Below are 72,089 nucleotides of genomic sequence, written 5' to 3' on the forward strand. Positions count from 1 at the left end.
AGTTTTTATTTAATTTTGTCTTTCTTTCCCGTTTGTTCAATTTGTTTTACATTTTGAATTTAATTTCATTAATTTTGATTAGGTTTTTTAATTTTTTGTTTCAAAAACCAAATTCTTCTAATCCACAACAAGAACAACCAAATGCACCTCCTGAAAACCCACAAGAACAACCAAATGTACCTCCTAAAAACACACAAGAACAACCCCCAATTCCTCCTTTTGACCGCACACCTGAAACACAGGAACAATTAATTAATCAGTTAGGACAAAATACGTCTAAAATCAATAGACAAATTGTTAAATTGAAAACTTCTGAACTTGAGCATCATCAATCCCTCGCCACTAGCCTAGAAACATTAGCTAGTGGTGCCATAGTTGTTTCCACACAAATTACCAAATGGGGAAGCTTTAGGGATAGGTGTTGTCAATTCTATGTCGATGGGCTATCATACGATGGAGTAAAAAACAAAAATATTACTAAACAACAAATATGTTCCCTTTTCATTGATCCCAAAACTGGTCAGTCATTACCTCAATGCAAAGAGGTTTCTCATACATTGGTGTACCAATGTGCAGATGAAGAATCTTTTTTGGCTGAGGTGGTGGATGGTCTTTGATGATCCACCTTGTAATAATTACTAGGTGCCATTATATTTTTTGAGAAAAGTATATTGTGAGTTTGTGCTCAATGTGCGCCCAAACTATTTTGACATGAGAGAGTTCCATGGTAGAGGTGGTGGCTCTACCCAAGATAGACCTGGAGCCCGTAGGCGATTACCCGTGGAAAGTCAGTGCCCCTAGCACCAAAACCCAAGGTGCATCAGGTTGTCCACAGCGTTGACTGGTGCCATCATCCAGCATGGGACGTCATTAGCACACCCTATTGTATTGGATGATGAGCCATTAGGTGGCGACAGAGAGCCCATCCAGCATATGTGTGTCAGTTGCTTGGGGATATGCTTGGGGATAGATGATGTAGCCAGTGCAGATTGATCCTCATCTCATCTATGCATGATTTGTGGGAGTAGATGTCAGGCCCACACGGCTGAGGATTTCACGCTGACAAATGAGTTGATGGACATGGTGTTTGCCCATGAGCGAGAGACACAGGTGTGTTGATTTGAATTCATAGCATTTTATTTATCAGTCACTTTAAATTTGTAATTACATAAATGAATTTTCATTTATACATCGATTTAAATTGAGACAAATAATATGCATTTCAGGATGCAGCAGCGGTATCCCATACTCCTCCCCGAGTTACTATAGTTGCAACTTCGATGCCTGAGGTATAAATTTTGTAACATGTTAAAATAGAATAATACACTTTGAATTCAAAAAAACATAAGATATACTAACTATCTTTAATGCTTGGTCCAATTTTTTTGTAGGTGTTGATAGGGGATGAAATGTCCTAGATTGATGACATCACGCTCTTAGCAATCGATTTTGGCCTACAAGTATATACGGTATCATATTTTGTACAACCCTTTTTATGTATTGTTTTGATGGAATATGCAAGTCATTTCATTTTAGATTTTTAAAATTATGTTTAATTTATTATCTATACTAATATCTCATCTTAATTTATTTTTTTTAGGGTACCCCCTCTGCGTCTAGGGCTCGTCCTAAGAAAAAGAATTCCTCGAAGACGGCAAAATGTGGGAAGAAGGTAATTGAGCACATTTTTAGATGTACACTTGTTGAAAGCACCTGATTTGCCCGTGGATCAAGAGAGGGCGGAGGTATGTATCTCTACTTTATTTTCTTGATTTCATGATTATATGCATGCATACATGTGAACTTGTGATATATTATAATCTTATAATTTTTTCATACAGGAAATATCCATACCTATTTCATCAATGGAGAACCCTCCTCCATGCACTGGAGAAGCATCTCAGGATCCGATACACTTTTGTTTGATATGTAAAATTAATTATTTTTAACCTTCAATACTTATCATTATATTAATTGTATTTAATCTTTGAACATTTTTTGTATAGGTAATAGCGACAATTTCTACATCGATGGTGAGCCATCCTCAGTCCATTGGAGAAGCATCTTAGGCACAGGTACGTCATTGTTCTCTATATTATAGCTTTTAAGTGTTTTTGATATATTTATGTTAGTATATTGTATTAATTATACATTTAATCTACAATAGACCCCTTCGCAGTATGGCCATAACGTGGATCCATTTAAGTATGTCTTCAAGAAAACTCCTAAGAGTGAGAAGGAGAGGAGAGCGAAGACATTAGCTCCTATATCAGCCAATGAGGTAATCTACATTTCAATTGCAAAGGAATTAAAGTTAAATGCATAGTTATGTTGTTAATTGTGAACTATTTTCTACAAAAGAATTCTAACTTGGCTTTTGAATTGTGGTTTTACAGCCATCTATAGAGCCGCATACTGCATCAAAGAGGCTTGATTTTGATGATCCACCACAAGTTTAGGATCATATAGTGTTAGTTTTGGTCATAGAATGACCAATACATGTAGATATATTCTACATTTTTATTGTATATCGATTTGGACATGGCATTTGCCACATTTTTGTAATACTTGTATTGACTTGGCAGACATGCCTCTTTTATATATATAAATATCGATATTCGATCCAATAAATATGTACTGAGCTCATTATTTTGTATTTGTTGTATTTTGTGGTTGTCCTTTTATAAATTCAAATGAATATTTGCATATATAATCAACAATATGAATATCAACAACAAAAATATACGATATAAAACATTGCAATCGTGGAATATGATTTGATAAAATTTCTAAAATGTTGAATTAACCCTACAAAACTCCTTATATTCAGTTCATTATTGTGTATTCGTTGTATTTGGTGGCTGCCATTTTATAAATTTAAATGAATATTTGCATATGTAATCAACAATATGAATACAAACAACAAAAATAGACAATATGAATATAAACAACAATATGTGTTTGGTGCGAGAGCACCCTCACGCTCGCAATGGTTAAATTTTGTTCATTGTGTGTACAAACTAACATTGTGAGTGCATCCAGATGGGTAGGTTTATGCTAGGCATGCCCCTATCGTGCATCCCAAAGTGCCAGAACATCAAGAGTCATACCATACCGATGCGATCTCTTAAGTGCCTTGAGTCCAAAAAAATGTCAAAATTTGATAAACTGTTTCTTCAAATCCAGGATACATATGGTCAATCCGTTTGAACCCGTGGGGTCATGTGAGGCTCCTCTACAATGGCCTATCTCATTTTTTGATGAGTTGGAGCCATTTTCAATTGGTACCATTTTTTTGCCTGCTGCAAAAATCGCCAGTTGCATGCAATGCAAAGTTGCCAGATTGGCTAGAATTGATTTGGTTCATCGTGTGCACAAACCTACATCACGAGTGCATCTAGGTGGGTAGGTTTATGCTAGGCATGCCCCTTTTGTGCATCCCAAAGAGCTGGAACATTGAGAGTCATACTGTACCGGTGTAATCTCTCAAGTGCCCTAAGTCTAAAAAATTGTCAAAATTTGACAGACTATTTCTTCAAATCCAGGACACATATGGTCAATCCGTTTGAACCCATGGGGTCGTGTGAGGCTCCTCTACAATGGGCTATCTCATTTTTTGATGAGTCAAAGCCATTTTCAATTGGTAGTATTTTTTCGCCTATTGCAAAAACCATCAGTTGCATGCAATGCAAAGTTGCCAGATTGGCTAGAATTGATTTGGTTCATTGTGTGCACAAACTGACATCACAAGCGCATCTAGGTGGGCATGTTTATGCAAGGTATGCCCCTTTCATGCATCCCAAAGTGCCAGAACATCAAGAGTCATACCGTACCGGTGCGATCTCTCAAGTGCCCTGAGTCCAAAAAATTGTCAAAATTTGATGGACTGTTTCTTCAAATTCAGGACACATATGGTCAATCATTTTGAATCTGTGGGGTTGTGTAAGGCTCCTCTATAATGGCCTATCTCATTTTTTGATGAGTCAGAGCCATTTTCAATTGGTAGCATTTTTATGCCTGCTACAAAAACCGTCAGTTGCACGCAATGCAAAGTTGCCAGATTGGCTAGAATTGATTCGGTTCGTTATATGCACAAACTGACGTCACAAGAGCATATGGGTGGGCAGGTTTACTCTAGACATGCCCCTATCATGCATCCCAAAGCGCTGGAACGTCGAGAGTCATACCGTACCGGTGCGATCCCTCAAGTGCCATGAGTCCAAAAAATTGTCAAAATTTGACGGACTGTTTCTTCAAATTCAAGATACATATGGTTGATTTGTTTGAACCCATGGGGCCACGTGAGGCTCCTCTACAATGGCCTATCTCATTTTTTGACAACTCCAAGCCATTTTCAATTGGTAGCATTTTTTTGCCTGCTACAAAAACCATTAGTTGCATGCAATGAAAAGTTGCAAGATTGGCTAGAATTGATTTGATTCATCATGTGCACAAACCGACATTGTGAGCACGTCTGGGTGGGCAGTTTTATGCTAGGCATGCCCCTTTCATGCATCCCAAAGCATCGAAATGTCAAGAGTCATACCATACCGGTGCGATCTCTCAAGTGCCATGAGTCCAAAAAATTATCAAAATTTGACGGACTATTTCTTAAAATTCAGGACACATATGGTCGATCCGTTTGAACCTGTGGGGTTGCGTGAGGATCCTCTACAATTTCCTATCTCGGTTTTTGATGAATCCAAGCCATTTTCAATTGGTAGCATTTTTTCGCTTGCTACAAAAGTCGTCAGTTGCATGCAATTCAAAGTTGCAAGATTGGCTAGAATTGATTCAGTTCATCGTGTGCACAAACCGACATCACGAGCGCGTCCAGGTGGGAAGGTTTATGCTAGGCATGCCCTTGTCATGCATCCCAAAGCGTCGAAATGTCGAGAGTCATACCATACATCAAAATCCTTGTTAGGGTATCTCCAAAGCCATGTTCCTATCACGACAACAAACCCTATTGGGTACTCAATACCCTCTCCGTCAATGATTGTGGTTGTCAATTTTCTTTTTGGCTCAACACAATGCCACAAATAGTAATTTGTTCCTTCTTCATTGTTCTCTTCTACAACAACTGCATACACATGACCTGCATTTTATAAAGTGTTAATTAATACCAAAAATAAAGTATGATGTACAACAAAATGAACCAAAAAGAATACTTGCAAAAAAATTAACTCAAAAAATCACCTGAATCCACTAGGTCGGATACATGGTCAAAATCCACTGATGTGCTTGTATATTACATTCCTGCAAAACATCGTTAGTGTGCAAAATAGAACAAATATGACAAAAAATATAATAATGCATGGAAAATTCAATATGCATCCTACAACAACACATGGTGCACACATGATTAATTTTAATATAAAAAGGTTTTGCCATTTCAAAAAATCTTTGAGAAATTCTTATTTGAGGAAACTTTTGAAGGAATCTTTCATAAAATTTAGTTTGAGTCATATCCAAATAGTGTTTGGCATGTGGCTCATGATTTGTAGACCCAATTCACCTTCTAACAACATCTCTTTGGTTGGGTGAAACTCTTGTGTTGTCGTGCCAAAAAAATTTAATTAATGTTTTTAGTGTATCAACAACAGCCTTGTCTTTGCGTGGTAGTCTACCCGAGAATGCCTAAAGAGAATTATTGTTAGGTTCCTCTATTTTTTCCCACCTCTTTTATGCTTTACTTAATGTTGTTCTACTAATGTTTAATGACTTACTTGTTTTGCTTATCAAACGATCTTTTTTTATTTTCTTGCTCATTATGGTTGATGTAATGACACGTCGAGTAGCATTAGAATCTTTAGTATGTGATTTTGAACCAATAGCTTGATATGCATCAAATAGATTTCTCACAATAGTTCTTTCACTGTTATTTTCAAATGATCTTAGGCCTAGAATTTTCATTGTCTCTCTAAAATTCAAATTTTTAATCATTTGAACAAATAATTGACATCTTGTGGTTTGATTTAAGTTTTCAAAATAGTTTTGCCATATTCTCTTAACCATTCTCCTACAAGTTCGTTCATTCATTTTATTGTGCATTGGCTTCAATATATTCTCATCAATGTCAATTAGATACTTTGGTTTTCTACGAATGATTCTAGGAGGTGTTAACATATGTGCATTATGTACATTCAATTCATCAAGTAGAGAAGGTGTAATATGTTCATCATTTAATTGATTATTCAATGCGGTATCTTCTTCAATTGCATTAGGCTCATACGGTAAATCAAATGTCTCTTCTTCAATTGCATTAGGTGCATTATATTTGTTTGGTAAATCGAATTGAGATGTTGAGGATGACATACCTTCTTCTCCCATTGTTCTTATGTCACGCAATTTCTTCATACGTTGCCTTTGTCTTTCCTTTTGAGCCTCTCATTGTTCCATTGTTCCTCACTTGTTCTTTCCCATGGTTGATATCGGTTGTCTTAAATAGAATCATATTACATATATATGTAAACAAAAGTTCATAAACAAACAAATAACCATAAATATGCATCTTATCACTATTTTTTGGAATCAAACTATTAAACAATCACAATACTATTGACAAAAACTAATAAGAACAACAATTCAATCATTTGAAATCATGCAAAACCAAAAAATTCACTTGTATGTATAAAATAGTGATAGAAGTGCAGACACAGTTCCAGTGGGGCCTTCAACAACCTCAAAAACTTCTTTTGAGGCCATTGAGGCTCTTGGGCAACTAAAACTATGTCTATGTACCATGTACGCACTACATTAATAACTGTGTATGTGTTGTTAGTCCATAAAATGTTGGCAAGCCCAACGATGTTCTTTTTTCCCATTCTGTACGCGCTCCTAATCCTAAAAAATGTTATCGTAGGGTAGCGAATAATGGGCTCAGTACCCCGTACGCACTCCTTTGCCTTAAAAAAGTTATGGCATGGCAGTGAACTAATAGTTTCAGTACCTCATACACACTATTGGTAGTAGAAAATATGTGAATGAAAAGGGAGAGAGAGAGAGAGAGAGAGAGAGGGGAGAGAGGGGGAAGAGTAGGGGGGAGGGAGAGAGGAGGGGGGGCGGAAGGGAAGGAGGGAGGGAGAGAGGAAGAGAAGAGGGGGAGAGTGGGAGAGAAGAAGGGGTATGGAGGAAGGGAGAGGGAGAGTAGGGGGAGGAAGGAAGAGGAGAGGGGGGAGGGAGGGGGAGGGGGAGGAAGAGAGAGAGAGAGAGAGAGAGAGAGAGAGAGAGAGAGAGAGAGGGAAGGAGGGAGAGGGAGAGGGAGAGAGAGAGAGGGGGGGAGAGGAAGAGAGAGAGAGGGAAGGAGGGAGAGGGAGAGGGAGAGGGAGAGGGATAGAGGGAGATAGAGAGAGGCGGGGAGGGAAGGTAGAGAGAGGGAGAGAGGTAGAGGGAGGGAGAGAGGGACAGAAGAGGGGGAGGGTGGAAGAGAAGAAGGGGTATGGAGGAAGGGAGAGGGAGAGTAGGGTGGAGGGAGAGAGGAAGGAAGGAGGGAGAGGGGGAGAGAGAGGTAAGGAGAGAGAGAGAGAGAGAGAGAGAGAGAGAGAGAAGGTAGAGAGAGGGAGAGAAGAAGGGGTATGGAGGAAGGGGTATGGAGGAAGGGAGAGGGAGAGTAGGGTAGAGGGAGAGGGAGAGAGGGAGAGAGAGAGGGGGGAGGGAGAGAGAGAGAGAGAGAGAGAGAGAGAGAGAGAGAGAGAGAGGACACCATATGATCGGTCTCAATTGTGACTATAGGAATTACATAAGAAGAGAAAGAGGGATGGGGTATGGAGGAAGAGGGATGGGGAGAGAACAAGAGAGAGGGATGGGGTATAGAGAGAGAGAGAGAGGACACAGTACACCATATGACTGATCTCGATTGTGACTATAGGAATTACAAAAGAAGAGAAAGAGGGAGGGAGAGAAGAAGAGAAAGAGGGATGGGGTATGGAGGAAGGGAGAGAGAGAGAGAGAGAGAGAGAGAGAGGGGAAGAGATATCAAATCCAGGACACAATATGACCCTTAGAACACAATATGACCCCTAACAACATCTAAGGGGTCATATGACACTATATTATCCCTTAGCATACCATATGACCTATAACAACACCAAATAGTATCCTAAGGGGTCATAGAACACCATATGACCCTTTAGAACACCATATGGTGTTGTTATGGGTCATTGGTGTCACGAGGGGTCATATGACATCCTATTACCCCTTAGGACACCATATGGTGTTGTTATGGGTCGTATGGTGTCTTAAGGGGTTATATGGTGTCCTGTGTCTTAAGGGGTTATATGGTGTCTTAAGGGGTCACAAGACACCATATGACCTCTTAGGAAACAATACGACCTCTAATACTACCACTACCATGCATACAAAAAACTTTAATTTCTTTAGGTCATAGGCATTGTGTAACAACATGGGAACTCTCGCATACCCACCACTATCCTTCTCCAGGACATCATCTGTGTTACTCTCCCTCTTTCTCTTCCTCTTTGTTGTTTCCTTCTGAAAAACATATTGTAGGTACTCATCATGTTGCTTTGTTGACACTATTCTCCACATCTACTCTACTCATTAAAAACGCATTCAAGAAGAATATTGCTGTAGGTTTCCTTGTTTGTCATGGTAATACACCCATGGTTCAATTTCAAACCCTATTCCTCCTATTCAATATACACACACAAATCCATCAGTCAACGAGACTCCAAGTGAACAAACAATGAGGCTCCGCTAAAAAGCAAGTGTAAGAGCTTGACCTAACCCTAAGAGTACTGCCTAAGTTCTAAAACATATGATGCTATTAAATTTGCATTGTTATAAGACTGATCTCGATTGTGACTATAGGAATTACACACTTGATTTCTTTCATGGGTATGTACCGTTCCAAGCTGTTTGACAAGTGATGACCATCATATACTACCACTGCCATGCATACAACAAACTTTAATTTCTTTAGGTCACAGGCATTGTGTAACAACATGGGAACTCTCGCTTACCCACCACTATCATTCTCCAGGACATCATCTATGTTACTCTCCCTCTTTCTCTTCCTATCTGTTGTTTCCTCTGAAAAACATACTGCAGGTACTCTGACTCATCATGTTGCTTTGTTGACACTATTTTCCACATCTGCTCTCCTCATTAAAAACACATTCGAGAAGAATATTGTTGCAGATTTCCTTGTTTGTCACGGTAATACACCTGTGGTTCAATTTCAAACCCTATTCCTCTTATTCAATATACACACACAAATCCATCAATCAATTTTCTTAAGAGAGCATACATGATAAAAATCAAAGAGGAAGTTGCAGACAAGAAATAAATTCACTTACTTCTATAGAAGTGCAGACACAGTTGCAGTGGGGTATGGAGAGAGGGAGGGAGAGAAGAAGAGAAAGAGGGATGGGGTATGGAGGAAGGGAGAAGGGGAGAGAGAGAGCAATAGAGGGATGGGGTGTGGAGGAATGGATAAGGGGAGAGAGGGAGGGATGGGGTATGGAGGAAGGGAGAAGGGGAGAGAGGGAGGGAGAGAGAGAGGGATGGGGTATGGAGGAAGGGAGAGAGAGAGAGAGAGAGAGAGAGAGAGAGAGAGAGAGAGAGAGAGAGAGAGAGAGAGAGACAATACACTTACATGTGTATAAATACTTAATATATTATACATATATATAAATATTATATATTATATGTATATACACATATTATATATACAATATCATATTATACACATATTATATATTACATATATTATATGTATATACACATATTATATTTAGAATATCATTTTATATAATAGTGTGTATGCCCTGTTTATAGTAAAAAGAGCGTGTATGCGCTTCTTACACCATAAGTACCCCATACGCGCTTTTTAAACCATAAGTACCCTGTACGGGCTTTTGACTGTTTAGGCTTGGAAATAGGCCTGGATGACAAAGCTACGGTTTGGAAGTTTGATTTCCCTCCATTTCTCTCTTTTTTTATGTGTTTTATTTTATGAACTTGGTTTATCGACTTTGTCATCATCAGGTTTACACTTCATCAAGTGGGTATTTATAAAAATTTCCACCATATTTTTACCCCTCTTCCGAGCTTTCTAACCATATAATTTTTTTTCAATTTGAACAACAATAGCATATTATTATTGAATTTCTTACCAATGTCTCCATAGTTCTCACAGACATAGGTTCACCATTTTTTGAATAAATTTTGATATACTTATCCAAATTTAAAAAACTTTATATGTTATTATAGTGCACTTGATTCTTTACAATTTTTAAAAAAAAAAATTGTATTTTCGATTTGTTTAGTGCAACTTATGCTTCGCGCATGAATAGGTACCTAATTTTCAGGATGTGCTCGATTGGAAAAATCATAAAAAAAAATACTCAACAAAAAATTATAAAAAATACACATCTTCTAGTGCTCACTCTTAACTATCTTTCTGCCAAAGGATTTGTCAAAATACTAAATCTAACTATGACTTTTTTGATGCACACGTCAGTCACTATGTTATGTTTTTCAAAAAAAATCAGGGTCAATTTTTTGTGCGCGAATTATTTGACCCCCTTAATCTTATCCAATTTTGAAAAAGTTTAGTAGTTTAGAAACTAAATTCAGAGTACTACAATATTTGTTCTTTGAATATCTTCATATCTTGAGTGGATGACTTTCAAATTTTGCCTCAATTTTAGGTTCACCTGATTTCAGAAAAAAGTGTCCACTTATACCCCCCTTTTTGACCACCATCTTTGTGCACTTACCCCTTTCCAGCTCTTGTCTGCATACCAGTGGGAGTGCTTGATGTTGCAGCTTGTTGAGCAACATGTTTAGCTCTTGCTTCAGCTATGGCCTCCTTAGTAAATCCTGCTTTCTCAGCAAAATCTTCAACCTCCTTTCTAGCTTTCTTTGCTATAACCGGATTTTGGAGTTCAGAGTGCACTTGGAGGTATTTTTCCTTGTAAGTGCCAAACCTCTTTGTTGTGGTATCAACTGGTTGTCCAAGCAAATGATTTGCATATGCAATCAGAAGTTCCTTATCAACTTCATATCCCATGGGTAAAACCCATGTAGTCCAAGGCTCAATTGCCTCCATCATGCAAGTGTCTGTATTAACCATAAAACATATAGTGTCCTCATACCGGTTGACAACATCTGTTGGTATTCTCTCCCTTGCATGCATTTTCTTCTAAAATTCCTTAAAATATCCCCATGCAATCTTATCAAAATCATTACCAAGCATCCTAATGTTGTTCTTCATTTGTACTAATGCTGGAGTGCCTTCAATCCATTGAATATCTTCAATACCGAGGAAATAATTTTGAAAATAAAAGAATAGACCAAGAATTAATTGACCAAATTTGAACCTTAACCATTTATCTTTTCTAACAGATTCCAAGTTCACCACAAGTTGACTCCTCAATGCCTCTAACAAGTCATAGTCAACAGCTTCCTTTATCATCTAGTAGGCAGTGTGAATAGCAGCAACAGGGATGTTGTTCATCCTGCTAGAATAGTAGATCCGGTAAATGATAACCATAGAAGCATACTTTACTGCCGGATCATTGATATTGTTCACCGTCATAGCTCTGTCATCCCACTTAGATTCTATCAAGTTCTCTACATCATTCTTCAAAATAGATCTCAAAACTGAGACCTCACCGGTGGCACAAAATCCAGTGACTACTTGAATAGCTTCCTTGGTAATCTTATGTGGTCAGTTGAGCCACCTTAGCTAATCATGAATCTTGCTAAGAATGTATCTAACATGTTCATCTACAAAATCATCAATGAAATTAAGTGCATGATGAAACCCTTTATCGGTAACCTTTTTGTATTGATCCTTCAAAATACCATTCTCATCACACAGTGCTCTATATTGATCAAAAATAGTAGTCATACCCAAATCTTCCAATTTACAGTGATAAAACGATCTAACATCTTCAACATGCAATACACCATAAGGAATTTCGGATAGGGCTTCGACAAGATCAGTTTCTTCAGATTTAAACGGGTGCCTTTTAAATCCAGGTCGTGGCCTATCAGTAACATCAACTAGATGTGGTGTATCCATTTTCAACAAATAAAACTTTAGAAATAGATAACAAAATTCATGGATAAATACCTTTTATCGTTTCCACAACTAGGGTTCCAGACATTGACAAAGTTCTCTTAATCGATTGTCGATCACAAATCTCACCAGATCACTTCAAATCTTGATCAAACAAGTTAGATGCTACAAACACAAGTTATGCTCTTCTCTATTCGCTCTTCACATGCTCTTACGAATGCAATGTGACAAATAACATTCAAAAAGTTCCTTTTATTTGCCCATTATCTACCGCATCAAATGCTACTACCGGTAAAACCCTAAAACTTCACGTAATATACTGATATATATTACCGGTTTCCAAAGATACATTATTTCTACTAGTTATGATCTGAAAACACTTAATAACATCAAAATGTATCAAAATATACAAATTTGACTTACCGCACTTCATCCATGGGTTCTTCTAAAGATCTGACAATAAGCTCTCCCCAAGTTGTATAGATAACTTAGTTTACCGGTGAAGGGTTATCCACACTAGGTGAAGAATGAGACTGATCCAAAGACTCCTCATCAAATTTCTTCCTCTAGATTTTATTCATTTCAGCTCTGGTTTCCTCAATATCAACTTTCTTCTCTTTCCGGCCAACAGGTTGATTTACCGGTTGATTCTTCTTTCCTCTGCAAAACTGAGCAATGTGTCCTGGTTGGTGACAGTGATAATAAGACATACCAGATGCTCTCCAAGGTCTTGCATTCCCTCTACCAGTCCTTATTCTACAATCCATAGCCACATGACCAAAGTTATTACAGATTGTGCAAACCACATTCATTCTCTTCTCCATCTCATAGGGACTAGACTGGTTAGCATAGGGTCTATGCCAATTTGTACTTCTCCAGTCATTGGAATTTCTTCTCCAATTACAACCATATCCTCGATTCATGTGAGGTGTAGGATTATTTTCTCCATACCTGCATTCAATAGATCTATGCCCATACATCTTGAATGTGTAACAATAACCTTCAAATATTCTAGGAACATATCACTGATAAGTATTAGGTCTATAATCAGTATCAACATTAGATATGCTCCTACAAACATTAGTAGTATGTCCTAGTTTATGACAATTGAAACATACAGGCTTATAAGGTTTCTTACTAGTGGTTTTCTGAATCTTAGGTGCAGGTTTATCTTCATGCATGTTGTCCTTAGTACCGGAAGGTTCACCTTTCTCAATGTAGAGTATCCTAATCCAGTTGTATCACCATTCATCCTCTGAGATTAGATCTGTTCATCAAGCATAGTAGAGCTTTTATTGAACTTAGCAAGTTTTTCATTAACAACATCAAGTTCCTGTAGTAAGATCTTCATTCTACTTCATAAGAGTCTCTCTATTAGACATTGCCATATCAAGATCAACCTTTATTTATTCTTTTTCTTCTTTTTCCTCTTGAAGGTAAGCAGTCAGAGTTCCAACTCTTGATTCAGTTTAAATATCTCATGTTCTTTTTCTTTGATCTTGTCTTCTATTGTCCTCCTTGCTTTAATTTCTTGACTCATTCAGATGGTTTGGGCTTCAAGCTCTCTCCTCAGGTTATCTTTCTCATCATTCAGTTTCTCCACTTCATCAACCAATGCATCTATGTTTGCTTCATTAGAAGAGATTCTTTTAAAGACTTCCAATAGTTGTTCAGTAAGCTCTTTCCTCTTAGAAAGTGAAGCTTTATACTTGCCTCTCAAAGTTTCTAGGGCTTCCTCTATTTCCGCAATTCTTTTGGATATCTCTCTATAGCTCATTCCTTCCCCCATGTCTTCCTTAGGGATCTTTCCCAAGCAGTTAAGCCTCAAGGAAGTGTATCTTTGATACCAATTGATGAACTTATAAGGCACTGAGAGGGGGGGGTGAATCAGTGCAAGCAAAAACAATAAGAATCTGATCACCAACTTCAACAACTTATAACTTATCAAATATATAAGAAATATCACCACATATGCAATCACTCAGAGATTTATATGTGAAAAACCCAAAAGGGAAAAACCACAGTGGGAGTTGGTACCCACAAGATTCACTATCTGCATAATAGAAATCTTGATTGGTTAAGGTCTTACAACTATGCCCTGTTAGGAGCAGACTCAATTAAGAGTCACCCGGTTAAGGGATTTGAATGATAAGCCTTGTTAGGAGAAATGATCTATTAGGATCAACTTCACAAGAGGATTTGAGACTCTAATATAGAGCTACCCTGTTAGGGTATTTATAGATTAAGGCTCGTTAGGACCTACCTAGTTAGGGGATTTTGCTATTGCAAACTGTTAGGAAAACAACTGTGAAAAGATCTTCATGTAAAACCTTCTTTGTCTGATAAGATCCCCTTCAGATCCTCAAAACTTCAACAACATTTCATTAAAGAACTTCCTTGTTCACCGCACAATCACATTCACATCGTTTGCTAATTATCTCATACATTACACACACCGACCTCATACCTCATCACACTTTTTATAAACATTCACTTTTAGTCAGCTACAACCTTGGAACAATTTACTAAGTACAATGAATCTAGACAAACTTACATTCCACGCTTTACTTATGTCAACCACAGACAAAACAAAACAAATCCTATGACAATTTACCGTTTTAAGTGAGTTTATCACTACCGGTTAAGTGTACTACTAGTTTGTCTTCTTTGTACATTAAATCTCTCTTATACAGTTGAATCTACTAATGTGGTTGTGAACATAACTTCAAATACCTATCTCCAACACTGCTTTAAAACTGCATCATCCAACTCTTCATGAATTGCCTGTACCGGTTGCTTGAATGCAACTCTATTCACTATTTCCTAGTTGAAGTCCTAATTGTCGGTTCTCTGTAAAATTGTCTTCTATACTGGTTAATCCTTACCAGTTAGCTTCCAAGACGTAAATGACTAAAAAAACATTGTTTCCATCCATGACAACACAAGAATTAGTCATCAAACAAGAATCTCATTCTTTCCATCACATTCACTAATCAATCATTTACCGGTTGCATAACAACAACAGTCTTTACCGGTTCAGTCAAATGCCAATAGTTGATTCATATCTATTGGATGTTGAGCCTTGATTTCAGACTTTCTTAGCAAATAGGTTAGATTGACTAGTGGAATGGAGTCATCAAGTACACCTCCCACTTCCTTCATATCTATGACTACTAGCTATTTTGATTTTCCTATCATGCATGTGAGTCCACCACCTCAAACCTTTTGTAAAACCATAATGACACTTGACGCTAACTCCTTCACTTTTGATATAGATTTACAGGTGGCTAAACTACACAAATAAAGTAAACAAATTGATAATTGTACTTGTAAAAATGTTCAAATTAAAGCTTAGTTGCATTTTCTAAATAAATTGATAATCATACTCGTAAAAATGTTCAAATTAAAGCTTAGTTGCATTTTCTAAAGGTGGGAGATTGAGCTTCCAAAGAGTTATTTAAAGCTCTCCATGTTCATCACACCTCTCAAGTCATTAAATAAATAAAATATGGCTATTATTTTCTCAAAGAGATTCTTGATATCATTCAAGTATTTGGTAAGAATTATGAATATATTTTAAAAGCATAAAAAAATTCTCAAAAATGTGTCCATGTCTTGCAAGAATGCACCAAGGTTGTTCCTTGTCATATTTCATCTTCACAATTATATTTTTGTGCTTAATTTCTATCCATTATTTATCTGTAAGAAGCAATATTTGTCATGGAAAATGATAAAGCCCTTGGCTATGGAAACTTTTTGTGTGAACTCTACAAGAATCTTTAGAGTTATGTTGGATAAAATCTTCATAGAGTTTATATTGAGAGTTTTATTCTAATTCCTTGGGAATAATTATTGTAATGGTGGAAAATGGGAGAGTTTCACAAGTAAAGTTATTTAAATTAGGCAATCCACTTATTTTCACATTTAACATTACATTGAGGGATGAAATGAATTTGATTGATCCAATCTCCTCTTGAAGTATGAAATGGATTGAATGGAGATCATAATTCACCACCTCTTTTCAAAAATTGAGGTTGAATGTGTAGTATTGAAATTAAATGCCAGATCAAGTGTAAATAATGAAAATTTGGCATAAAATAACATAAATAGTGAACAACAGATGTAGTATGTAGACACAAAGCTAGATATAAGGAGAAGGAATGGAGAGACACCTATGTCAAAAAGTTTAGCTCAAGAAAGTACAAGACCAGGATGCTTAGATGACTTGGTCTTCTAGCTATCAAATGCAAACAAATAGATAAAAATTAGAATCAGAATGCCACTTAGAATCTTCTCCTAGAATTTTATCAAAAATTCGCAGGACCAAGATACTTGGGGTGACCCAATCATCCACTTTTTGTTGTAAAATTAAGATCTAATCATTGTCATATTATTTCTTGGATTCTTCATTCATAGCTTATGGATTTGTTGCCTATACATAAAAAGAAGGGAAGTGATGTTGTTGATGTCGTTTTTCCTATTTCAAACCTCAGGTTTGTGATTAACCCTTGAATTGAAATTAAAATTAAACTTGTAATGGAACTGACTAAATTAAAAGGCTTACCTTTTGAGGGTAATGGGTTAGTGTAGGATCAAGGGGGGCCAAAAAGTGGCAATGTGAAAAAAATAGCCTTCCTCACTTGCCTAAAAACGCGAAAATCCGTGTTGACTTTTTGCTTGGCCTAGGTGTCAGTACACCTTGGCCTAGTAATTACCTATACAAATCAGATATCCGATTTTTATTTGTAATTTTAATTTAAAAAATATATTATATGTTACATATTATATAATATATACTATATTATTATATTCTATAATATATATAATGTAATAATATATTATATAATATATTATTAAATTATATATATTATATAATATAATAATATATTATATAATATGTATTATATAATATATTATTATATTATAATATAATAATATATTATATAATACAATATTATATTATATTATATTATATATTATAATATATATAATATAATACAATACATATTATATAATATAATAATATATTATATAATATATTATTATATTATATAATATATTATTACATTATATATGTTATTTACAAATAATTTAAGTATAAAAATTGGATATCCAATTTTCTGAGACTTTTATATTTCGACAGTGACAACCCGTGAGTCGTTTTTAACTCATGGGTCATGCGATTTCATCAAAATCCAATATCTAGTGCACCCGATATCCGGTGTTTTGGAAAAAAATTGCTAAATAATAGATTAAGAGGTAAGAATTTTATCGTTTTCAATCATTTTCATTCATTTTTTGTATTTTTTGTTAATGTATTTGATTTTTCATTGAAAATATGGTTTTTTCATATGAAAACTAGGTTTTTTTAAATCAAATACCTAATTGTTTATATTTATTAACTAAATTTAATTGTTTACATTCAATTAGGTTAAAAATGGGGGATAACAACGAAAACCCTGACCAACCACAACTACAACAACCAAACCCTCATTTGCCAAACCCCCCCTCAATTCAGGATTTGATTGCACAAAATTTGAATGAATTGAGGGGGATTGCAGAAGTATATCCTAGGATCCCTCGTCTAAACCCAATGTTTGATCCTCTCATGTCGATCATAAAAAGTATGGAAACCATGACTGAGGAGCACAATGCCACCCTTTTGTGGTGAGATTCTATGAGGGAAAAATATGCAGATGGCTTGTCTTATAAGGATATCAAGGATCTCGAGATATCCAAAGCTAAAATTGCCTCATTGTTTGTCAATCCTCGTACTTGTCAGCCCGTAGATCCCAAAAAAACAAAACTTTCTATTAAATGGTGCAGAAATGATGGGATTGTGAAAAACTTTTGGGATCGTTGGTGGATGGTTTTCGACAAACAACCCAACAACAATCTTGATATCCCCTTCTATTTCATAAAAAAATTGTATGCTGAGTTTGTTTTAAACAAACATGTGAACTACTTTGACATCCAACCTTTCCAGGGTGTACGTTTAGGTATGCCCCAAAATAGACCTGGGGTAGTTAGAGTAGTCCAAGGCCCATATGTCCCCCCTCCTCCTGTCGATCCCCCACCTGTACTGCAACATCCTGATATCATTTGCGAGGCAGCTTCACGGACCATATCGACTATTCACTCTTTGAGTAGCCTTTTGGTTTCTCAAGCCACGTCAGTAGCTCAACCTACTCTTGATGGTAGCAGTGCATCCAGTGTCATTGACACGTCATCCTCGGCTCCACACATATGTGTGCCCCATAGTTGTGTCATGTGTGGGCACGTATGCTCGGGTCCAGTTGGACAGACCATTGATTCTCCTGTGGACAATGCAGATTATGAGGTGCATGAGATGCATGATGCACCAGATGTTATTACACAGACTAGAGGATACCCTGGGGAGTCCTCACATGCTAGAGGCGAGGAGGCACCATCATCATACATTGATGATGTAGTGGTAAGATTTGTATTTTCACAGTTCATGTTATATTTTAATTAAATATTTATAAATTAGATAATATTAAGTACTAATTTTTATTTACATGGTCTATTTAACAGTTGATGACCAAGGATGAGTTGAGACAGATTTAGGAGGGCACCTTGTCGGCCATTTCATTTGGCCTTGATAGCTTGATGGCACATATATTATTGCACCTAGTCGTTTGTATTTTATTGTACATACATGCTCATCATTTATATTGGTATTAATTAGATTATGTAGTAACTTGCATGTATATCTTATTTTACTCTTGTAGGGCACAAGCAGCATGCATGCGGGGTAGTGTGATTTAGGATCTGGTAGTGCAGTTGGAGATAAGGGAAAGGTAATTGAATGCAAATATGATTGAATGAATAGTTTAAATAACTTATAGTGATTATACATGTCTAGACATAGATTGATAGTTTCATATACTTGTTGTGTATATATACAGAGAATTCTTGGCTTCACATCCTTGATGACTACACCCAGTATACCTGAAGAAGAAGAAGAAGAGATGCCTCGAGTAGATGTGTGTTTATTTTATTTTTTGATTAGTAGATATAATTTGTTATTATTAGTGACAATTATATGCCAACTTGTATCAATGTCATGTTTCTGAACATATGTAGGTTGTGTATCAAAATATTCAAAACATACCTCCTCTACCGAAGACATACATCAAGAGTCCTGCAAAGCTGAAGAGAAAACGTGGAGATAAGGTAAACATGAATAGTTCAATTATAGTTCATTTTTATGTTAACTTTTTGAATGTGAATTATATAATTTAACTAATATTAATCATGGTTTGTTTTTCTTGTGCAGGATCCTTCAGAGCTGAGCAGTGCGGTGAAGAGGATCGATTTTGATGATCCATCAGCAGCTTAGGATGTTATAGATAGTTTTGGGATGCTTACATGTCTAGTTGGCATGTATATTTTGTAAATGGACATACATTCACGTATTTAGACATACATTTTGTTTCAGTTGGCGTTTATGCCATATTTGTGTATGGACATACATTTGTAATCATTTGACATTTTTATATATATAGAAGTTGATATTCGATCATATAAATTGTTTCTCATCTGTGCGTGGTGTTATCATGGAAATCTTTAATCTTCATTCCAATAATTAACAATGGTTAATAATGGCTATTTAATGAACAATACAATTCATTTCATTTCATCGTAAGTGTTGTTTTTATAATGAACAATACAATACAATTCATTTAATCAACAATACAATACAATTCATTCAATGAACAATACAATTCATGAACAATAAAATTCATTTAATGAACAATACAATACAATTCATTTAATGAACAATACTTGATACAATTCATTATTACCCTATGCATGGTCCTATTTTTCCCCCCACCTCGGTCGAACACTCGAGGTTTTATTAGAGTAGCAATTTTTCGGTTGGCGAAAAAATTGTCAGTCTCACTCAATCGAATGTTGTCGCGTGGCCGATTTCTCTTCTTCTCATCGCGATGATGAACCATCAGCTCTGACATGTCCATTTAGGCATTATTACCCTACGCATGATCCTATTTTGCCCCCCCACTCGATCCAACACTCGGGGTCATACCCTACCGGCATCGTCCCTTGAGTGCCCTAAGTACTCAAAATTGTCAAACGTTGACATGCCCTAACTAGGAATTTGTGGCACGTGCAAACAATCCGTTTGAACCTATGGGGCCATGAGAGGGGTCCCTACAAAAGCCTATCTTGGTTTTTCAAGTTGCCCTACAGTTTTATTAGGGTAACAATTTTTCTGTTGGCAAAAAAATTGTCAGTCTCACTCAATTGAATGTTGTCGCGTGGCCAATTTCTCGTTATGCTTGTTGCGATGATGAACCATCAGCTTAGACATGTCCAATTAGGCATTATTACCCTATGGATGCTCCTATTTTTCCCCCCCACTCAATCCAACGCTCGGGGTCATACCCTACCGACGTCGTCCCTTGAGTGCCCTAAGTGCTCAAAATTGTCAAACTTTGATGGGCTCTAACTCAGAATCTGTGGCACCTGCGAATGATCCGTTTGAACCTACGGGTCCACGAGAGTGGTCCCTACAAAAGCCTATCTCAGTTTTTCAAGTTTCCCTACGGTTTTATTAGGGCAGCAATTTTTCTATTGGCGAAAAAATCGTCAATCTCACTCAATCGAATGTTGTCGCGTGACCAATTTATCGTTCTGCTCATCGCGATTATGAACCATCAGCTCTGACATGTCCAGTTAGGCATTATTACCCTATGCATGCTCCTATTTTCCCCCCCCACTCAATCCAACGCTCGGGGTCATACCCTACCGACGTCGTCCCTTGAGTGCCCTAAGTGCTCAAAATTGTCAAACTTTGATGGGCTCTAACTCGGAATCTGTGGCACCTGCGAATGATCCGTTTGAACCTACGGGTCCATGAGAGGGGTCCCTACAAAAGCCTATCTCGGTTTTTCAAGTTTCCCTATGGTTTTATTAGGGCAGCAATTTTTCTATTGGCGAAAAAATCATCAATCTCACTCAATCGAATGTTGTCGCGTGACTGATTTCTCGTTCTGCTCATCACGATTATGAACCGTCAGCTCTGACATGTCCAGCTAGGCATTATTACCCTATGCATGCTCCTATTTTTTCCCCCCACTCGATCCAATGCTCGGGATCATACCCTACCGGCATGATAATAAGTCGTGTTGCAAAAATATGTCTCTTTCGATTATATCGTGTACCTGCTATGTGCATGCAAAAACCGTGTTGCCAAAAAAAAATGTTCAGCAATAGACATGCATTTTCAAGACATCCTTAATATACATGTAACAAACTTGATCATTAAGGTTTAATGATCATTGTGCGAAATGAAATGCATGATAAAAAAAATAAGGCACCATTAAAGACCTACTACTCAAGTGTGCCTGAAGGGTCATCTCTTTGTTTAAGAGTATCCAGTATTGCTTCATGATCAGCAGTAGTCCTGTCCATAACTCTTTGGTCTTCAGTTTTGCTTGATGCTTCAACAACTTGACATTTGTAGCTATAATAAGGTGTGAATACATTATAATGGTTTTGTGTCTCTCATAGTCTTCAAATGCAGGTATGCCATTCTTTCTAATCATGTATGTTCGCAACTAAGTTTCCACAACAACAATTGAACCTGTAGGATATGTGAACCCGTCATCATCTATCACTGGTTGTGTTAGCTTATGTTTTCCCTGTACACATCGTGCCAACCAATATTCTGATCTCTCTTCATTCCCTTGCGATGCAACAATTGCAAAAACATGTCCTGGTTGTACAAGATCTGATAGATGATCATACTCAAGTGAACTTTCCATGTCATCATTTGACAAGGATATTGTTTGAGATAAAGGAGTTAGATAGTGGGGAACCCACGTATCAACCCACTCACTTGACTTGCACTGATCCCAATCACACCGAACATAACTCTGACAAAAACAAGCCAACGCTCGTGTCCAAATGGTCCATGTACTTGCATCTGAGCTGAGAAATGAATGCATCTTTGAAGAATCTTTAATTGTTTGACAATCCAATCTATCTCCCACTGTTCCCTCCTCAACCAACCAAAAGAATCTGCTCACTACTGAATCAAGAGTACCTCCATGTGACAATGTTGAACTACACCAATCAACAATAGAACGTGCATAAGAAAAATTTGCACCTGAAATCCTCAATTGCTCCTTAACTAGAGCTCTCTTCAAACATGCACCTGCTCCATCATGCTCTCCCTTCCCATGCCCTGCCTCAAAAAAACACCAAATATGAGGTATACGGCTCTCCACATGCATTCTACTCAACCAATAAAACATACGGGAATTCTTGAATTGACCCATATAGTTATCTAACCATATTATATGTCGGTCAATTGCAATATCTTTCTCATGCAAGAACTCAAAAAAATTCTCGAAAGAATGTTGCACATACTCGGAGGAGTGTGATCTATCATCACTCATATAAAAATGATACTCCCTAGTTATCTTCTTGTCCTCTTCTGTACTATTAGGAGCATGTCTATATGTAATGTGAACAAAAATAGCAATCTGGACTGAATTGTAGTACTGAGACTATACCTCAGTCTATGGTTGCAATGTATATTTCTCTGCAAAATCAACCACCGATACAATAGTACCAATCGGGAAAGAGTTCTTACACATCCTGAACTATTGATCCGACCACTGAGACCTATGGGTGTGCCTTGCATACTTGTAGAAAAGATTTTCCTTAAAATCCAAAATAAAATCAGCAATACTCACTTCTCTTGAGACTAATTCGCATCTAGAACCTTCACCTCCACTCTTCAAAGTATATTTCACTATCTCATATCTTTTTTTCTCAACATAATTATTTCCAAACTCATGTTCACTGCCCTCATGAAAACATGAAACAAACTTTGACAACCCACCACATTCTGAGCACTTCTCATTCAAACAATCATTTCTACAGAAATAGCAGCCATCATCTCTAGGGCATAAAAATAGATCTTGCAAGTCTCTTAATGATCTCGGAAATAGCATTGCACCACACTCTTGCAACATCTCATTAGTATGCATCATAGAACGAATATGATATGAAAGTTCATGGTACATTGAAAACTCCACATGGTACTTGCAACAACAGGTATTGCGAATCTTAAGAGGAACACAATAAAATGGTTTCAAAGATTCAAAGGCCCTTTGTGATATTTGCAAAGTTGGATGTAATTCACAAAAAAATTTGTACAACATTGTTTGGCTTGATTCCAAGACATGTTTGAGATGCGGTGTGCGGTCTCGATTGCCGATTCTTAATTTCAAAATGTCCTTTACATTGGGTGACACTCTAGAATTAGAGTGCCAAAATTGTTGAATCTCTTCGTTCACATTGTCAGTCAACTTTCTATCAACACGTGGAAGCCTCCCACCAAATGTCCATGTATCTTGTTGAAGTGGATCGTCAAGTCTTTGTCTTCGTGCAAGTGCTCTATCCAAAGTTTTATGGTTTATGTTAAAATCAACACAAGTTTGTCTCATTTGACGAGCCTTCCTCAATTGATGGCTTACTAAGGAGATTGTAATCACTCTTCGAGCGGCTATCTTATCTCTTTCTTTGGTATTCTTTCCAATAGAATTGAGAGCATCAAATAGAAATTTTGCAATAATAGAATTTCTCTCCATCTTCTTGTTCATACGAATCTTCAATTTGTTTAGCAATGGTCTCATCTTTATCATCTTTAGTAATTGAACAAAAAGTTGGCATTGCTCGGTCAATGTCTTATTGCTAAAATTTTGGTTGAAAAGTTGTGTAGCCCACAACCAAAGAGTTCTTGTTGACATCTTGCCTTCAAGATTCGTAATAATGTTCTCATCGATTTCAAATAACCATTTTGGGGTTCTTGAAGGTCTTGGATTTGGAATTTGTCTTTCATCCATGAGAGGGTCTTCATTTCTAAAGTAATTAGGTGTTACATATGGTTCACTTGGTTGAGCAATTCCACCTTCAATGTTAAAGTTTTCCACATTTTCACCTCCTATGTCAAAATTTTCCACATGTTGAGCATTTTCATTATCACTTTCAACATTTTCAAAATTTTCAAAATTTTCACTTTCAAAATCTACATTTTCATTTTCAATAACTTGTGGCACATTTTCAAATTCAATTTCCTCTTCAGTTGAAGTAACATTAGCAATATTTAACATACCTTGTCTTCTCCTCCTATGACATTCTCTATCTCTTTCTCTATACACTTCAATTTGGTCATTTGAAAGTTTTCTTTTGTGTTTAGACTTCCAATGACTACTACTCCCCATTTCCCTCCACACATGCTCCTTTGTGATTGATAATGTAAGTTTCCACTTTAAGAATCTCCCAAAAGCACAAATTTGTCTCTAGCTGTCTAAAAACCCATGATCCTCAACATAAAACAAAATATGCAGACTGTGGGCCGTTGGAATCTACAAAATGGCCAACAAACCCTTTTTTCCTAGTTTTTTGTACTAAAATCGGATATCCGATTTTAGTACAAAAATTTGTGGTCCCCAAAAATTTTCTCGTTGCCACCATTTATTTAGTAAATTACCACATGGCAAAAATCCGATATCCGATTTAATCGGATATCAGATTTTATTAGTCATATTTTAGAGAGAGAGAGAGAGACAGAGAGAGAGAGGAGGAGATTGAGAGAGTGAGAGGAGGAGATTGGGAGAGAGAGAGAGAGAGAGAGAGACCATATGATCCCTAACGACATGATTTGGTGTCTTAAGGGGTCCTATGGTGTCCCATGAACCCTTAATGACACCATAGGACCCCTTAAGACACCAAATCATGTCGTTAGGGGTCATATGTGTCCCATGAACCCTTATGACCTCTTAGGACACCATATGACCCCTAATGACACCATATTGGGTCGCTTTGGATCATATTGGGTCGCTTTGGGTCATATTGTGTCCTAAGGGGTCATATTGTGGCCTACGACCCCTTAGGACACCATATGATCCCTAACGACATGATTTGGTGTCTTAAGGGGTCCTATGGTGTCATTAGGGGTCATATGGTGTCCATAATGATGTCATAACGGGTTGTATGGTGTCCTAAGACACCATATGACCCCTATGGACAACATAGGACCCCTTAAGACATCAAATCATGTTGTTAGGGGTCATATGGTGTCCTAAGGGGTCATATGGTGTCCCATGAACCCTTATGACCTCTTAGGACACCATATGACCCCTAATGACACCATATTGGGTCGCTTTGGGCCATATTGTGTCCTAAGGGGTCCTATGGTATCCGGAGACACCATATGACCCCTATGGACACCACATGACCCCTAACGACATGATTTAGTGTCTTAAGGGGTCCTATGGTGTCGTTAGGGGTCATGTGGTGTCCATAGGGGTCATACGGTGTCTTGGGACACCATAGGACCCCTTAAGACACCAAATTGTGTCGTTAGGGGTCATATTGTGTCCTAAGGGGTCGTAAGACACAATATGACCCCTAATGACATGATTTGGTGTCTTAAGGGGTCCTATGGTGTCGTTAGGGGTCATATGGTGTCCATAGGGGTCATATGGTGTCTTGGGACACCATAGGACTCCTTAGGACACAATATGACCCCTTAGGACACAATATGACCCAAAGTGACCCAATATGGTGTCATTAGGGGTCATATGGTGTCCTAAGAGGTCATAAGGGTTCATGATGTCTTAATCTCTCTCTCTCTCTCTCTCTCCCCTAATATCATAAGGGTTCATGATGTCTTAATGTCATAAGGGTTCATGATGTCCTATAATGTCTTAATCTCTCTCTCCCCCTCTCCCCTAATCTCTCTCTCCCCTGATCTCTCTCTCCCTCTCCCTCTCCTTCTCTCTCTCTCTCTCCCCTAATCTCTCTCTATCCCTCTCCCCTAATCTCTCCATCTATCTCTCTCTCCCCTAATCTCTCTATCTCTCTCTCTCCCTTCCCCCTCCCCATCTCTCTCCCTATGTCTCTCTCTCTCTCTGTCTCTCTCTCTCCCCTAATCTCTTCACTAATCTCTCTCTCTCTCTCTCTCTCTCTCTCTCTCCCCTAATCTCTATCTATCCCTCTCCCCTAATCTCTCCATCTCTCTCTCTCTTCGCTAATCTCTTTATCTCTCTCTACCTTCCCTCCACTCCCCCTCTCTCTCTCTCTCCCCTAATCTCTATCTATCTATCTCCCCTATTCTCTCTCTCTCTCTCTCTCTCTCTCTCTCTCTCTCTCTCTCCCCTAAGTTCTCTCTATCCCTCCCCCCTCCCTCCCTCCCTCCCTCTCTCTCTCCCCCCACTCCCCCTCTCTCTCTCTCTCTCCCCCTCTCTCTCTCCCTCTCTCTCTCTCTCTATCTGTCTCTCCTTCTCTCTCTCTCTCTCTCTCTCTCTCTCTCTCTCTCTCTCTATCTCTCTCTAAAATATGATTAATAAAATCCGATATCGGATTTTATCGGATATCGAATTTCTGCCATCGCCATTAATGTGGCAGTTCAGTAAATAAAAGGCGGCAACGGGAAAATTTTTGGGTCATTAAAATCAGATATCTAATTTTTGTAGTCAAATTTTCAAATTTCGGCTCGGGAATGCTTTGGTATTTGGCTTGGAATTGATAAGCCTGGAAAGTCAACTGAAAAAATGTGTTTTTCAGTATTCCTTGATTTTCCAGACTTTACACTGGTGGCTGACAAATTTTTTTGTAGCCAAAATTGATAAAACGAAAAGGGTTTTTTAAGGGCGTTCCCAGCTTTCCAACAATATAAGGCTTGTCTTATTTCGACTTTAATAAATAATTATTATTTATTTTCTAATTGAATTTTGACAATAGTCCTGATTGATATACTGATTGAAAACACTCATAAATTTCAAACGGTATAACATTTTTTGAATCCGAAACATGCGTCACATCCTATGCTTCGTCTACTATAGGAAAAAATTAAAAAAAATTAAATTTCATAAGGTTTTGACCAAGTTAAGGTGGTCAGACGTAGGAGTTTCTGAATTTCTGAAAAGTTGTAGTAAGACATTTATAAATAATTATTTACTCTATAAAAATAAAAAATAAAATGTGTCACATTCGGACATGAGTCTAATACTTATATTATAAATATTATAAAAAAATATTATGATTTGATTGTGATTAGGGTGGTCAGACATACGTCTACTTCCTATTTTTTTCCTGAAATTTTAGTACCACTGCATTGAAATTTGAAATTTTCATCAAATAGGATTTTTTTTTTCCAAAAAACAACTAGTAGCTTAGAAACTACATTCAATTTTCTATATATTCTCTTCTTAGATATTTTAAAAATAATGTTCACAACTTATTCAAATTTAAATTTTCATGTCAAGTTGCATAACTTTGATTTTCTGAAATTTCATTGCCACTTAAGGGCTTGTTTTGGCACACCATGATCCTGCACATACCCTAATGCTAGATTTGAATTAAAATTCTTGAATTTAAATTTTATACCTTGATGAATCTTGCCTTCGGGTCTTCAAAATTTTTTTAATGATATTATGTAGAATGTCTTCATAATGTCTTGATCATGGATGTCATCGTGAATGCTTGAAATCTTAACTTGACCTCCCCTTCACTGCCTTGATGATGCTTGAATGATTTCACACTTAAATTTGCAAAAGTGCAATTGGAAATATGTAGAGAGATCCTCAAATGAGGAGATTAGGCTTGTTTTTATACCTAACTACACCAAACTATTTGAATTTTTGAAGGAAATTGACACGAAGAAATTTTTCTTGCCTATTAAATATGAACATTGCGAGCTCCAAATTTGGGCTCTTTTTGGAAGCATGAGGGAACATAGGACATCCCAATCCTACCAATAAGGACTAAAATTTGGATAATACCTTAGAAAGGTGTTGAAGATGTTGATTTTGGGGTTGTGTGAGTAACAACAAAACAAAGTCAAGAAATAAAAGGTTGAAATGCAAAAGTAAGGCCTAGGTGAGGACGAATTGTGTATAGGGATACAATTTATGATGCTACATCTAGCCCCCACTTTAATGGGATTATGGTACAATATTCAAACTCTCAATAAATTATAGAGTAGCATTGAAAAACTTTTATCAATATATTAAAGAGGAAAGACACACCAAGCCCCCAAGAACTTAGGATCTTATCAATCTAATATCAAGATAAAAGGAACAACACATGAAGAGAAAAGAGAGCACGACTATGTTGGCCTAGTAAGGCTTATGCTTACTATGGCTCATGTTGATTTGAAAAAATTGAATTTAAAAATATGTGCAAGAGATTACAAAGAAAATGGCTAATATTGTAAATCAATTTGAATAATTGAATTGAATGAACAACAAAATGGGTATTGCAACATGTACCAAAGATGTCATGTTGTGTGATCTAAAGTGTACAAACCAAGTCTCGTGATGTGTGCATAAATTGTAACAATGAATAGATACATTCCCTCACATTAAAGCGATTATGTTTGCCTTATTGGGAGCAATAGTTTTAAAGTAGCATGCATGCATCTAAAAGATAAGAACACTGCCACAATAATATGCCTCCAATGAAGGACAAATCAAGGGAAATGGTCACAAAACATAATGAAAAAGCACATAAGAAATCCACTAACTTGGGTGAGTATGTGGAGCTGGCTTAAACATCACACACTAAGCTTTGACCGTTTAGGTGGATGGTGTGGGCCCGCTTAATCCGTTCTGTTTTCTTACCATTTCCGTTCCAATAAATACTCTTGTTACAGTCAGTGGTAATGGTCAGCAATCAGCGGTCAGCAGTTCCCGCGCGTGACAAAACCGAACTCAAATTCAAATGTCATTCCCGCGCTGCTCCAGTAGTTTGGTGGGAGCCATAAATTGTTGAGTGTGCAATATTGCACACTCAACAATTTATTTACAATTTAAATTTTGTTCTTTGTCAAAACAAGTGCGTTTGAAAGCCATATTCTTTGATCTGCAAAGATCGAAACCAGAAGTGACAAAAACAATATGTACAAACAAGACAAATTTTAAACTTTACTCGTGTTTGAGGAAATAACAAAATTTTATCTTGAAACTTAATATAACAAAGAAAAAATCATATGGGTGCCTTCATGGATCTTGAGAAACTGGTGTAGTTTTAGTCAAACATAATCAAACAAGGAATTTGGTGTATGAACAGGTCTGCTTTTTGTTTCTTAAAATATTTTATGTAGACCTGCAAATGCAGACACTTATAATGGGAAAAAACTTACATCCAACTTTCTCTTCATTTGAGCAAGCATACACTCTTCTAGTGACTCTTGTAGCATTGCTAAACCATTTACTTAGTTTTTAAGTTCATTGGGTGTAGAGCATTTAACTTATATAGAGAATTAGAGAAATTTGAACACATCTTTTTTCTTATAAATGGATTCATAATATGATATTTGAATTTCTACAATATCACGTCAATAATCTAAACAATTTTATTTTATTTGTTACTTTTAAAAAAAAATATTGTAGATCCAAAATATATAATGGATAAAAAATTCAAAACAGAGTGTTTGGAAAATTTTATTTTGAAGGAAATAAAGTATTGTCTCATTTAATAGAATCATTCACATATATGTAGCAATTAAGGTTTTTAATATCTAATTTTATTATCTTTTATAGATTTCGAATTTATATCATACGACTTTTCATTGGATGTCATATAAATGATATACTTGAGTAAAAATAAAACATTTAGTGATCTAGATTGTCCACTTGAATGCTAATCATTGTATCTTAAACTTTTACTTAGATGATACTATATGTAATTTTGATAATAAAATATGATAAAGTAATTTGCTAGAACTTTCAATGTTAAGAGGTGTAATGCTTGTGTCAATAGGACACATTCTATGAATGGATATGTAATACAAAATTCTCCTTGTTTTTCACTAAAAAATGAACATTGGGGTAAAATGATAATTTTGAGGTAGGGGGAGAATATATATGGAAGTAAGTATGAATAAAGGGGCAACAATGATGACTAGATAATGAATGCATGGAAAATGAAGCAAACATGAGTGAAATAGGTGTTAATAGGAATCTAGCCATGAACTAAGCTTAAAATAAGAGCATGTTGCATGGCATTAAGGCATTCTTGTCAAAGTGGGTACAAAACTAAATGAGAAATACAATGGGCATACTAATAATTGAATAAATATACCCATCGTGCAACACTTTATAACAAACATTTCCTTTTGGCATAAATTGAAATTGTTAAATTACACTTTACTCTTTTTTCTATTTTTAGATATTATTGCAATTATAGTCATACATGTGTACTATTCATTCTAATGGTGCACTAATCATTCATAGTACTTTCCTTAAGACCTAGTGAATTATTTTGATATTCACAAATAAGAAATGTGATTTGTTATTCTAGTTGACTCTTAATACTTTTCATGTCTCACCAAGAATGCTTAAACTCTTCTTGAAACCATGAATTTTGGTTACATCTACACAAAAGAAACTCAATATAGTTATTTTTCCCAAGTCTATATCAATATATTCAATATGATCTTAATCTATGGTGATGGTTGGTTTGATTAAATTTATTAATAACTTTGATTGTTTGATCATTTAATGTTTCTCTAATGTCTTAATATTTGTAAAAGTGATGATTCTCCTATTTAGACAAGGTCATTGAATGTGTTGAGGACATTACAATAATGAAAGAAGGAAGAACCCTTTCCAAGTGTATCTTCTATTATATAAAATGTGTATTAATTGTCTAAGGGTTTTTTTTAATGTGCACTAACAAAGAACAAGTGTAGTGGCCACTATTTATAATGGTTATGATTTTAAGGCATATGATAGATGAGGTTTATAGTACCTTTTATATTGATGGCATAGATTTATTGATTTCATGTACATGAAATATTTGATGAGTTCGTTAGTACTTGACAAGAGAACATAATTTCCTCTATCAAATTATTGTACTACTCAAACTTTTAGAAGTGTCCCATCTATCAACAATTGAAAGTATCATAGAAAAAAAATCTACACATTTTTTACCAAATAAAAAACTATATAAATTGTATTACTTATAGACAGGCACGCACAAATATATTTACAAACAATTCAAAAGAAAATACATATTCCTAGGTTTTGATAACAACAATCACAATATTATTAAGATTATCCTAATCGTGATTGTTTTATGTAAGAGTTGGTATAGAATGTTCTAGAGAACAAAATATTTGGCTAAAGATGTAGCCACCTAGGATCTAGGAGCTTCAATAAAAGCACAAGACATATCAAATATGACAAAATAATGCTATTCTATCAAAGGATGCAAGTATACTGTGAGAATTAATGAAGAATACAAAGAGAACTCCTTGCTTACATAGACCAGAGTGAGACATAGAATTACATACGATTATCATAGGTGTTCAAGGATACATTTATGAAGATGCAATCCAAAATCTAATGGAAACAAATGTAGAACATTATACAAAGACAAAGACACCTCCTTCAAATGCTACTCAAAGGTCTCCATACAATATTTGAAGTAGATGAAGCGATTTCATAGGAGCTAACATTAATCTACAAGATGAATATCATAAATAGTGTCCTCAAAGTCTACAAGATAAGGACTGACAAAATGAACCTACAATGTATATGAAGTAATCATCCCAAGTAGCTACATAATTGGAAGATAATGAAAATATGGTTGCACTAAATCATTAGAAGCAGTAGTAGATGAAGATGAGTACTTAATGTATTTCGTTCAACTACATTGTTCATCCTCCAACTTTTCATATGATATATATTTTTCAATCTTATGAATATGTAATTCAATTAAATATCATGTTATCATAAAATCAATCTTTAATAGACACCACAATAGTATATAATAGTGATCTATATTACACCCAATGGACGTTATAATTTTACGAAGCCAATGTCATAGTCCATAGTGCCAAATTCTCAAATCAAAAAATAAAAGAAAAAGAAATTTTTGAAAAACTAAAACTAAACTTTACTCCTTCAATATTAGTTTAGGTATAACATGGTGCACATTATTATAGTGCAATCTTATTTTCCATATCACTTCATTTACTATTAGCAATAATCTCCATAAAAAAAATCCTCCATGTTTAAATCATAGAAACAATTCACATGTCTTACAACAATTTTTCTTGTAGAAATTGTCGAGATTGATTTCATTATAGTGTGGTAACCAACACATTATTGAAGGTTCTTCACAACTCCAATAAAGAAATTGCCCTTTTCACTATCATGGTAAATAAATAATTATTTTACCTTTTTTTCCACATCATTAAGTAAATGTCATGAATTTGGAAAATGCCCTCCTACTTTCATCTCCCAAGCCAACTTCTCCAAATTTGCATGAATCTCATTTTTCTGGATATGATTTGTCTCCTACACAAAATGAATCTACCATTTTATGGCCCTCAATCCAACTACATCTATGGATCTTTTAATTCTTCTATCTTTCATTAATTTCCCTATCATTTGAACCTTGCACCATTTGTGCACGTTTGTATAGATGGTTGAGAAAGTAATCATTTGTAGGATCCAAATCAAAAGTTATGTCACTTTAAATACTTCTAAGATTGAGGTCCCATGGAAAAGTTTCAAGAATTATTTCTTAAGGAAAAGGGAGTTCCATTAGACCAAAAAATGGTAGAGTATTTAAAATCTTTTTTAATAAATAAGAAGCCCAACTGCAAAATTTTTTGTCACTTATTAATCATTGGAAGTTTTTAAATTCTCTCAAATTAACTTTGTTTTCATTTTATATTATTATATTTTGTTATAAAAAATAAAAAAAAATTCATAAAACTGTGAACATCTATAAATTTTGAAGGTTAAACTTTTAAACTTTAACTACCTACAAAATCATGAGACCACCCATTTTAAAATACTCTTAAACATTTTCAATATTACTGATTAATTTTAGAAAAAAAACCCTCCAACTCTAATGCTTTCTTTTTAATAAGAATGCTTCAATAATTCTAAAATTTTAAGACAATCTTGCAAAAATTTTAAGGCAATCTCGCAAAATTCATTTTGTGCCTATCCGAGATATCCTAAAATTAATGCATTCCACGAAGCCACATTTCTCTGAGGCATTTCATCGAATAATTCACATGCCTTATCTATGCTTTCATTTGTTGCAGAGCAGCTACATCTGACAAAATTCCTCAATGCTTAATGCTTTGATGGATACCCATACACTGCTTCAAAGCTTTGATGAAACCACATTTCTTTGAGCCATTCGGTGAAATACCTCATGCGCCTTGCCTATTTTTCCCCATTTTGAATGCATGTCTACCAGACTATTTCCAAGTACATCAGATGAAAGCCCCCTATCGTTTATGCTTTTATGATTACCTAAACTCTGATGCAACGCTCCCATTTTTGCACCGGCAAATGTAGACTGATCGACTTGGACACCTGTGAAACAGTTCGACTGCCTCTTGAGGACGCTTTATGACACCCACTAAACTTCTGGAGCAGCGCGGGCACAACGTTTGAATTTTTGTTTGGTTTTGTCACTCGCGGGAAGAACGTTTGAATTTTTGTTTAGTTTTGTCACGCACGGGAACTGCTGACCGCTGACCGCTGGCTGTAACAAGAGTGTTTGTTTAGCGGAACGGAAATGGGTAAGAGACCAGAACGGACTAAGCGGGCCCACACAGCTATCTAAGCGGTCAAAGCTTAGTGTGTGATGTTTAAGGCTGGCCAAGTATGTGATTTTGATAAATCATGTATATCAAGTATGATTGCATTGAATTGATCTCTCATCCCCAAAGGTAGTGGAACTACAAGTACAATAGAAGAAGAGTACGTAAGTTGAACAAACAAGTCTTTTTGGCTCAACATGGTAGCGACCAAAAAGAGAGATCTCAATGCTTTACATCTTCCCCAAGTAGACAACATGTCAAGCACACATTTACAAATAATAGCACATGTATGACATGACATTGATACAACATATAGGATAATTGAGATACAAATAGAAGAATGTCATGATAGATTGGGCATCTTCATTACTTTATGATAATAAAGAAACAAGGGTCATTCAAAGATAGCCTAACATAACACAAAGTCATATCAATTTGCACATCGTGAGGGAAGCACATTGTGTACAAGCAAACACACACAAGTGAAGCTAGTCAAGCAAATTTTCTACCCCCTAATCTTCCTTAACATCACTTAGGGATGGTGGAAAAGACGCAAGAGGAGAAATCATGAGAATGGTAGATGGAGCTACTACAAGTTCCAAATAAGGACCATGCTCTAATGATGAGATGCTTTGTTTGTCACTAGGAGCTAGAGTTAATTCTTTTGAAAATTGTGAAGATAGTTCATGATCAATCTCAATAACCTCATACATATCATCAAAATCATTAGGATCATCATTATTCTAGCCTTAACATCAACATCAACATCAACATCTAAGTTAATCACAATAGGATCTTTGACATGTAAAGGAAATGAACCCTCATTTTGCATAGACATTTTTTACTTTTGACATAGTGGATTGAGTTGAACTTCCTCCCTAGGGTTACACAAAGGTTGTTCAAATTAGGTCGTCTACATTTGGCATCTTCGGGGAGGAATTGATTTGGGAAGCAAGTTCACAAGCCTTGGCATGATGTCTTCATTAGTGTTCTCTTGCACTATGATTTCTCTTAGTTCAACTTGAAACTTGTGAAGGTTGAGGATCAATCAACATAGGCTTATTTTGTTCTCTTGTAAGAGAAAGAAAAGAAGAATCCTCACTAGGTTGAGAGATGTGAGCCGTTACATAATGTGGGGGGTTGGACTACAACATATAAAAGAAGACTAGAAAGAGTACGAAGAATTTTAGGTACGGGATGAGGGGGAATATCCATATAGGTTAAGGATCTTTAGGTTTAATCAAGGCAAATATCATCTCAGTTTTTCATTTTTGATAAGATAGGAAAATAGTATCATTACGAGGTTTCAAAGGTTCATCTTGCTAAGGCCAAAAGTAATTAAGGGTGAAACTTCCTCATCTTTTAGTTGGTTGGAAAAGACTATGATTGGTTGTGATAATATGCCCATTATGAGGGAACATTAAAAACTTATGGAAGGTAGAAGAGATAGCTTGCATGGAAGAGAGACAAGGAGATCTACCGAACCCTAAAGATTAGCCACTTCCTTATACTTAGGTTTAGAATTGTTTTTAGGCAACGAACGAGAATCAATCAAAGATTGATGTCTCCTACACTTTTGACTCTGTGGGACCAAGGTGGGTCTCCCTTTACAATGCCTAAAGACCTACTTCAAATTATGCACAAATATTGTGTTTTATAGCAAATAATTCCCAATGAATATATATCAAAGAAAGTGTGATTAACCTTAAATTTGGCTATAATCTTGGATACTCAATATTCATTCAGCAATTGGGAACAAAAAATATACTCTAAACCTGTCCTATGATTGAATTTAAAAGGATTCTGATAAATTTTGGATCCTTCTAGGACATGCACAAGAAAACCTAGTAAATTTGTACCTTGTCTATTAGGTAGAGTCAAAATGAAATAACTAGTTCTGATAATAGCATTAACACATAACAAGTGGTCTTTAAACCATTATTGTCTTACAATAATAAGACCTCTCTTGAACATTTTGATAACATTCTTTTTAATCCTGAAATGCAACACAATAATCTCCAAAAAATGATTGAAAGAAAAATTTAACATGTTCCTTGAACATGAGCCTTTAGCCAAACACATATTACATCAAGTGTGCAACAAGAATCATAGTAACCCTTGATTATTCGATTTCAAAAGAGAACCATATGCATTTAGGAGACATTAAAGCATGTTGTGATTCCTAGACTGCAAACTGGTTTATTTACCATTATCAAAAGTCTAATTACAATTCTCTATAATTGAATTTACAAGAAATCAGACCCTAAATAGCTACCCTATACAAGCAATTGCACCTCTGAAAATGGAGAATAGAACCTTTAAAATGAATAAGAATGAGAATTAATAGAAAAAGAAGAAACACTAAAACTAAAATCTGGAAATAACACGTGAAATTTTTCATCTTCACTTCATCTGCAGTTGAAAACTAAATCTTCCTCTCTTTCTTCTCTTTCAATCTCTGCCACTTGATCTGCATCTTCAAATTCGCTTGCAACTGAAATATGTTTCTCTCTAATTCTACCTTTTACATCCGGCAATCAGATATAGCCCTTGCACTCCCTTCTAAACTTGTCAATAAGGATGTATACAAACGTGTTCCCAAATGTTGGCTTGTGTATGGACAAGCAAATCCATACTGATCGAGCGTTTTTGAAAGCTAATAAGATGCAAATATGTTAACCAATTGGCAAAATAGGTTTTGATGAAGTAATCTTCAAAATATCATAATCTCCTTTGCATCAAGATTAAAGACTTCACAAATAATCTCCCTATCCAAGCTCATGAGACACCACCCCTTTGGATTATAAAAAAAAACAAATCCTTACTGATGGAGTATTTCCTTTGTCTGATAGATTGGCTTGTGTACTGACATGGTTTCATTTGTTTCTCCATGTGAATGCTATCATACAGATGGGAGTTTCTACTAAGTACTTGTACGTTTGGCAGATTAAATCTATATGTTTATCCGTGCATTGATTTTTGCACAATGGGTACTAAAATCTACAATGATAGCATTGTTTTTTGCACAATGGCTGCTAAAATCTACAATGATAATACATATCCTCTACAATAATCAGGGCTCATAATCTCTCCCAAATTGCCTGGAATAAAAAAAGACAGAGCAGGAGGATAGGCCCTTTTATAAATCCTCGAAACCAATCATGTTCCTAAGGAAAGACTTCTCCATGGCAAATGCCTTGGCAAATCAAGACTAAGTGTACGGGAGTGAAGGTTAGTGTTCATATGGCGTTCATTCGAGCCGATCTGATCAAGAATGACAACCAAACCCATTACAAAAGTTTGATCATAGCCAGGCTGTACAATCACACGGAACACATCTCCTCCCAGTGTTATCTCTGAGCTTACTTGCTTTCTTTTCATCTGTCAATAAACAGAAACAGATTTCTTAGAACTCTGCATCAAACACCAAATAGACAGTACAAAGATTGAGAAGAATATGAGAGCAAGGACAAACCTCAGCAACAATGTTACGGGAGCTGTTGTAAACAGTGCAGGATCTATTGGCAAAAGACCCTTCAATCTGGTAATCTGGATGCTTCTTCTCTGATACTGAACCCACGTATATCTGTGCCAAAGTCTTGGTAGGAAGCAGAAAATTGCTCCTGACTATAAACAATGGCTTTTGACCATCTGATTTGTCTTTTAAGAAAGCATGCCATTCACCGTACATGCTAAGTCTCTGTTATGGAAAAAAAAGGATGTTAGATGCTTTGTTACGACCAAGTCTTGGATGAATTTTGATGACGATAGGGATAAAAATCCTTCAATTTTATGTCAAATTATATAAAAAATCGAATGAACTAAGATACATGTGTCAAATAAATCTATTAAAAAATTAAATGATATCAATCTTGAAACATATATTATTTAACGATATCATTGTATCAAGATTTTGGATAGCATTTTATGATCTATCATTCAGAATGTATTTCATCAATGTTTTGGATTATATTTTATATGCATCAATATTTCGGATGATGGATCATGGTTCTGGATTAAATTGTGCTGGAGTTTTTTGCATCAACATTTGAATCACATTCTATGATCCATCATGAAGAGTTTTTTTTCATCCAGTTTAAGATTACACTCCATGATGCAACAATGTTTTGGATGATGGATCATATAATGTGATCTGAAATGTTGATACAAACACTCTACACAATCTAATCCAGAAACAAAGTGATCAATATCAAGCACTACTTATACCAAAAACATCTGACATCTGCCTATACTAATTATTAGAACAGCAATATACCTTTCTTCTCATTGTGAGCAGAGAATTTCCTGCAGCGTCCATGAGAACCACCTCGTTCTTATATCCAGAATCATAATTGTCAACTCTGAAGGGAAGGTTCCCGGTTGAATCAAACACATTGAAACCATTGCAGTTGAACACCAATGACGTCTTCCATACAGTCAATGCTGTGACAGACTCATTACAGAACCGCTCTTCAATCACAACATTTTCCAACTGCTGTGGCCCTTTTGGATGAATCTTGGTAGGCATTTTTCCTTTTCTCTTCCTGGCTAAAGATTAATGAAAAACTGATGAAGAAATAGAAAGTTTGGTCAATTGGGTTGTTGAGACCAGCCTATATGTAATATACCGATCAATGTTTCTTGTTCTGTGTTTTAACTTATCCGGAATCTTTCCTCTTAGACTATAAGAAAGGCTTTTGTGATTGGCAGATCTTATCAGGAAATACCATTAATTAAATGCATGGTTATAAAGGCTACCACGTAGTGGGCGGCAAGGATTGTTTAATCTATGGGCGGCCATTAATGGTCATTAAGATAATAATAAGAATGAAAACAAGTGATAAGAGAGAATGACATGCATGTCCTCGTGCGGGTAGCCTAGTATTCCAAGCTGCCCATCGTCCACCACGTTGAGGGTTAACATCAAGAGGAGCCCTCCTCACCAGCACATTGCTGCTTCTTCTCATTGGTGGGTCTATCCTCCAGATGCCATCAATGTCTTTCATTGAATTTTTCAGTTGTGGGCAAATGTTTTCTTTTAACATCTACACTAACGTGGAAGTTAAGCATATTTCCCAAGAAAGCCATAAGTTTGTTTAATAGTCTCAAGACTCCATTATCACTGCTCTTGTAGTTTAATATTACTATGGATTATCCATTTATGGCGTCAACACCACTATAAAGGCCCTACAAAGTTTTTATATTATGAAAGCATTTACTTAAAAAAATTTAAGTGAGTTTTGAGTTTTGTCAAGGTTTTTGTCTTTGTTTGAATATGTCACTGTCGAGATGGGCATAATACATTCTTAATGTAGAAATACTATTACATATATTGTAGGTTTTTTTTAATTTGTTTTTGTTATGGTTTCAAATTTTATCAACCCAATTGTTTCTATTTGTGTTGATGAGTTGGTGGTTTTGGATGGTGGCACTTTCAAACAAAAAAACCTTGAAAATATGTTCCTAGGGTCTTTCACAGGGTATGGATTTGAATCCTCCTTATCGAATGTAATTCTACCCATCACAAAGTTCAATAGTGCATGCAAATGTCTTGAATATTTACTTTAAGGAAATATTTATTGAGAGAACTCCTAAATGCATGCTTAGACAGTGGAACAATAGGCACTATGCCTTGCATGAGATCCATCTTAATACCATCGAAAACCTCACTAAGGGTTTCTCCATTTCCATTTTGCTTAAGCTAGCCATGCAAAGATGATTCTTTAGCATGGCCCTTGGTATGCTTGTAAATCTCTTTACGTTTTTCAACCTTGAACTTGAGTTTTCTCAATCTTCACCTTCATGTGATGATTTGGATAGAGTTCCTAGGTTTACCCTTACCCTATTGGAATTTCTTTACTAAATTGTTGTCCCACTTGGAAAATTCATTTGTTTTTAGTCTAAAATACCTTTTTCGTCTCATATATAAATTCATGCTTTTATTGAGGTTGACCACTCTAAAGAATTGAAAGATAGTCTTGTGCATATTCAAATTATTCATTTGCATCATATCTAGTGTCTCCTTTACATCAACTTCCCAAAACTTTTCTTTAATATCAATCCTTTAATCATGAGATTATGGATGGTCTATAATTTCAACCTTGTAGTAAGGGTTTTTTCTGGCTTGCTAAAGCTCCCATTCTAAAATGATGAAAGGTAGACTATAGCAAAAAATATCAAAAATAATTGAAACCCTAGCAATAATGGAGAAGCTCAAGCTAAACCTTCAATAATTGATAGTATCAGGTAGCTATTAAGCTACAAGCTAGTTGTTCTTCAAGCCCTCAAGAAAAGGGAAAGTGGTGGCTCAAGTCTCTAATGTAGAGCCTTCAAACAACCTAAATTCTCTAGAATGCTACAATTGACTTCCATGTTATCATCTCAATCAAAGAATACTAGTCATTCTTCTTCATCTCTTGTGGTCCTACATCAATCTTACACTTTTATAGGATGTTTGAAAGAATGATAATTTATTATAAAACAAATAAGGATGTAAATTCTCAATCTCCAATTGGGTAGTTTTTGTAAAATCATTATTCCACTTTTAATGACTTAGCTAGTGATGATATGTTTGTTGATTCTTGTTAATAAATTTTGTCTCCTAAGGTTTTTGAGGTCTTACAGACCTCCCCAAGAAGTACATTATGAGAGATTCTCATAAAAATTGTAGTTCTATATTTCTTCTACTTCTATAAGGTTAATTTGTTATTTGGCCAACCAACTCATTTTTTTTCAATCATGATGTACACCATGAATGAGTTGCCATATTTCTATCTCTTAAGTGACACTCATAATTGGTTGACCGTGGTTAGTACTTAACCAAATGGGTGATTTGAATGCTCTTCACTCTTGAAAATATATATTTTTTTTATTATTAATGTTTATCTTTTGATGATATTGTTAAGAGATCTCTATTGTGGTAATGGATTGTTGATTCATTGTATTTTTTCACTTGTTTATGTTTTAAAGATATTAATATGGATGAGATGGCATACGATGAAGTTGGCTCTCTTCCCATGTGTTAGATAGGTAACAAAAAAGAATCTTTCTATTTCATGCATAATAAATTTGGCCTTTTCAATTCCAACATGGGATGTTACCAAAATCATTCACTTTGGCTTGCATGGAAAATTTCTAGCATAGAAATGACAGTGTACAAATGAATTGATAATGCCATAATTTTTGTTCAATCCTTTTTTTCATTTTCTAGGTGCTTCCCTATTTCTAGTGGAGCATTTGCTAGACTTTACTCTTTCTAATAATTTCCTTATCTAATTTTATATTGAGTAGCAAGTTTCTCTTCTGGAAAGTTTGGTAACACACAACTTTTCTTTAATCTCACTTTACTAGCTCATTAGCCTATGTTGGTTCACATCCATTCAATGTTGAGCCTTGATTCTAGGTTTTCTTAGCAAATAGGTTAGATTGACTAGTGGAATGGGATCATCAAGTACACTTTCCACTTCCTTCATATCTATGACTACTAGCTAGCTTGATTTTCCTATCATGCATATGAGGCCACCACCTCAAATCTTTGTCAAGCCATAATCGCACTTGTAGCTAACTCCTTCACTTTTGATATAGAGTTGCAAGTGGATAAATTGCATAAATAGAGTAAATATTGATAATCATACTTGTAAATGTGTTCAAATTAAAGCTTATTTGCATTTTCTAAAGGCATGAGATTGAGCTTCCAAAGAGCCCTTTACAACTCTCCACGTTCATCACACCTCTCAAGTCATTAAATAAATAAAATATGGCTATTATTTTCTCAAAGAGATTATTGATATCATTCAAGAATTTGGTAAGAATTATGAGTATATTTTCAAAGCATAAAAGTATTCTCATAAATGTGTCCATGTCTTGCAAGAATGCATCAAGGTTGTTCCTTGTCATATTTCTTCACAATTATATTTTTGTGCTTAATTCCTCTCCATTATTTATCTCTAAGAAGAAATATTTTTCATGGACAATGATAAACCCTTTGGCTATGACAACTTTTTGTGTGAATTCTACAAGACTCTTTAGGGCTATGTTGGATGAAATCTTCATAGAGTTTATCTTGAGAATTTATTCCAATTCCTTAGGAATAATTATTGTAATGGTGGAAAATGGGAGAGTTTAACAAGTAAAGCTATGTAAATTAGGCAATCCACTTATTTTCACATTTAACATTACATTGAGGGGTGAATTGAATTTGATTGATCCAATCTCCTCTTCAAGTATGAAATAGATTGAATGCGGATCATAATTCACCACCCCTTTTTGAAAATTGAGGTTGAATGTGCAGTATTGAGATAAATTGCTAGATCTATGGTAAATGATGAAAAATTGGCATAAAATAGTTCATGAACAATGAACTACACATGTAGTATGTAGACACAAACTAAATATAAGGAGAAGGAATAGAGAGACACCTATGTCAAAAAATTTAACTTGAAAGTACAGTACCGGGATGCTTGGGTGACCCAGTCTTCTAGCTATCAAATGTGAACAAACAAAAAACTTAAATGGGAATCAGAATATCGCTTAGAATATTCTCCCAAAAGTTTGTCAGAAATTGATTAGACCAAGATGCTTAGGGTGACCCAATGCTCCACTTTTTTCTCTTGCAAAAATCAGATCTAATTGATGTCATATTCTTTGTCGGATTCTTCATTCATAGCTTATGGATTTGTTTCCTACACATAAAAAGAAGGGAAATGATGTTGTTGATAGGGAATTTCTTAGGTCAAACCTCAAGTTTGTAATCAACCCTTGAATTGAAACTAAAATTGAACTTGTAATGGAACTGACTAACATAGAAAGCTTACCTTTTGAGGGTAAGGCTATATTTGAATTGGAAATTGATACCCTGATGAATCTTGCCTTGATGTCTTCATGCAAATGTTAATGATATTATGTAGAATGTCTTCATAATGTCTTGATCATGGATACCATCATGAATGCTTGAAATCTTAACTTGACCTCCCCTTCACTGGCTTGATGACATGCATGAATTCTTTCACACTTGAATTTGCAAAATTTCAATTGGAAATTGTAGAGAGATCCTCAAATGAGGAGGTCATGCTTGTTTTTATACCTAACTACACCAAACTATTTAAAATTTTAAAGCAAAATGACACAAAGAAAGTTTCCTTGTCTATAAAATATGACCATTGAAAGCTCCAAATTTGGGCCCTTTTTGGAAGCATCAGGGCACCCAAGACATCAAAATCCTACCAATAAGGACTGAAATTTGGACAGGACTTCAAAAAAGTGTTCAAGATGTTAATTTTGGGTTTGTGTGAGCAACAACAAAACAAAGTTAGGACATGAAAGGCTGAAATGCAGAAGTGAGGCCTAGGTGAGGACGAAATGTGTATAGGGATACAATTTATGATTCTTCATATAGCCCCTATGTTAGCAAGATTATTATACAACATTCATACTCTTGATAAAGTACAGAGTAGCATTGAAAAACTTTCATCAAGATATTAAAGAGGTAAGACACACAAATCCCCCAAGGACTTAGGATCTTATCAATATAATAGCAAGATGAAAGGAACAACACATGAAGAGAAAAGATAGCATGACTATTTTTTCCTATTAAGGCTTATGCTTAATATGACTCATGTTGATTTAAAACTTTGAGTTTAAAATCTATGCAAGAGATTACAAAGCAAAAGGCTAAAATTGTAAATCAATTTGAATAAGTATATTAAATCAACAACAAAATGGGTACTGCAACATGTACCAAAGATGTCATGTTGTGTGATCTAAAGTGTACAAAACAAGCCTCGTGGTGTGTGCATAAAGTGTAATAATGAGCATAGTGCATGCCTCCATATTAAAGTGATTGTGTATGCTTTATTGGGAGCAATAGTTTTAAGGTAGCATACATGCATCCAAAAGACAAAAACATTGCCAAAATAATATGCCCCCAAGGAAGGACAAATCAAGGGCAATGGTCACAAAACATAATGAGAAAGCACATAAGGGATCTGCTAACTAGGGTCGAGTATGTTCTTTTGATAAATCATGTTATATCAAGTATGATTGCATTGAATTGATCTCATCCCCAAAGGTAGTGGAACTACAAACACAATGAAAGAAGAGAACATAAGATGAACCAAAAAAAGGATTTGGGCTCATGTTAGAGACCAAAAGAGATATCTAAATGTTTTGCATCGTCGCCAAGTAGATAACACAAATGCACATTTATGAACAATAGCACATGTGTGACACAATATTGATACTACATATGGGAGAATGATACAAATATAAGAATGTCACAATAGATTGGGCCTCTTTATTACCTTATGTCAATGAAGCAACAAGGGTAATCCAAAGATAGCCTAACATAACACAAAGACATATCAAGTATCACATCATGAGGGAAGCATATTACGTACAAGCAAACACACATAAGAGGCCATTGCACAACTGAAGCTAGTCAAGCAAATCGTTTCTCCCCAATCTTGATTAACATCACTTAGGGATGGTGGACAAGGTGCAAGAGGAGAAACAATGAGCATGGTAGATGGAGCTACTACAAGTTCCAAATAAGGACCATGTTCTAATGATGAGTCACTTTGTTTGTCACTAGTAGCAAGGGTTAATTGTTTTGAAAATTGTGAAGATAGTTCATGATTAATATCAATAACCTCGTACATATCATCAAAATCATTAGGATTATCATTGTTCTAGCATTAACATCAACATCAACATAATCATATATGATAATCACAATAGGATCTTTAATACATAAAGGAAATGAACCCTCATTTTGCATAGACATTTTTAATATTTGACATGGTGGATTAAGTTGAACTTCCTCCCTAGGGTTAATACAAAGGTTGTAGAAATCAAAACAAGCCTAAATTTTGCATCTTTAAGGAGGAATTTGTTTGGGAAGCAAGTTTACAAGCCTTGGCACGATGACTTCATCACTGTTCTCTTGCACTATGAATTCTCTTAGTTCAACTCAAAACTTGTGAAGGTTGAAAATCAATCAACATAGGCTTCTTTTATTCTCTTATAAAAGAAGGAAAATAAGAAGCCTCACTAGGTTGAGAGATAAAAGACTATATAATGTGGGGGGTAGGACTGCAACATATAAAGGAGGAGTAGAAGGCATATGAAGAAGTTCAGGTCTAGGATGAGGGGGAATATCCATAGGTGAAGGATCTTTAGGTTTAATCAAGGCCAATATTATCTCATTTTTTCATTTTTGTTAAGATAGGAAAAGAATATCATTATGAGGTTTCAAAGGTTCAGGTTACTGAGGCCAAAAGTAATCAAGGATGAAACTTCCCTATTTTGTAGTTGGTTGGAAAAGACTATGATTGATCATGATAATATGCCCATTATGAGGGAACATCAAACACTTATGAAAAGTAGAAGTGATAGCTTGCATGGAAGAGAGCCAAGGAGATCCACCAAACTCTAAAGATTAGCCACTTTCTTATACTTAGGTTTAGGATTGTATTTGGCTAATGAACAAGACTCAATCAAAGTTTGATCATGTCTCTAGCACTTTTGACTCTAAAAGACCAAGGTGAGTCTCCCTTTACAATTCCTAAAGAACTACTTCAAATTGTGCACAAGATTGTGTTTTATAGTAGATAATTCCTAATGAAATATACCAAAGAAAGTGTAATTAACCTTAAATCTGGCTATAATCTTGGTTACTTAACATTCATTCAACAATTGGGAACAAAAAATATACCCTAAACCCACTCTTACAATAGAATTAAAAAGGATTTTAATAAATTTTGGATCCTTCGAAGACATGCACATGAAAACCTAGTAGACCAATGCCTTGTCTATTAGGTAGCGTCAAAATAAAGTAACTAGTTCTAATAATAGCACCAACACATAACAAGTGGTCTTTAAACTATTATTGTCTTACAATATTGAAGCATCTCTTGAACATGTTGATAACATTTTTTTTAATCTTTGAATGCAACACAATAATCTCCAAGAATTGACTAAAAGCCAAATTTAACACGTTCCTTGAACATGAGCCTTTAGCCAATAACATATTAGAACAAGTCTACAACAAGAATCATAATAACCTTTGATTATTCTATTTCAAAAGAAAAACGCATACATTTAGAAGACATTAAAGCATGTTGTGATTCCTAGATTGCAAATTGGGTTGTTTACCATTAACAAAAGTCTAATTAAAAATTTCTTGTAATTGAATTTACAAGAAATCATACCCTAAATAGCTACCCTATACAAACAATTACACCTCTGAAAATGGAGAATAGAACCTTTACAATGAATAAGAAAGAAAATTAATAGAAGAAGAAGAAACAGTAAAACTAAAATCTGGGAATGACACCTGAAATTTTTCATTAACACTTCATCTGCAGTTGAAAACTGAATCTTCCTCTCTTTCTTCTCTTTGCGTCTCTACCCTTTGATCTGCATCTTCAAATTCACTTGTAACAGAAATATGTTTCTGTCTTATTCTACCTTTGAGATCCGACAATCAGATATAGCCTTGCACTCCCTTCTAATCTTTTTTTTGTTTGCATTTGGAATAATTATTATTTCCATTCTGCCTCATTACCATGAATGTATTTCACTCTTGAAAAATATTACTCTGTTAAAGCATATTATACCTTGGTTGGGTGAAAAATATTTGTTGTAGCATTTTACCCATATTAGATCAAAGTAACTAGTCATGTTTAAAAAAACTTACTTATTCCTACACTGGATTCCTATACTTGCTTATTCCTATATTGGATTCATATAGCTAAAAACCATTAGCTCCGAGACAAAAATAATCATTACCGATGTGTTACCCGCATATTTTTTTAATAATCTGAAACTTGTCATATTTTGACAATATTCGGCATCCAGATTTTAAACCAATAGTTTGAGGTTTGAGAGCAAACTATTTCCAACTTTAGCATAGAATTCATTATAAATGAAAACTCCCTAAGGCCCATATAAGAATCATCACAAATATTTCATTTCAATAATCCTTTAGTTCAATATACCATGACAAACAAAATACGGTCAACCTCTTCATGCTCAAGCCGATGCCCACTATTTTGAAATTTAGAACCTGTACCTCTCAAATTATCAAAGTACTCATAGTTCGCATGATCTCTGAGAAAAAAGGATTCAAATACATCAAATGGAGTAACCTCACGTGGACCAGAAGTAACGTCTTCATATGCTCCATCTAACCATACCGAAAACTTGTCAATAAGGATGTATACAAACGTGTTCCCAAATGTTGTCTTGTGCATGGACAAGCAAATCCATATGATCGAGCGAATTTGAAAACTAACAAGATACAAATATGTTAACCAATTGGCAGAATCTATGCCCAATACTTAACACAGAGCAAAATAGGTTTTGACGAAGTAATCTTCAAAATATCATAATCTCCTTTGCTCAAGGATTTGGGTCTGAAATTCAGCAATAGCGAAACTTCGTCTCATCCATTCATACTCTCTTCTTAACTCTCCAAAGTCAAATGAATATTTGGATCAAGGTTAAAGATTTCACAAATAATCTCCCTATCCAAGCTCATGAGACACCACCCCTTTGGATTATAAAAAAAAAAAAATCCTTATTGATGGAGTATTTCCAGTGATCGCAATTTGTCTGATAGATTGGCTTGTGTACTGACATGGTTTCGTTGTTTTCTCCATGTGAATGGTATCATACAGATGGGAGTTCCTACAAAGTACTTATACGTTTGGCAGATTAAATCTATATGTTTATCCGTGCATTGTTTTTTGCACAATGGGTACTAAAATCTACAATGATAATACATATCCTCTACAATAATCAGGGCTCGTAATCTTTCCCAAATTGCCTGGAATAAAAAAAGACAGAGCAGGAGGATAGGCCCTTTTATAAATCCTCTACAACCAATCATGTTCCCAAGGAAAGACTTCTCCATGGCAAATGCCTTGGCAAATCAAGACTAAGTGTACGGGAGTGAAGGTTAGTATTCATATGGCGTTCATTCGAGCCGATCTGATCAAGAATGACGACCAAACCCATTACAAAAGTTTGATCATAGCCAGGCTGTACAATCATACTGAACACATCTCCTCCCAGTGTTATTTCTGAGCTTACTTGCTTTCTTTTCATCTGTCAATAAACAGAAACAGATTTCTTAGAACTCTGCATCAAACACCAAATAGACAGTACAAAGATTGAGAAGAATATGAGAGCAAGGACAAACCTCAGCAACAATGTTACGGGAGCTGTTGTAAACAGTGCAGGATCTATTGGCAAAAGACCCTTCAATCTGGTAATCTGGATGCTTCTTCTCTGATACTGAACCCACGTATATCTGTGCCAAAGTCTTGGTAGGAAGCAGAAAACTCCTCCTGACTATAAACAATGGCTTTTGACCATCTGATTTGTCTTTTAAGAAAGCATGCCATTCACTGTACATGCTAAGTCTCTGTTATGAAAAAAAAAGGATGTTAGATGTGCTTTGTTACGACCTAGTCTTGGATGAATTTTGATGACGATAGGGATAAAAATCCTTCAGTTTTATGTAAAATTATATTAAAAATCGAATGAACTCAGATATGTCTCAAATAAATCTATTAAAAAGATTAAATGATATCAATCTTGAAACATATACTATTTAACGATATCATTGTATTAAGATTTTGGATAGCATTTTATGATCTATCATTCAGAATGTATTTCATCAATGTTTCGGATTATATTTTATTATGCATCAATATTTCGGATGATGGATCATGGTTCCGGATTAGATTGTGCTGGAGTTTTTTACATTAGCATTCGGATCACATTCTATGATCCATCACGGAGAGGTTTTTTTCATCCACTTTCAGATTACACTCCATGATGCAACAACGTTTTGGATGATGGATCATAGAGTGTGATCTGAAATGTCGATGCAAACACTCTACACAAACTAATCCAGAAACAAAGTGATCAATATCTACCACTACTTATACCCAAAAAATCTGACATCTATCTATACTAGTTATTAGAACAGTAATATACCTTTCTTCTCATTGTGAGCAGAGAATTTCCTGTAGCATCCATGAGAACAACCTCGTTCTTATATCCAGAATCATAATTGTCAACTCTGAAGGCAAGGTTCCCGGTTGAATCAAACACATTGAAACCATTGCAGTTGAACACCAATGACGTCTTCCATACAGTCAATGTTGTGACAGACTTATTACAGAACCGATCTTCAATCACAACATTTTCCAACTGCTGTGGCCCTTTCGGATGAATCTTGCTAGGCATTTTTCCTTTTCTCTTTCTGGCGGAAGATTAATGAAAAACTGATGAAGAAATAGAACGGTTGGTCAATTGGGTTTTGAGACCAGCTTATATATAATAGTCCCATCAATGTTTCTGGTTCTGTGTTTTAACTTATCCGGAATCTTTCCTCTTAGCCTATAAGAAAGGCTTTTGATTGGCAGATCTTATCAGGACATACCATTAATTAAATGGGTTTGAAAGTTAGAATGCAAATGCATGGTTATAAAGCCTACCACGTGGTGGGCGGCAAGTATTGTTTAATCTATGGGCGGCCATTAATGGTCAGTAAGATAATAATAAGAATGAAAACAAGTGATAAGGGAGAATGACATGCATCGTGCGGGTAGCCTAGTATTCCAAGCTGCCCATCGTCCACCACGTTGAGGGTTAACATCAAGAGGAGCCCTCCTCACCAGCACATTGCTGCTTCTTCTCATTGGTGGGTCTATCCTCCATTCTTCAAGATGCCATCGATGTCTTTCATTGAATTTTTCTGTTGTGGGCAAACGTTTTCTTTTTAACATCTATACTAGCGTGGCAGTTAAGCATATTTCGCAAGAAAGCCGTAAGTTTGTTTAATTGTCTCAAGACTCCATTATCTCTTGTAGTTTAATATTACTATGGATTATCCATTTATGGCGTCAACACCACTATAAAGGCCCTACAAAGTATTTATATTACTTTTACAAGAAGTTGATTATGAAAGCATTTATTCAAACAAATTTTAAAAAAATTGAGTTTTGAGTTTTGTTAGGGTTTTTGTCTTTGTTTGAGTATGTCATTGTGTGGATGGCATGACACATTCTTGATGTAGAAATACTATTATATTTATTGTATGGTTTTTTAGTTTTCTTTTTTTATGGTTTCAAATTTTATCAACTCAATTGTTTCTACTTGTCTTGATGAGTTGGTGGTTTTGGATGATGGCACCTCCAAACAAAAAACCTTGAAAATATATTCCTAGGGTCTTTCACAAGGTATGAATTTGAATCCTCCTTTGAATATAATTCTACCCATCCCAAAGTTTGATAGTGCATATAAATGTCTTGAATATTTACTTTAATGGGATATTTATTTGGAGAACTGCTAAATGCATGCTTAGATAGTGGAACAATAGGCACTATGCCTTGAATGAGATCCATCTCGATAACATCCAAAACCTCAGCAAGGGTTTCTCCATTTATGCTTTGCTTAAGCTAGCCATGCAAAGATCATTCTTAAGCATGTCCCTTGGTATGCTTGTGAGTCTCTTTAGGTTTTTCAACCTTGAACTTGAGTTTTCTCATTCTTTACCTTCATGTGATGATTTGCATAGAGTTCCTAGGTTTACCCTTACCCTATTGGAATTTCTTAACCACAATTGTTGGCTCACTTGGAAATTCATTTGTTTATAATCTAAATTTTTGTTTTTTCTCATACAAAAATTCATGTTTATATTGAGGTTGACCACTCTAAAGAATTGAAAGATAGTGTTGTGCATATTTAAATTAGTCATTTGTGTCATGACCCTATTTCATAAGAAGAAAGCTAGTTAGGTTCTCAGAGAATCCTCCAAGTCCAGGCTAGCCTACCCTTCCTACACCCCCGGGTGATACAGGATGGCCGGGTGAAGAAGGATGGTCGGAACTACCTTTATCTTCCTGGGCGGGGCTACCTTCCCTTAACTTCTCTACAACCACCTTCCTTCCTCCTTCAGGCTGACCTATATATATATATATATATAATGATTTTTCTTTTAATTTTTAAAAGAGCAATAAAGTAGAAATTTTAATATTTTTATTTTTACTTTATTACATAAGCATGATTTATTTTCTTTTAATAAGATATATTTATTCTTAAATAATTATTAATGAATATTTCAATTTATATTCAAACTTAGCCTTAAATGAAAGGAAGCTTCTTCCACGTAGGGAAAAGTGGAGAATTCAAACTTCACTTAGAATATGTAGGGAAAAGTGGAGAATTCAAACTTCACTTAGAGTTGCATAATTTATTTTTTTAAGAGAAAAACACTCTTATCATGGAAGGTGGCAAAGTTTTAAATACGTAGCTTAGCCTTAAATGAAAGGAAGCTTCTTCCATGTAGGGAAAAGTGGAGAATTCAAATTTCACTTAGAATATGCATGATGGAGTTAGAGTTCAGAGAAAGGAGTGGGTAAAATTTTAATATATATGAACTTAGAGTTGCTTAATGCACGATCTAAAGAGGAAAGGCATGAAACAGTTTCCTTTTGCATGGAGGCAACTTTAATAAACAAATTAAAGATAGGTACAAGGGGAGAACGACGGAAAAGAATTAGAATTTGCATGCATTGATATCTTAAAAGGAGGTAATGCACACATGTTGGGAATCATTCTATTATTGTTTTTTTTTACAGTGCATGAGAAAAACCAAAGGGGAAAAATATAAAGGAGTCACAATTATGAGAATGGACATGAGAAGATATGCACTGCAATGTTATGCTTATTTTTTGCCATCAGCGTGAGAAGGGAGAAATCTTGGTCTAAAGCTTTCTTTCACCCTATAAATGCTTTTGGGAGGAATATTTAAGGGTATATTTATTATCATAAGATATCATTTGGATACCTCGCCTTAAGAACATTTTTAGAGTAGGGAACCTTAGATCATTTACGAAAAATGATTCTATTCTTGAATTATAAATGACCTTTGCCAATGAGAACTTGTTTGTCAATACTTAATAATGAAACATGCATAGTTTCATTTTATGTCAATGGAAGAGTTAGTCAATAATGTTACATTGATTTAAAGAAAAATTGTGTGGAATTACTTAAAATATTTTCATATATTTATTTAATTGAATATGAGAAGGATCGTCAATTTTATGTCTTTCATTTGTGTTTGTCTTCACATAGATATGGAATACATGCATGTGTATAAGCTTATGATATGAGGTTGTAAACCTTACAGTTTTAGCAATGTATGATTGATCATATCCCATGCATTGGTGATAAATATAAGGCCTTGACTATAGAACATTTGTATGCTTTATGTGTTCTTATCTATTCTTATTTCTCATGTATCTTCTAAGTGCTTATGTATGCATGGATGCATTTTTGCATCTCCTTCTCCATGGTAGATAAATTTTGTTATTTTCACCTCCCAAAATAAATGTGATTTGAGATGAATCGAGATCTTGACATGATCTTAGATAGCTAAGCAAAGGTTGTTTCTCCTATCTTCATAACTTGATGTGAAAGCTTGTGGTTCATTGTTTAACTAAAATATGCATTTTCTTCAATTAGATATTCAAATATGATTGCTCCTATTTGATTATGTATACACTTATGTGTCTTTGTAAGCGCATGTATGCTTTTGCAAGCTTTTGTATACCTCATAGAGTTTAAATGTGTAAATATATGCTTGTGCACATAATTGGCTAATGCTTGTGAGTAATTATTAAATAGGAAATGCATGGATTGATGCTTTGTTTTCTATGTATGTTGCATACATGTTATATGCCCATTATGTTATTGCATTAGTGTTAGAATGTGGATATATGATGTTGCACAAATTTCATTACTCTTGTCAGTATCACTTTGTTAGTCTACCTCATGTTGGGCTAGGTATCTTTCATGTCATGAAAGATTCCGGGGAATTGTAACTACTTCGTGCTAGAGTGGAAACATGCTCCACCAATGTTCTCACCCATGATGTGTTTGAGGGAGATCGATGTCGGAAGTTCCTATCATGGTGCTCTACATGTTGGTACATTGAGTATTTTATTGTATTTGACCTTATGGTCTATGGTAAAGGTATATGTTTCAATACTTTTAGTCTTGTTATTGTTTTCTCACTTTAGCTTTATGTCAAAATATGTAATTTTGTATCTCTATTCTTGTATATTTGGGCACGAAATTAATATATACCTATTGACGTGTAGTTTGTGTATTATGTTATTTTGAAATTATGGTGGTCCTTACAATTTGCATCATATCTAATATTTCCTTTACCTCAACTTCCCAAACATTTTCTTTAATATCAATCCTTTGATCATGAGATAATGGATGGTCTATAATTTTCACCCTGTAGTAAGGCATTTTTTGGCTTGCTAAAGATCCCATTCTAAAATGATGAAGGGTAGACTATAGTAAAAAATATTAAAATAATTGAAACACTAACAATAATGGAGAAGCTCAAGCTAAACCTTCAATAATTGATAGTATCAGGTAGCTATTAAGCTACAAGATAGTTGTTCTTCAAGCCCTGAAGAAAAGGGAAAGTGGTGGCTCAAGCCTCTACTAGAGAGCCTTCCAATCAACCTAAATTCTCTAGAATACTACAATTGACTTCCATGTTATCATCTCAATCAAAGAATACTAGTCATTCTCCTTCATCTCTTGTGGTCCTACATCAGTCTTACACTTTTCTAGAATGTTTGAAAGAATGATGATTTATTATAAAATAAATAAGGATATAAATTCTCAACATCCAATTGGGTAGTTTTTGTAAAATCATTATTCCACTTTTCATGACTTAGCTAGTGATGATGTGTTCATTGATTATTGTCAATAAATTTGGTCTGCTAAGGTTTTTGAGGTCTTATAGACCTCCCCAAAAAACACATTATGAGAGATGCTCATAAAAATTGTAGTTCTATATTTCTTCTACCTGCAAGAGGTTAATTTGCTATTTGGCCAACCAACTCACTTTTTTGTAGAAATCATGATTCACGCCATGAACGAGTTGCCATATTACTATCTCTTAAGTGACACTCATAATTGGTTGAAATTGGTTAGTATTCCACCAACTACGTTATTTGAACACTCTTCACTCTTGAAAATCATTATTTGTTCATTATTAATGTCTATCTTTTGATGATATTGTTAAGAGATCTCTATTGTGGTAATGGATCATTGATTTAATGTATTTTTCCACTTGTTTATGTTTTAAAGATATTAATATGGTGGATATGGCATATGATGAAGTTGGCTCTCTTCCCATGTGTTAGATATCTAACATAAAAGAATCTTGCTATTTCATGCATAATAAATTTGACCTTTTCTATTCCAACATGGGATGTTACCAAAATCATTCACTTTGGCTTACATGAAAAATTTCTAGCCTAGAACTGATAGATTGTACAAATAAATTGATCATGCCATAATTTATGTTCAATCCTTTTTTCCCTTTCTATGTGCTTCCCTATTTCTAGTGGAGCATTTGCTAGACTTTACTCTTTCTAATCATTTCCTTATCTAATTTTATATTGAGTAGCGAGTTTCTCTTCCTGAAAGGTTTGTAACACACAACTTTTCTTTAGTTTCTACTTTACTAACTCATTAGCCTATGTTGGTTCATATCTATTCGATGTTGAGCCTTGATTTTAAACTTTCTTAGCAAATAGGTTAGATTGACTAGTGGAATGGGGTCATCAAGTACACCTCCCACTTCCTCCATATCTATGACTACTAGCTAGCTTGATTTTCCTATCATGCATGTGAGTCCACCACCTCAAATCTTTTGTCAAACCATAATCGCACTTGAAGATAACTCCTTCACTTTTGATATAGATTTGAAGGTGGCTAAACTACATAAATAAAGTAAATAAATTGATAATCGTACTTGTAAAAATATTCAAATTAAAGCTTAGTTGCATTTTCTAAATAAATTGATAATCGTGCTTGTAAAAATGTTCAAATTAAAGCTTAGTTGCATTTTCTAAAGGTGGGAGATTGAGATTCCAAAGATTTATTTCAAGCTCTTCATGTTCATCACACCTCTCAAGTCATTGAATAAATAAAATATGGCTATTATTTTCTCAAGGAGATTCTTGATATGATTCAAGTATCTGGTAAGAATTATGAATATATTTTTCAAAGCACAAAAATATTCTCAAAAATGTGTCCATGTCTTACAAGAATGCACCAAGGTTGTTCTTTGTCATATTTCATCTTCACAATTATATTTTTGTGCTTCATTTCTCTCCATTATTTATCTGTAAGAAGCAATCTTTGTCATGGAAAATGATAAAGCCCTTGGCTATGGAAACTTTTTGTCTAAACTCTACAAGAATCTTTAGAATTATGTTGGATACAATCTTCATAGAGTTTATCTTGAGACTTTTATTCTAATTCCTTGGGAATAATTATTGTAATGGTGGAAAATGGGAGAGTTTCACAAGTAAAGTTATGTAAATTAGGCAATCCACTTATTTTCACATTTAACATTACATTGAGGGATGAAATAAATTTGATTGATCCAATCTATTCAAGTATGAAATGGATTGAATGCAGATCATAATTCACCACCCCTTTTCAAAAATTGAGGTTGGATCTGTAGTATTGAAATTAAATGCTAGATCTAGTGCAAATAATGAAAATATGTCATAAAACAACATAAACAGTGAACAACATATGTAGTATGTAGACACAAAGATAGATATAAGGAGAAGGAATAGAGAGACACCTATGTCAAAAAAATTAGCTCAAGAAAGGACAAGACCGGGATGGTTAGGTGACTTGGTCTTCTATTTATCAAATGCAAACAAATATAAAAATTTTAGAATCAAAATGCAACTTAGAATATTCTCCTAGAAGTTTTTCAAAAATTCACGGGACCAAGATGCTTGGGGTGACCCAATTGTCCACTTTTTGCTCTTGCAAAATTTAGATCTAATCGTTGTCATATTCTTTGTTGGATTCTTCATTCATAGCTTATGGGTTTGTTGCCTACACATAAAAAGAAGGGAAATGATGTTGTTGGTGTGGGTTTTCCTATGTCAAACCTCAAGTTTGTGATTAACCCTTGAATTGAAATTAAAATTGAACTTGTAATGGAACTGACAAAATTAAAAAGCTTACCATTTGAGGGTAAGACTAGATTTGAATTAAAATGCTTGAATTGGAACTTGATACCTTGATGAATCTTGTCTTCAATTCTTCAAGAAAAATTTAATGATATTATGTAGAATGTCTTCATAATGTCTTGATCATGGATGCCATCGTGAATGCTTGAAATCTTAACTTGACCTCCCCTTACTACCTTGATGATGCTTGAATGCTTGCACACATGAATTTGCAAAAGTGTAATTGGAAATATGCAGAGAGATCCTCAAATGGGGAGTTTAGGCTTGTTTATATACCTAACTACACCAAACTATTTGAATTTTGGAAGCAAACTGACATGAAGAAAGTTTTCTTGCCTATAAAATATGACCATTGTGAGCTCCAAATTTGGGCCCTTTTTGGAAGCATAAGGGCACCTAGGACATCCCAATCCTACCAAAAAGGACTAAAATTTGGATAATACCTTAGAAAGCCGTTGACGATGTTGAGTTTGGGTTTGTGTGAGTAACAACAAAACAAAGTCAAGAAATGAAAGGCTAAAATGCAAAAGTAAGGCCTAGGTGAGGACAAAATGTGTATAGGGATACAATTTATGATGATACATCTAGACCCCACTTTAGTGGGAGTATGATATAACATTCAAACTCTCAATAAAGTATAGAGTAGCATTGAAAAACTTTCATCAATATATTAAAGAGGCAAAACACACCAAACCCCCAAGAACTTAGGATCTTATTAATCTAATATCAAGATAAAAGGAACAACACATGAAGGGAAAAGAGAGCATGACTATAAGCTTATGCTTACTATGACTCATGTTTATTTGAAAATTTTGAATTTAAAAATATGTGCAAGAGATTACAAAGAAAATGGTGAATATTGTAAATCAATTTGAATAAGTGAATTTAATGAACAACAAAATGGGTACTGCAACATGTATTAAAGATGTAATGTTGTGTGATCTAAAGTGTACAAACCAAGTCTTGCGATGTGTGCATAAATTGTAACAATGAGTAGAGTGCATGCCACCACATTAAAGTGATTATGTATGCCTTATTAGGAGCAATTGTTTTAAGTTAGCATACATGCATCTAAAAGACAAGAACATTGCCACAATAATATGCCCCCAATGAAGGACAAATCAAGGGAAATGGTCACAAAACATAATGAGAAAGCACATAAGGGATCCACTAACTTGGGCGGGTATGTGCTTTTGATAAATCATGTATATCAAGTATGATTGCATTGAAATGATCTCATTCCCAAAGGTAGTGGAACTACAAGTACAATAGAAGAAGAGTACATAAGTTGAACAAACAAAAGTCTTTTTGGATCAACATGGTAGAGACAAAAAAGAGAGATCTCAATGATTTTCATCTTCCCCAAGTAGACAACACAAGCACACATTTGCAAACAATAGCACATTTATGAAATGACATTGATACGACATACAGGATAATTGAGATACAAATAGAAGAATGTCATGATAGATTGGGCCTCTTTATTACCTTACGCTAATAAAGAAACAAGGTTCATTCAAAGATAGCCTAACATAACACAAAGACATATAAAGTTGCACATAATGAGGGAAGCACATTACGTACAAGGAAACACACATAAGAGTCCATTGCACAAGTGAAGCTAGTCAAGAAAATAATCTGCCCCCCAATCTTCCTTAACATCACTTAGGGATGGTGAACAAGATTCAAGAGGAGAATTAATGAGCATGGTAGATAGAGCTACTACAAGTTCCAAATAAGGACCATTCTCTAATGATGAGATGCTTTGTTTGTCTCTAGGAGATATAGTTAATTCTTTTGAAAATTGTGAAGATAGTTCATGATTATTCTCAAAAACCTCATACATATCATCGAAATCATTAGGATCATCATTGTTCTAGCATTAACATCAACATCAACATCAACATCAACATATCAACATCAACATCAACATCAACATCAACATCAACATCAACATCAACATCAACATCAACATCAACATCAATATCAACATCATCATTTAAGTTGATAACAATAGGATCTTTGACAATTAAAAGGAGATGAAACCTCATTTTGCATAGACATTTTTAACTTTTGACATAGTGGATTAAGTTGAACTTCCTCCTTAGGGTTACACAAAGGTTGTACAAATCAGACCGTCTCCATTTGGCATCTTCAAGGAGGAATTGGTTTGGGAAGCAAGTTCACAAGCCTTGGCATGACGTCTTCATTATTTTTCTCTTGCACTATGATTTCTCTTAGTTCAACTTGAAACTTGTGAAGGTTGAGGATCAATCAACATAGGCTTCTTTTCTAGGTTGAGAGGTGTGAGACTTTATATAATGTGGGGGGTAGGACTACAACATATAAAGGAGGAATAGAAAGAGTACGAAGAATTTTAGGTCCAGGATGAGGGGGAATATCTATATAGGTGAAGGATCTTTAGGTTTAATCAAGGCAAATATCATCTCATTTTTTCATTTTTTAAAAGATAGGAAAATAGTATCATTACAAGGTTTCAAAGGTTCGGGTTGCTAAGGCCAAAAGTAACCAAGGGTGAAACTTCATCATATTTTAGTTGGTTGGAAAAGACTATGATTGATTGTGATAATATGCCCATTATGAGAGAACATCAAACGGTTGTGGAAGGTAGAAAGGATAGCTTGCATGGAAGAGAGCCAAGGAGATCCACCAAACCCTAAAGATTGTCTACTTTCTTATACTTAGGTTTAGAATTGTATTTAGCCAATGAACTAGAATCAATCAAAGATTGATGTCTCCTACACTTTTGACTCTGCAAGACCAAGGTTGGTCTCCCTTTACAATTCCTAAAGACCTACTTTAAATTATGCACAAACATTGTGTTTTATAGAAAATACTTCCTAATGAATATATATCAAAGAAAGTGTAATTAACCTTAAATTTGGCTATAATCTTGGATACTCAATATTTATTCAGCAATTGGGAACAAAAAATATATTCTAAACCTATCCTATGATAGAATTTATAAGGATTTTGTTAAATTTTGGATCCTTCCAGGAGATGCACAAGAAAACCTAGGAAATATGTGCCTTGTCTATTAGGTAGAGTCAAAATGAAATAACTAGTTCTGATAATAGCACTAACACATAACAAGTGGTCTTTAAACCATTATTATCTTACAATAATAAGACCTCTCTTGAACATTTTGATAATATTATTTTTAATCCTAAAATGCAACACAATAATCTCCAAAATTTGATTGAAAGCAAAATTTAACATGTTCCTTGAACATGAGCCTTTAGCCAAGCACATATTACAGCAAGTGTGCAACAAGAATCATAGTAACCCTTGATTTTTCTATTTCAAAAGAGAACCTTATGCATTTAGGAGACATTAAAGCCTATTGTGATTCTTACGCTGCAAACTAGTTTATTTACCATTATCAAAAGTCTAATTACAATTCTCTATAATTGAATTTACAAGAAATTAGACCCAAAATAGCTACCATATACAAGCAATTACACCTCTGAAAAGGGAGAATAGAACCTTTACAATGAATAAGAAAGAGAATTAATAGAAAAAGAAGAAACACAAAAACTAAAAACTGGAAATAACACCTGAAATTTATTTATCTTCACTTCATCTATAGTTGAAAACTAAATCTTTCTCTCTTTCTTCTCTTTGCATCTCCACCCTTTGATCTGCATCTTCAAATTCACTTGCAACTGAAATATGTTTCTGTCCTATTCTACCTTTGACATCTAACAATCAGATATAACGCTTGCACTCCCTTCTAATCTTCTTTTTGTTTGTATTTGGAATAATTCTTATTTCCATTCTACCTCATTCCCATGAATTATTTCACTCTTGAAAAATATTACTCTGTTGTAGCTTATTACCTTTGTTGGTTGAAAAATATTTGTTGTATCATTTTACCCATTTTAGATCAAAGTAACTAGTCATGTTTAAAATAACTTACTTATTCCTACACTGGATTCCTATACTTGTTGATTCCTATATTGGATTCATATAGCTAAAAACCATTAGCTCCCAGACAAAAACAATCATTGGCACTTAGATTCATTAATTACCAATGTGTTACCTATTGGTATTATGAATGCGTTGCATTAGTTTTGTCATTGATGTCAACACGTATCCTTCTAAAGATCTACATTGTTGATTTGACACTATGGTTATATTGGTTTACCATTGAGTTGGCACATTATGTTCACTAACAAGTTCAGTGACTTATGCACAGTCACTAGTATATTGTTCACCGGCAGGTTATATGGTTCATCGGCTTAGTTGATGACTTGTTATCATTTGGAGATCACTTGATTATGTTGAAAACATGGTTTGGATATGTGGTTTTGGTGTTTTGATTATTGGTCTAATCAGGTTGACATATTTGTTGTTACCAAAAAATTGGTCTAGGTTATGGACCGGTATACGTTATCTATTCGAGATTAGCACGACACATAATGGAGATGATTTATTGATTGAATATTGTCGTAAATGTATTGAGCCGACATGATGCATCGCATCAAGACTTAATTGTAATTGATTTTATTTTAATATTCTTAGTGAGCCGACCTACACATTTGGTTTTAGGTTTCCTATATATGTAAGATCTCAATTGATGAGATATGGGATATGTGATGTAAGGTTATGGTATTGTAACATGGTATGAGCGAATATTGAAGATCATATGAGCAGACCATAGAGAAGGTTCAAGGAAGGTTTGAAGGTTTTTATCAGAGCTTAACCGATATTGAATTCAGCATTGGAGATGTTATTTTGAGCAGTAATTTATTCTAGGATTTAACCATCCTACTATAGTCATTGCAACTCCGATTTGAGCAATGTGTTCTAGGCGGTTGGCCTTTCTGCATGTGTAGACCCCATTTGTATACACATACTATCTGCAGTAGTATCATCTAATTGTGGGTAAGGTTTCCCACAGTGGTTTTTCCCCTTACAAGGTTTCCACATCAAAATATTTGTGTTATGTGTTGTGGATGTTGTTTCTCTTTCTGTTTCATGCATTAAGTTTCACCGGTATTGATATTAACTATTAATCTGCTAACCGACATTAAGTTTGATTTAACGATATTAAGTATCAATTTTGATTAAGTTATAATTGGGTTGAAATTCATTGATAATTGATTCACCTCCTCTCTCAGTTGTCCTTCCGGTTCCTAACAATTGGTATTAGAGCTAATTCATCTTTTTGCAGAAGCCTAACAGCTTGAGGAGATCCTATGGCAGCAAACATTTTCAGGAACGAAAGTCTAAAACTTGATGGAACTAACTATGGTATATGGAAGATCAGAATGGAGACACATCTGAATTGCATTGGAAGAGACATATGGGAAGTTACAAAGAATGGCTATGTTGGTCCTACTCTGAATCAACCTAATCCACCAACATTGGGTAAGGACCAAGAGAATGATTGCAAAGCAAGAGAAACGCTTTTGAGCGCATTATCAAATCAACAAATCATGGGATTATCAGACCGATCTAGTGATAAAGCTATTTGAGATAAATTGGAGACATTGAATGAAGAAGATGTACCACTGTCAAAATTGCAAAACTGGAATGTTACCAGGTCAGGTATGAAAATTTGAAAATGGAAGAAGATGAAAGAATTTTTTCTTTTATGGAAAGAGTTAATGAAATTGTTTTAGGAATACAATGTTGTGGAGGATCCTTAAGTGAAGATGAAATTGTTTCTAAAGTTTTAAGAGCATTGCCATCGGTATACAAAATGAAAGTAACTGCTATTAATGAGTTGAGAACAATGCCTAATACATCAGTATCTAGAGATACCTTGGTTGGAAAACTTTCAACATTTGAGCTTTAGGAATTTGGTCTTGTTGCTACTATTAAGACAGATTTAGCCTTTAGAACATCATCATCATCATCTGACAAATCTGATTGGAAAGCACTTTATGCAAAAGAACTTGAAGATATCAGAAGGGAAAATGAAGAACTGGAAGAACTTGAAGCACTATTTGCAAGGAAAATGCCTAAAGGTCCAGTTGGAAGTAAGTATGAAGGTAAAGCACCATTTAAATGTTTTAGCTACAATAAAGTTGGTCATATAGCATCTAGATGTCCTGAAAGACATGCAAGATTGAGAGAGGAAGCTAAAAGAACATATAAGCCTAACCCTGAATATCAGAGATACACATTTAAGAAGAACAAAGATAAATCATGTTACTATGTTGATGAAGGAGTTACTGATGATTCTGATGAAGAACCAATAGACAATGGATGGGCTTTTGTTGCAATAAAAGAAGATTCACTGGCACCTACTGTTCCACCGGTAAAGCAGGCCCTGGCAGCTAAAATTGAGGAAAAAAATGAATGGATCATTGATAGTGGATGTTCACATCATATGACTATTGATAAAAGTAAATTCTTATCTTTTCAGGAATATAATGGAGGTCTAGTAAGATTTGGCGATGATAAAGCTTGTTTAATCAAAGGAAAAGACACTATATCTTTGGATGGTAAGCACAATAATGACAATGTTTATTATGTTGAAGGTTTGAAGCATAATCTTTTGAGTGTTGGTCAATTAGTTGAAAAAGGATTTCAGTTACAATTCAAGAATGGTAAATGCAAAATCATGAATAGAACTTGATTGGAGATTGCAACTGGTAATTAGACTAAAGGTAATATCTTTCATTTGAATAATGATGATAAGACATGCTTGATTGCACATATTGATGAAATTTGGTTATGGCATAAGAGACTTTTTCATGTGAATTTTGATTACATTGTAAAGATCAGTTGAACTAAGGCGGTAAGGGATTTACCTAAGATTGTGAAACCTCATAATCCGGTATGTAAGGAATGTCAAATGGAAAAGCAAGTTAGAACAACTTTTAAGAGTATTTCTAAGAAATCCAATAATGTTCTTGATTTAATCCATACTGACTTGTGTGGTCCAGTAAGAACAAGAAGTCTACAGGGAGATAGATACTTTATGCTAATTATTGATGATTATTCTAGAATGTATTGGGTTACTTTTCTCAGGGATAAATCAGAAGAATTTGGAAAATTCAAGTTATACAAGGCAATGGTAGAGAATGAAACCAGTAAGAAAATCAAATGTTTAAGATCTGATCAAGGAGGAGAATTTACATCTAAGGAATTTAATACATTTTGTGAAGTGAATGGAATCAAAAGACAACTATTAGCACCCTAGACACCTCAGCAGAATGGAATTGTGGAAAGGAAGAACAGAACTATTTTGGAAGCATCTAGAAGCATGATATTGAAAGAAAACCTACCTCATGTGTATTGGAGAGAAGCAGTGAATACAACGGTTTACACTTTCAACAGAGTTCACATCAAAGGTGAAACCGGTAAGACCCCTCATGAACTATGGTTTGGTAATACTCCTACTCTTAAATACTTTAGAATATTTGGAAGCAAATGCTATATTAGGAGAGATAACTATGTTGGTAAATTTGATCCTAGAAGTGATGAAGGAATATTTCTTGGTTATTCATCTAAGAGCAAGGCATATAGATGTTTTAATAAAAGATTGCAGAAGATCATTGAGAGTGCTAATGTGAAGATAGATGAACACTTTAGAGGAAATTCAAGGTCTGTAGATTCTGAACCGACAGTTGAGATGATCATAAATGAACCAATACAGAGTGCACCGGTATGGAATGTGAATCCAGTCACACCGGCATCATCAGAGAATTCCACAGTGACTGAAGAACAACATGTGAATAAACCCAGGTATGTAAGACTGAATCACTCAGGAAATCAAATAATTGGGTATAAGTATCAAGGTGTTATGACAAGAGGAAGACTGGCAAATGAAGAGGTATGCTTAATTTCTCAAATTGAACCAACATATGTTATTGAAGCTTGTCAAGATGAACATTGGATTAAAGCAATGGAAGATGAATTAGAACAAATTGAAAAGAACAATACACGGACATTAGTTCCCTGGCCTAAAGACAAAAATGTAATTGGAACTAAATGGGTATTCAGAAATAAACTTAATGAAGATGGTAAGGTAATCAAGAACAAAGCAAGATTAGTGTGTAAAGGATATTCACAGAAAGAGGGGATTGATTATAATGAAACCTTTGCATCGGTAGCTAGAATTGAGGCAGTCAGATTATTTCTTTCATTTGCAGTTCATAAGAACTATAAAGTTTATCAAATGGATGTGAAATGTGCATTTATGAATGGTGATCTTGAAGAGGAAGTTTACATTGAACAACCTGATGGATTTTCATTGACAAATAATAAAGATATGGTTTGCATATTAAGGAACGCTTTGTATGGATTGAAGCAAGCTCCTAGAGCTTGGTATGATAGATTGGACAAATATCTTTTGAAGCTTGGTTACACTAAAGGTAATGCTGACAACAACTTATATTATAAAGTGACTAATGATGACATCTTGGTTATTGAAGTTTTTGTTGATGATATCATTTTTGGAGGTGAAGATTGATTGTGTAAAGACTTTGCTAACAAGATGCAGGAAGAATTTGAAAAATCTATGATTGGAGGTTTACTGTATTTGACACAAACAAGACCTGATATAATGAATGCAATATGTATTGTTTCAATATTTCAGAGTAATCCTAAAGAAAATCATGAATCAGTAGTAAAAGGAATTTTCCGGTATCTACAAGGCACAACAAATCTTGGTTTATGGTATCCTAAAGATGAAAATTTTGATTTATGTGCATACACTGATGCAAATTGGGCAAGAGATGTAGATGACAGAAAGAGTACCACTAGCGGGGCATTCTTTCTTGGTAGTAGATTGATTTCATGGTTAAGAAAGAAACAAAGTTGTACATCATTGTCAACAACAGAATCAGAATATGTTGCAACAACGACTAATTGTACACAAGTATTATGGATTAAGAAAATGTTGAAGAACATAAAGGTAAAATGCAAAGAACCTGTAATCATTTATTGTGATAATTCAGTAGCAATTGATATATCAAAGAATCTGGTATTTCACTCTAAGACTAAACATGTTTCTATCAAATACAATTTTCTAAAACAGAATGTTGAAGCAAAAGAAGTAAGATTGGTTTATGTGAATACTAAAGAGCAGATTGCAGATATCTTTACTAAGCCTTTCCCTAAGGAAACCTTTGAATATCTCAGAGAATATCTTGGGGTAATACCCTCACCGGTAGAGACTTAGATGATTGGAGATTGGCATCAAACCGACAGAAACTAACAAAGAAATATTTTTTCCGGCTTTGATGGAGGAGAGCTACTTCTCAAGGGGAGTAGTTGGTTGTATTATGTTTTGGTATTTTTAATTGTTTTGGCATTTGATGTCAAAGGGGGAGAGATATCTATGGAAAAACTTTGTATTTGGGAGACATTGCTCATTGGGGGAGAGTTATTTACTCTTTGTATTTTGGTTTTGATTTATGGTATTGATCTCTTCTGGAGATTGTTGGTTTTTGGTTTTTGGCATTCTATTTTGGCACTTAGATGTTGTTCCATCTTGTGTTGCCATCAATGCCAAAGGGGGAGATTGTTGATATTATGGATGTGTTGCATTAGTTTTGTCATTGATGTCAACACTTATCCTTCTAAAGATCTACATTGTTGATTTGGCACTATGGTTATATTGGTTTACTATTGAACCGACACATTGTGTTCACTGGCAAGTTCAGTGACTTATGCACAATCACTGGTATATTGTTCACCGACAAGTTATATGGTTCACCAGCTCAGTTGATGACTTGTTATCATCTGAAGATCACTTGATTATGTTGAAAACATGGTTTGGATATGTGGTTTTGGTGTTTCGATTATTGGTCTAATCAGGTTGACATATTTGTTGTTACCGACAGATTGGTCTAGGTTATGGACCGGTATACGTTATCTATTCCAGATCAGCACGACACGTAATGGAGATGATTTATTGATTGAATATTGTTGTAAATGTATTGAGCCAACATGATGCATCGCATCAAGACTTATTTGTAATTGATTTTACTATAATATTCTTAGTGAGCCAACCTACACATTTGGTCTTAGGTTTTGTATATATGTAAGATCTCAATTGATGAGATATGGGATATATGATGTAAGGTTATGGTATTGTAACATGGTATTAGTGAATATTGAAGATCATATGAGCAGACCATAGAGAAGGTTCAAGGAAGGTTTGAAGGTGTTTATCAAAGCTTAACCAGTACTGAATCCAGCATTGGAGATGCTATTTTGAGCAGTACATTATTCTAGGATTTAACCATCCTACTATAGTCATTGTGACTCCCATTTGAGCAGTGTGCTCTAAGCGGTTGGCCTTTTTGCATGTGCAGACCCCATTTGTATACACATACTATCTATAGTAGTATCATCTGATTGTGGGTAGGGTTTCCCACCATGTTTTTTCCCCTTACAGGGTTTCCACATCAAAATCTTTGCGTTATGTGTTGTGGATGTTGTTTCTCTTTCTGTTTCATGCATTAAGTTTCACCGATATTGATATTAACTGTTAATCTACTAACTGGCATTAAGTTTGGTTTACCGATATTAAGTATCAAGTTTGATTAAGTTATAATTGGGTTGAAATTCATTGACAACTAATTCACCCCCCCCCCCTCTCAGTTGTCCTTCTGGTTCCTAACATTACCCACATATTTTTTTAATAATTTGAAACTTGTCATACTTTGACAATACTCGGCATCCAGATTTTAAACCAATAGTTTGAGAGCAAACTATTTCCACCTTTAGCATAGAAATCATTATAAATGAAAACTCCCTAAGGCCCGTGTATAAGAATCATCACAAATATTTCATTTCAATAATCCTTTAGTTCAATATATCGTGACAAACAAAATACGATCAACCTCCTTTTCATGCTCATGTTGATTCTATTATTTTTACTTGAAATCCTGCTCAAGTCGATGCTCGCTATTTTGAAATTTAGAACTAGTATCTCCCAAATTATCAAAGTACTCATTTTTTCGCATGATCTGTGGAATAAAAGGATTCAAACACATAAAATTGACTAAGGAAGATGAATCCCCTAGAGTGAACCCATCTAGACACAAAAAAATGATTGGTGGATTGATGTACTTAACTCAAACTAGACCTGATATAATGAATGTTGTCTACATTGCTTCTAAATTTCAGCTTGATCTGAGAGGAAGTCATGATATTGTAGTTAAAAGAATATTCATATATTGGGCAGGAAGAACAGAGTATGGGGGTATGTGAAGGATCATGGTTTGCCAAAACAGGCCCTTAAGTGGCAATGAAATTTCAGAAAAACAAAGCTATGCAACTTGACATAAAAATTTGAATAAGTTGTGAACATTATTTTTAAAATATGTAAGAAGAGAATATATAGAAAATTGAATGCAGTTTCTAAGCTACTAGTTGTTTTTTGGAAAAAACAAATCCTATTTGATGAAAATTTCAAATTTCAATGTAGTGGTACTAAAATTTCAAGAAAAAGATAAGAAGTAGACGTATGTCTGACCACCCTAATCACAATCAAATCATAATATTTTTTTATAATATTAATAATATAAGTATTAGACTCATGTCCGGATGTGACACATATTGTTTCTTAATTTTTTATAAAGTAAATAATTATTTATGAATTTTTTACTATAGCTTTTCAGAAATTCAGAAACTCCTACATCTGACCACATTAACTTGGTCAAAACCTTATGAATTTTATTTTTTTTAATTTTATGTTTCGGATTCAAAAAATGTTATACTGTTTGAAAGTTATGAGTGTTTTTCAATCACTCTATCAATCAGGACTATTGTCAGAATTCAATTAGAAAATAAATAATAATTATTTATTAAAGTCAAAATAAGACAAGCCTTATATTCTTGGAAAGCTGAGAACGTCCTCAAAAAACCTTTTTTGTTTTATTAATTTTGGCTACAAAAAAGTCATCAGCCACCAGTGTAAAGTTTGGAAAATCAAGGAATACTGAAAAACACATTTTTTCAGTTGACTTTCCAGGCTTGTCACTTCCAAGCCAAATCCCAAAGCATTCCCGAGCCGAAATTTGAAATTTGAAAATTTTACAACACAAATCGGATATCTGATTTTAATAAGTAAATTCACTAACTAAATTTGCACATAATTAATCTAATGTTTATTAATATATTAATATATAATATTTTAATATATTAATTTATAAATAAATTAGTATATGATATTAGGGAGAGCGAGAGGGAGAGGGGGGAGAGAGAGAGAGAGAGAGAGAGAGAGAGAGAGAGAGAGAGAGAGAGAGAGAGAGAGAGAGAGAGAGAGAGAGAGAGAGGGAAGGTATAGAGAGAGAGACAGAGAGAGAGATTAGGGGAGAGGGGGAGAGAGAGAGATTAAGACACCAAATTGTGTCATTATGGGTCAGAGAGAGAGAGAGAAGGAGAGGGAGAGAGATTAGGGGAGAGAGAGATTAGGGGAGAGGGGGAGAGAGAGAGATTAAGACACCAAATTGTGTCGTTATGGGTCATATGGTGTCCTATGACCCATTAGGACACAATATGACCCATAACGACCAAATATGGTGTTTTAAGGGGTCATATGGTGTCCTAAGGGGTCGTAGGACACCATATGACCCCTATGGACACCATAGGACCCCTTATGACACCATATCATGTCGTTAGGGGTCATATGGTATCCTAAGGGGTCGTAGGACATAATATGACCCCTTAGGACACCATAGGACCCATAACGACACAATATGGTGTCATAACAAGTCGTATGGTGTCCTAAGAGGTCATAAGGGTTCATGGGACACAATATGACCCCTAAGGACAACATACAACCCCTTATGACACCATATAGTGTCGTTAGGGGTCATATGGTGTCCATAGGGGTCATATGGTGTTCTAGGACACCATATGACCCCTTAAGACACCAAATTATGTTGTTATGGGTCATATGGTGTCCTAAGGGGTCGTAAGACACAATATGACCCCTTAGGACACCATAGGACCCAAAGCGACCCAATATGGTGTCATAAAGGGCCATATTGTGTCCTAAGGGGTCATATGATGTCTTCAAGGGGTCATATGACACAATATAACCCATTAGGACACAATATGATCCATAACGACCAAATATGGTGTCTTAAGGGATCATATGGTGTCCTAAGGGGTCGTAGGACACCATATGACCGCTATGGACACCATAGGACCCCTTATGACACCATATGATGTCATTAGGGGTCATATGGTGTCCTAAGGGGTTGTAGGACATAATATGACCCCTTAGGATACCATAGGACCCAAAGCGACCCAATATGGTGTCATAAGGGGTCATATTGTGTCCTAAGGGATCATAAGGGTTCATGGGACACCATATGACCCCTAAGGACAACATGCGACCCCTTATGGCACCATATGGTGTCGTTACGGGTCATATGGTGTCCTAGGACACCATATGACCCCTTAAGACACTAAATTGTGTCGTTATGGGTCATATGGTGTCCTAACGGGTCGCAGGACACAATATGACCCCTTAGGACACCATAGGACCCAAAGCGACCCAATATGGTGTCATAAGGGGTCATATTATGTCCTAAGGGGTCATTTGATGTCTTAAAGGGGTCATATGACACAATATGACCCATTAGGACACAATATGACCCATAACGACCAAATATGGTGTCTTAAGGGGTCATATAGTGTCCTAAGGGGTCGTAGGACACCATATGACCCCTATGGACACCATAGGACCCCCTTACGACACCATATGGTTTCCTTAGGGGTCATATGGTGTCCTAAGGGGTAATAGGACATAAAATGACCCCTTAAGACACCATAATGACCCAATATGGTGTCATAATGAGTCGTATGGTGTCCTAAGGGGTCATAAGGGTTCGTGGGACACCATATGATCCCTAATGACAACATACAGCCCCTTATGACACCATATGGTGTCGTTAGGGGTCATATGGTGTCCTAGGACACCATATGACCCCTTAAGACACCAAATTGTGTTGTTATGGGTCATATGGTGTCCTAAGGGGTCGTAGGACACAATATGATCCCTTAGGACACCATAGGACCCAAAGCAACCTGATATGGTGTCATAAGGGGTCATATTGTATCCTAAGGGGTCATATGATGTCTTAAAGGGGTCATATGATACAATATGATCCATTAGGACACAATATGAACCATAATGACCCACTATGGTGTCTTAAGGGGTCATATGGTGTCCTAAGGGGTCGTAGGACATAATATGCCCCTTAGGACACCATAGGACCCGAAGCGACCCAATATGGTGTCATAAGGGGTCATATTGTGTCCTAAGGGGCCATAAGGGTTCATGGGACACCATATGACCCCTAAGGACAACATACAACCACTTATGAAACCATATGGTGTCGTTAGGTGTCATATGGTGTCCATAGGGGTCATATGGTGTCCTAGGGCACCATATGATCTCTTAAGACACCAAATTGTGTCGTTATGGGTCATATGGTGTCTTAAAGGGTCGTAGGACACCATGTGACCCCTATGGATACCATAGGACCTCTTATGACACCATATGGTGTCGTTTAGGGGTCATATGGTGTCCTAAGGTGTCGTGGGACATAATATGACCCCTAATGACACCATAAGACCCATAAAAAACCAATATGGTGTCATAACGGGTCGTATGTTATCCTAAGGGGTCATACGGGTTCATGGGACACCATATGACCCCTAAGGACAACATACGACCCCTTATGACACCAAATGGTGTCATTAGGGGTCATATGGTGTCCATAGGGGTCATATGGTGTCCTAAGACACCATATGACCCCTTAAGACACCAAATTGTGTCGTTATGGGTCATATGGTGTCCTAAGGGGTTGTAGGACACAATATGACCTCTTTGGACAATATAGGACCCAAAGCGACCCAATATGGTGTCATAAGGGGTCATATTGTGTCCTAAGGGGTCATATGGTGTCTTAAAGGGGTAATATGATACAATATGATCCATTAGGATAGAATATGACCCATAACAACCCAATATGATGTCTTACGGGGTCATATGGTGTCCTAAAGGGTCGTAGGACACCAAAGGACCCCTTATGATACCATATGGTGTTGTTAGGGGTCATATGGTGTCCTAAGGGGTCTTAGGACATAATATGACCCCTTAGGACACCATAGGACCCAAAGTGACCCAATATGGTGTCCTAAGGCGTCGTAGGACACCATCTGACCCCTATGGACACCATAGGACCCCTTATGACACCATATGGTGTCGTTAGGTGTCATATGGTGTCCTAAGGGGTTGTAGGACATAATATGACCCCTTAGGACACCATAGGAGGCATAATAACCCAATATGGTGTCATAACGGGTCGTATGGTGTCCTAAGGGGTCATAAGGGTTCATGGGACACCATATGACCCCTAAGGACAACATATGACCCCTTATGACACAATATGGTGTCGTTAGGAGTCATATGGTGTCCATAGGGGTCATATAGTGTCCTAGGACACCATATGACCCCTTAAGACACCAAATTGTGTCGTTATGGGTCATATGGTGTCCTAAGGGGTCGTAGGACACAATATGACCTCTTAGGACACCATAGGACCCAAAACAACCCAATATGGTGTCATAAGGGTTCATATTGTGTCCTAAGGGGTCATATGATGTCTTAAAGGGGTCATATGACACAATATGATCCATTAGGACATAATATGACCCATAATGACCCAATATGGTGTCTTAAGGGGTCATAAGGTGTCCTAAGGGGTCGTAGGACACCATATGACCCCTTAATACACCAAATCTCTCTCTCACTCTCCCTTGATGTCTCTCTCTCTCTCTCTCCCTCTCCCTCTCCCCTAATCTCTCTCTCCCCCTCCCCTAATCTCTCTCTCTCTCTCTCTCTCTCTCTCTCCCTCTCCTCCTCTCTCTCCCTCTATCTCTCTCTCTCCCTCTACACCATAGGACCCAAAGTGACCCAATATGGTGTCATAAGGGGTCATATTGTTCCCTAAGTGATAATAAGGGTTCATGGGACACCATATGACACTTAAGGACAACATACGACCCCTTATGTCACCATATGGTGTCGTTAGGGGTCATATGGTGTCCATAGGGTTCATATGGTGTCCTAGGACACCATATGACCCCTTAAGGCACCAAATTGTGTCATTATGGGTCATATGGTGTCCTAAGGGGTCGTAGGACACCATATGACCCCTATAGACACCATAGGGCCCTTTATGAAACTATATGGTGTCATTAGGGGTCATATGGTGTCCTAAGGGGTCGTAGGACATAATATGACCCCTTAGGACACCATAGGAGCCATAACAACCCATTATGGTGTCATAAT

At 35.5% G+C, this 72,089-nt stretch overlaps 2 protein-coding genes across 2 annotated transcripts; both read right to left on the reverse strand.

Annotated features, from left to right (window-relative positions):
• Positions 1-36,848: 36,848 nt before the first annotated feature.
• Positions 36,849-38,217, reverse strand: LOC131856850 (protein LURP-one-related 12-like). Its single transcript, XM_059208790.1, has 3 exons — positions 37,966-38,217; positions 37,165-37,389; positions 36,849-37,070 (listed from the first exon to the last, which is right to left on the reverse strand). Exons 1-3 carry the CDS (start codon positions 38,215-38,217, stop codon positions 36,849-36,851), a joined length of 699 nt encoding a protein of 232 aa, XP_059064773.1.
• An 8,890-nt stretch (positions 38,218-47,107) lies between these two features.
• On the reverse strand, positions 47,108-48,944 carry LOC131036319 (protein LURP-one-related 5-like). Its single transcript, XM_057968167.2, has 3 exons — positions 48,693-48,944; positions 47,890-48,114; positions 47,108-47,795 (listed from the first exon to the last, which is right to left on the reverse strand). Exons 1-3 carry the CDS (start codon positions 48,942-48,944, stop codon positions 47,574-47,576), a joined length of 699 nt encoding a protein of 232 aa, XP_057824150.2. The 3' UTR covers positions 47,108-47,573.
• Between the last annotated feature and the right edge of the window lie 23,145 nt (positions 48,945-72,089).

The sequence above is a fragment of the Cryptomeria japonica genome, chromosome 7, assembly GCF_030272615.1.
Source record: "Cryptomeria japonica chromosome 7, Sugi_1.0, whole genome shotgun sequence".
Classification (NCBI taxonomy): Eukaryota; Viridiplantae; Streptophyta; class Pinopsida; order Cupressales; family Cupressaceae; genus Cryptomeria; species Cryptomeria japonica.

Excerpts from the sequence above, each read along its gene's own strand:
- LOC131856850 (XM_059208790.1), bottom strand. The coding sequence starts at position 38,217 with ATGCCTACCAAGATTCATCCAAAAGGGCCACAGCAGTTGGAAAATGTT. Across the intron at positions 37,390-37,965 it reads TGCTCACAATGAGAAGAAAG|AGACTTAGCATGTACGGTGA; the intron begins GTATATTGCTGT and ends TTTCCATAACAG. Across the intron at positions 37,071-37,164 it reads CCCGTAACATTGTTGCTGAG|ATGAAAAGAAAGCAAGTAAG; the intron begins GTTTGTCCTTGC and ends GTTTATTGACAG.
- LOC131036319 (XM_057968167.2), bottom strand. The coding sequence starts at position 48,944 with ATGCCTAGCAAGATTCATCCGAAAGGGCCACAGCAGTTGGAAAATGTT. Across the intron at positions 48,115-48,692 it reads TGCTCACAATGAGAAGAAAG|AGACTTAGCATGTACAGTGA; the intron begins GTATATTACTGT and ends TTTTCATAACAG. Across the intron at positions 47,796-47,889 it reads CCCGTAACATTGTTGCTGAG|ATGAAAAGAAAGCAAGTAAG; the intron begins GTTTGTCCTTGC and ends GTTTATTGACAG.